We start from the raw sequence: 72,089 nt of genomic DNA on the forward strand, positions 1-72,089 counted from the left end.
CTTTCCTCAATAAACCAATACACTCATATAACAGGAGTAAGTAATATATTGATAACTCTTCTTGAAACGTATGTTCTAAGGATTAAAACAGTAACTCCGCGACGAGCAACACTCCACTTGCCAATACTGTCACTATAGTTAGACGTTATCGACGTCGGTTTCGTGCTGGTTAGATGTATGAGTGACGAAATGTTCTTCGAATGTTCTTTATCTCTTCCTTTAACTCCACTTGGAAACGTCGAAGAATAACTAAAACCACTCGAGAATCGGTCCAACTATGGTTTTGTAAGCTACTACCTCCGTACATAAATCTCATTTCTTTACAATTCCTCCGGAGAATCTCACTCTGCCATCTGTCTCATTACAAGTATTTAATTTTAAATGGTTATTCCACCACACACACACACACACACACACACACACACACACACACACAGGTTCGATATATTCATATTTCCGAAAATCTGGATGGTGTGGACGAGTATTTTCCAAATAAAACCGGCATTAGATTATTTCTGAAGAATTTGGAAAACGCTCTCTAGATGGTGGCTTTGCTCTCACCAATGATACTGGCTTTACCGATTCCGAGAGTATATATTCGATTGACCAAGTTACTCTTTCAGAGTTTTATTGGCATAAGAACTGGCTGAGAACTGTCTTTGATCATCACATTCCGAATGAGTTTCATTGTCACGAAAATGTTAATCGTGTAACGTCGAATGGTCACGAGAGATATCGTAGACTAGAATGCAAGAATGGTCAAAGACGAGCTGTCACAGAGAAATTCAAAATTTCTATTTAATTAAAAGAAGAGACCAGTGGCTTTCAAAATAAGTCACACGTCTAAAATTGAGAAACTCAAACGCAGGACCTATTTCAGAATCTTAAAAAGTTTACTGTTTCAACTGGAATGGGACTTCTTGTAGAGAATGTTTTCGGCATTTACATGATGCCGATGACTAGAATAACCAGTTTACTGGCGCAATGGAATCACTACTTACATCTAGAACAGAACTTGATGAGTTATGTTGCATTTGTTGAGATACAGGCAAACTGTGGCACATCTGTGTTGAGTGCTTTTTTTTTAATCATGCTGCATGTACTGTATAAGCCCTTCCCTCTCCCTACCCCCTTCCAAGAAATAAACATTCGAAATAAATTTCCTATACGAGTTCGCGATCATTGTGCGCATTTTATGAATTAAACCACCTAGATTTCTTAACATATTTATTTATTACTTCGTATTGACAACTTTCATCATCCGAAAAAAAGGTTTTGTTTTTGTTGAGGCCTTCAGTCCAGAGACTGGCTTAATGCAGCTCTCCGTGCTACTCTATACTGTGCAAGCCTCCATCTCCGCGTAACTACTGCAACCTACATCCTTCTGAATCTGTTTAGTGTATTCATCTCTTGGTCTCCCTCTACGATTTTTACGCTCCACGCTGCCCTCCAATGCTTAATTGGTGATCCCTTGATGCCTCAGAACATGACCTACCAACCGGTCCCTTCTTCTTGTCAAGTTGTGCCACAAGCTCCTCTTTTCCCCAATTCTATTCAATACTTCCTCATTAGTTAGGTGATCTACCCATCTAATCTTCAACATTATTCTGTAGCACCATATTTCGAAAGCTTTTGTTCTCTTCTTGTCCAAACTATTTATCGTCCATGTTTCACTTCCATAGATGGCTACACTCCATACAAATATTTTCAGAGACGACTTCCTACCACTTAAATCTATACCCGATGTTAACAAATTTCTCTTATTCAGAAACGCTTTCTTTGCCATTGCCAGTCTACATTTTATATCCTCTCTACTTCGACCATCAGCAGTTATTTTGCTACCCAAATAGCAAAACTTCTTTACTATTTTAAGCGTCTCATTTCCTAATCTAATTCCCGCAGCATCACCCGATTTAATTCGACTACATTCCATTATTCTTGTTTTGCTTTTGTTGATTTTCTTCTTATATCCTCCTTTCAAGGCGCTGTCCGTTCCGTTCAACTGTTCTGCCAGCTTCTTTGCTGTCTCTGACAGAATTACAATGTCATCGGCGAACTTTAAATTTTTTATTTCTTCTCCATGGATTTTAATTCCTACTCCGAATTTTTCTTTCGTTTCCTTTACTGCTCAATATGCAGATTGAATAACATTTGGTATAGGCTACAACCCTGTCTCACTCCCTTCTTAGTCACTGCTTCCCTTCCGTGCCCCTCGATTCTTAGAATTGTCAAAAGCTTTCTCTAAGTCTACAAATGCTAGAAACGTAGCTTTGCCTTTCCGTAATCTTTCTTCTAAGATAAGTCGTAAGGTCAGTATTACCTCACGTGTTCCAACATTTTTACGGAATCCAAACTGATCTTCTCCGAGGTCGGCTTCTACCAGTTTTTCCATTCGTCTGTAAAGAATTCGCGTTAGTATTTTGCAGCTGTGACTTATTAAACTGATAGTTCGGTAATTTTCGCATCTGTAAACACCTGCTTTCTTTGGGATTGGAATTATTATATTCTTCTTGAAGTCTGAGGGTATTTCACCTTTCTCAAATATCTTGCTCACCAGATGGTAGAGTTTTGTCAGGACCAGCTCTCCCAAGGCCGTCAGTAGTTCTAATGGAATGTTGTCTACTCCCGGGGCCTTGTTTCGACTCAGGTCTTTTAGTTCCCAGTATATCGTGGGAAAAGAGGGCAAGCTGAGTTTCGGAGGAGCGATGCTTTCTTAGACCATGCAGATTCGTGGACATAAGCTTCTCAGTCTCAAGAAAGTCCGAACTGAGAATACGTTCACGGATTCTGCAGCAAATGGAAGTTAGGGATACTTGTTTGTAATTTTTGCGGATCAGTTCTTTTACTTTTCTCATATACTGATGTCGCCTGCGCTTTTTTCCAGTCGCTTGAGTCTTTGCGCTGGGCGAGGGAGTCACGATAAATGCAGGGTAGGAAAGGGGCCAGTGCCGTGGAGCACTCTCGGTAAAATCGAATTGAGATTCCATCCGGACCCGGTGATTTGTTTGCTTTTTCTTTCAGTTATTTCGCTATGCCAGGGACGTTTTCTGCCATGTAGTCCATACGGGAGTCTGTCCTATGGTCAAATGATGTTATGTTTGTACGGTTCTCCTGCTTGAACGATTTCTTGAACGTGAAATTTAAAACTTCGGCCTTCGTTTTGCTATCTTCAGCTGCCACACCAGACTGGTCAACAAGAGACTGAACGGAAGCTTTAGACTCGCTTAGCGATTTTACATACGAGAACTTCCTCGGGTCTCTGACAGATCCTTTGTTAAGGTGTGACGGTGGTAGTCGTTGTATGCTTGGCGCATTGATCTTTTCACAGACTCACGAATGTCTGCTAACCGTCGCTTGTCGTCGTTTGTTCGTCCCCTTTTGAACCTAGGAATTTCGTTATTAAACCATGGTGGGTCTTTTCCATCCTTCATCCACTTACTAGGCACGTAACTCATCAGACCACGACTTATAGTCTGATTAAACTTTGCCCATAATTCCTCTACATCCGTCTTAATGGTACTACGTGATGCCAATTCACTGTCTAAGAAAGATGTTAATAACTGCTTATCTGCTCTGCCTAGCATAAACACTCTCCTATCATTCTTGACTGATTTATTAACTTTCGTGATCACAGTTGCAATGACGATGATCGCTGATTCCTGTTTCTATACTGTCATTGTCAGTAAAGTCCGGCCTATTTGTAGCTTCAAGGTCTAAGATATTTCCATTACGTGCGGGCTGCCGAGCTAGCTGCTCAATAAAATTTTCAGAGAACGTGTTCGAAAATAATTCGTATGACTGTCTGTACCCCTCGCAATCAATCAGCGGACTTCCCAGTCTATACTCGGGAGGTTAAAGTCGCCTCCAACTAGTATTGCATGATCTGAGTATTAACGCGCTATTGACCGTAGACTTTGTTTGAATGACTCTAGAACTGCCAATCAGATACTACTACTACTACAGTGGACCGCACGCATCTACTAGTTTCCTCCTCCGCTGTATGCTGTCCATTGCTGCTATCCGCCATCCGTTCACTTGGTTTAAATCTTCATGGAGTCCATCCCTCCAACGCTTCTTGGGTCTCCCTGGCGGTCTCTTTCCTGTAGGTGTGAAATCCAGGAGCTTCCGAGGCCATCTGTGATCCTCCATCCGGGCCACATGGCCGGCCCACTGCATTCGTTTGGCTTTGACAGTTCCTGCTGTCTTGGGCTGCTGGTATAGTTCCTCAAGCTCTTGGTTGTATCTCATCCTCCATTCCCCCGTATCTGCATCCAGAACCGGACCGAAGATCTTCCGAAGCACTTTTCTCTCAAGAACAAGGAGCTTATGGAAGTCCTGTTTCCGGATACTCCATGTCTCACAGCCATAAAGAACAACAGGCTGGATCAGGGTTTTGTACAGTCGAATCTTGAACTGTCCGGAGAGATATCTGGACCGAAGCAGTTGTGCTAGGCTGTGGTAAGATCGATTTCCTGCTTGTAATCTGGCAATCGGGTAGCGGGTGAAAGACATTCAACAAATAGTGAAACTCAGGAAGACCTGCAGGGGGGTCGGCACTCGGTGCAGGGAGTGGCAGTGTGTACCAGTCGGAATACATGTAACGTATCGTGCATAGTTAGACTTGTTAACGCTTGATTAAGACTACACTGGAAACTGTAATCACCATAAAATACGAGGAGCGTTCAGTAAGTAATGAAACATCTTTTCTCTGAAAGCAAATTGTTTTCATTCAGGATTCCAATACACCGTATTATTCCGCACACTTTTGGCTACAAAACTTTATTTTTCAAAATAATCTCCAGTCAATGTGACAGCCTTACGCCACCTTACTGGTAGAGACTATGACCGCATAGCACCACTCTATTGGTCGTCGTCGGATGCGACGTCTTTCTGCGTCAGTAACCTCCCCATCAATCTAAGTACTGCTTCTCGCGGAGTGCATCCTTCATGCTGCCAAACAGATGGAAGTCGAAAGGTGCGACATCTGGGCCGTAGGGTGGACGAAGAAGAACAGTCCAATGAAGTTTTGTGGCATCCTCTCGGGTGTAAGGCCATGTCTTGTTATGGGCAAGAAGAAGTTCGTTTGCCAGAGTTGACCGTTGCACCATGAGAAAGGACATCAAACACAATAACCCCTTCAGGGACCCAGAAGACCTTCTTTGGAAGAGGGGTGGTGGCGCCACTCCATGGATTGCTGTTTTGTTTCCAGTCTGAAGTGATGATGATAATGATGATGATGATGTTTGATTTGTGGGACGCTCAACTGCGCGGTCAGCAGCGCCTGTACAAAGTCCCAATTTTTAAACAGTCCAATTTTTTTTACCCAATCCACCCTAGCCACTGTAACGAATGATAATGATCAAACATTCATGAAAACGCAAACACCCAGTTCCCCGGCAGAGAAAATCCCCAAACCGGCCGGGAATCGAACCCGGGACTCCGTGATCCTGAGGCAGCAACGCTCGCCACTAGACCACGAGCTGCGGACGGTCTGAAGTAACGAATCAATATTTCATCGCCCATACTCTCTTTCAACTTCTAAAGGTGGCAGGGGTAAAATACAGAGACTGAAAGGTTATTTACAATTTGTACAGAAACCAGATTCGAGGGGCATGAAAGGGAAGCAGAGGTTGGGAAGGGAGTGAGACAGCGTTGTAGCCTCTCCCTGATGTTATTCAATCTGTATATTGAGCAATCGGTAAAGGAAACAAAGGAAAAATTCGGAGTAGGTATTAAAATCCATGGAGAAGAAATTTTTGAGGTTCGCCGATCACATTGTAATTCTGTCAGAGACAGCAAAGGACTTGGAAGAGCAGTTGAACTGTGTCCTGAAAGGAGGATATAAGATGAACATCAGCAAAAGGAAACGAAGATAATGGAATGTAGTCGAATTAAGTCGGGTGATGCTGAGGGACTTAGATTAGGAAATGAGACACTTAAAGTAGAAAAGCAGCTTTGCTATTTGGGGAGCAAAATAACTGATGATGGTCGAAGTAGAGAGGATATAAAATGTAGACTGGCAATGGCAAGGAAAGAGTTTCTGAAGAAGAGAAATTTGTTAACATCGAGTATAGATTTAAGTGTCAGAAAGTCGTTTCTGAAAGTATTTGTATGGAGTGTAGCAGTGTATGGAAGTGAAACATGGACGATAATTATTTAGGACAAGAAGAGAATAGAAGCTTTCGAAATGTGGTGCTACAGAAGAATGCTGAAGATTAGATGGGTAGATCACATAACTGATGAGGAGGTATTGAATAGAATTGGGGAGAAGAGGAGTTTGTGGCACAACTCGACAAGAAGAAGGGACCGGTTGGTAGGACATGTTCTGAGGCATCAAGGGATCACCAATTTAGCATTGGAGGGCAGCGTGGAGGGTTAAAATCGTAGAGGGAGACCAAGAGATGAAGGTTGCAGTAAGTACTGGGAGATGATGAAGCTTGCACAGCATAGAGTAGCATGGAGAGCTGCATCAAACCAGTCTCAGGAATGAAAACCACAACAGCAACGTGCCGATGTTCAAGAAAAAATTGTCGCGATCAACCTCGTAACGTGCAAAGAATTCCGCACTCATGCTCCTTCGTTGCTATTTATGGTCTATATAATTTGACTCTTACACAGAAGACTACAGCAACCAGCCACTTTTTACAGTGCTAATTTATTTATTTTAAACAGGGCCGTTACCCGTTTCGAACCGATAATTTATCTTCAGACGGCTAGTTCACGATATACATTACATTTCGTGTTTTATTTCCCCATCTGACGAAACTTCCTTGAGGTCGTGATGCTCTACAACCAAATCAAGATGTGACACAGTACCTCTTCAATTGTAATTGGGCCTCACGGCAATTTTAAGTGATGTAAACAAATTATTAATATTATTATTAAATGGAATATGTTTTGGTTACTTGCAATGAGGAATCTGTGCCATTACGTTCCAGTGCAGGTTGCATATCATCTAGCAACATCGAAAACTGTATAATGCACTTTTTTGTGTATATGTATGCACATTATGTAACGCACTACTCAGACACTTAGAAGTTTCATCACACGGAGCTATGGATACAAAGATGGCAATATTACAACCATAACAATGCCAAAGACTTCCACTCTCAGAGATATTTAATTATGTACATGTATGTGACAGTAGAAATTTACAAATTGCTAATCTTACGTTACTTAGTATTTACATTGAAATAGAACTGATTAAAATTAAGATAAACAAATAAAGCAATCAGTTTTACTGCAGTGATATTACGTAAATATTATGGTTTACATTGGAACAAATGATATGGGCCAGATGTACATAAATAAGTGTTACAACTATGGACATGTTATGGCATACATTGAAAACACAGTAAATGGGTTGGGATGGATGTGAATATATAAATATTACAAATATAACAAAAGTGGACTTTTATATTTTTTACTGTGGTTCATGGTGTGGGTTCCTGGTATCATGTCCTAGTTCATGAACCACGGGCAACGTATGAGTGGCCAAGTAAGTGGTCCTGACAGTCGGGATACCAATTACTTTGGAGTAAGGCTGGGCATCTCGGACGTATTCCGAGTCGTGGCCACCTTTGTGCTCAGACGGCAAAGACTACCAAATCCACCGGTTAGTCCCTCGGCCGTTAGGGGTAAAACCCAATGGGACTCGGGGCAAGTAAGGCTAGCAACCTGCTTCCCTGGTACTATAAATATGATGCTGGCAACAATCAGAGCAAAATGCCTCGGACCTTTGGAGGTGACGGAGTCCCACCTCTAACTGACAAACCAGGGACTCCTAAGATATGACTTGGCAAACAAATGGTAATGAGATGGGGAGCTATTAATATCAATGGGGGCTACTCTGGGAAGAAGGTAGAGCTGGCAGAGGCTGCAAGTAAGATGGGTTTGGACGCTTTAGCTGTTTGTGACATTCGGGTAAGGGGTAAGAAAGAAGAGGAAGTGGGAGAATACAAGGTCTACCTGTCACGAGTCAAAGCAGGAATAGCACAATGGGGTGTAGGGCTTTTCATCAGGAAAGAAATGGAACCCAGCGTAGTTGCAATAAGGTATGTAAACGAACGACTGATGTGGATAGATTTGACAGTGTCTAGCAAGAAAATTAGGATTGTGTCAGTATACTCGCATTGTGAAGGGACAGATCAAGATAAGATGGATAGTTTTTATGACGCACTCAGTGATGTAGTTGTTAGAGTAAAGGACAAGGACAGTTTTCTGCTCATGGGTGATTCTAATGCCAGGATTGGAAATCGAACAGAAGGGTATGAAAAGGTTATGGATAAATTTGGAGAGGATATGGAGGCCAACAGGAACGGGAAACAACTCTTGGATTTCTGTGCCAGTATGGGCTTAGTAATCACAAACTCCTTTTTAAACATAAGAACATTCGCCGGTATACTTGGGAAGGCAGGGGAACCAGATCTGTCATTGATTATATAATAAAAGATCCGGAATTCAGGAAGGCTGTGAGGGACACACGGGTATTCAGGTGATTCTTTGATGACACTGATCACTATTTAATCTGCAGTGAAATTGGTATTGTGAGGCCGAAAGTGCAGGAGGTCAGGTCCATATGTAGGAGGATAAGAGTGGAGAAACTTCAGGATAAGAAAATCAGACACAAGTACATAACAGGGATCTCAGAAAGGTACCAGTTAGTTGAATGTAGTCAATTGCAGTCACTGGAAAAGGAATGGACAAGGTACAGGGACACAGTACTAGAAGTGGCCAAAGAATGTCTTGGAACAGTAGGGTGTAAAGGTAGGATGAAGCAAACAGCTTGGTGGAATGGCACAGTCAAGGCAGCCTGTAAAAGGAAAAAGAAGGCATACCAAAAATGGCTATATACTAGAACACAGGTAGACAGAGAAAGTTATGTTGAAGAAAGAAACAAAGCCAAACAGATAATTACAGCATCCAAGAAGAAATCCTAGGAAGACTTTGGAAACAGGTTGGAGACCTTGGGTCAAGCTGCTGGAAAACCATTCTGGAGTGTAATTAGCAGTCTTCGAAAGGGAAGTAAGAAGGAAATGACAAGTATTTTGGACAGGTCAGGAAAACTGGTGGTGAATCGATGCCTTGAGCAGATGGAGGGAATGTTTTGAAGAGTTGCTCAATGTAGGTGAAAATACGTTCAGTAATGTTTCAGATTTCGATGTACAATGGGACAGAAGTGATGATGGAAATAGGATCACATTTGAGGAAGTGGAGAAAAGTCAATAGATTGCAGTGCAATAAAGCGGCTGGGGTGGATGAAATTAAGTCGGAACTCATCAAATACAGTGGAATGTCAGGTCTTAAATGGCTACACAGGATAATTGAAATGGCGTGGGAGTCGGGACAGGTTCCATCAGACTGGACGAAAGCAGTAATCACACCAATCTTTAAACATGGAAACAGAAAACATTGTAACAACTACAGAGGTATCTCTTTGATCAGCGTTGTGGGTAAAATCTTCGCAGGTATTGTTGAAAGGAAAGTGCGAGTATTAGTTGTGGACAAATTGGATGAAAATCAGTGTGGGTTTAGGCCTCTTAGAGGTTGTCAGGACCAGACCTTTAGCTTACGGCAAACAATGGAGAAGTGTTACGAGTGGAATATGGAATTGTATCCATGTTTATAGATCTAGAAAAGGCATATGCCCGGGTTCCTAGGAGGAAGTTATTGTCTGTTCTACGTGATTATGGAATAGGAGGCAAACTTTTGCCAGCAATTAAAGGTCTTTACATAGATAGTCAGGCAGCAGTTAGAGTTACGGTAAATTGAGTCCATGGTTCAGAGTAGTTTCAGGGGTAAGACAAGGCTGCAACCTGTCTCCACTGTTGTTCATATTATTTATGGATCATATGTTGAAAACAATAGACTGACTGGGTGTGATTAAGATATGTGAACACAAAATAAGCAGTCTTGCATATGCGGATGACTTAGTTGTGATGGCAGATTCGATTGAAAGTTTGCAAAGTAATATTTCAGAGCTAGATCAGAAATGTAAGGACTATGGTATGAAGATTAGCATCTCCAACACGAAAGTAATGTCAGTGGGAAAGAGATATAAACGGATTGAGTGCCAAATAGGAGGAACAAAGTTAGAACAGGTGGACAGTTTCAAGTACTTAGGATGCATATTCTTACAGGATGGTAACATAGTGAAAGAACTGGAACCCGGGTGTAGCAAAGCTAATGCAGTGAGCGATCAGCTACGATCTACTCTCTTCTGCAAGAAGGAAGTCAGTGCCAAGACTAAGTCATCTGTGCACAGTTCAATCTTTCGACCAACTCTGTTGTATGGGAGCGAAAGCTGGGTGGATTCAGGTTACCTTATCAGTACGGTTGAGGTTACTGATATGAAAGTAGCTAGGATGATTGCAGGTACTAGTAGATGGGAACAATGGCAGGAGGGTGTCCACAATGAGGAAATCAAAGAAAAACTGGGAATGAACTCCATAGATGTAGCAGTCAGTGCGAACAGCCTTAGATGGTGGGGTCATGTTACACGCATGGGAGAGGAAAGGTTACCCGAGAGACTCATGGGTTCAGCAGTAGAGGGTAGGAGGAGTCGGGGTAGACCAAGGAGAAGGTACCTGGATTCGGTTAAGAATTATTATGAAGTAATAGGCGTAACATCAGAAGAGGCACCAATGTTAGCATTGAATAGGGGATCATGGAGGAATTTAATAAGGAGGACTATGCTCCAGACTGAACGCTGAAAGGCATAATCAGTCTTAAATGATGATGATGATGATATATTTTTTACTTTAAATTGGAAAGCAGGTGAATGAAAGTTTGAAGAAAGGCTGCATTAGCTAACTATTTCTGTTCATTGAGGAGATTTTGTGGCGATTTGCTTTTATGTACATATATTTCAATCTCTTCAAGCAAATTCATAAGACTACCTTCCTCAGCATGGTGCAATACTTGTACCATGGTCTTCAATGCTCTTTATTCCATGACTGTTGGTAGTTGTGTGCATGGCAGATTTGAATTTTGAAATGATGTTGAAACGTATGGCATCTATGTGCTCCTTGAACCGTGTCTCAAAGCTTCTTCCGGTTTGTACTATATAGTAAGAGGGCAACTTTGACAGCTGAGTTTGTATAGGCCAGATTTTTTGTATGGGGGGGGGGGTGTTGTTATTTATTTAGGTGTGAACTGCTAACTGCTGGAGTTTGTTGTTTGTGTGGAAGCTTGTTTGAATGTGGTTTTAAATAGGTTGCTTATTTTATGGGATATCCTCCCTAAGAAAGGTGGTAGTTTTTGTTGTGGTGTACAGTCCTGAGACTTGCTTGATGCAGCTCTCCATACTACTCTATGCTGTGCAAGCTTCTTCATGTCCCAGTATCTACTGCAACCTACATACTTCTGAATCTGCTTAGTGTATTCATTTCTTCGTCTTCCTCTACAATTTTCACCCTCCACACTGCCCTCAAATACTAAATTTGTGATCCCTTGATGCCTCAGAACATGTCCTACCAACCGGTCCCTTATTCTTGTCAAGTTGTACCACAAACTCCGCTTCTCCCCAATTCTGTTCAATACCTCCTCATTAGTTATGTGATTCACTCATCTAATCTACAGCATTCTTCTTTAGCTCCACGTTTCGAAAGCTTCTATTCTCTTCTTGTCCAAACTATTTACCGTCCATGTTTCACTTCCATACAAATACTTTCAGAAACGACTTCCTGACACTTAAATCTGTACACGATGTTAAAAAATTTCTCTTCTTCAGAAACGCATTCCTTACCATTGTTAGTCTAGATTTTATATCCTATCTACTTCGACCATCATCAGTTATTTTGCTCCCCAAATAGCAAAACTCCTTTACTACTTTAAGTGTCTCATTTCCTAATCTAATTAACTCAGCATCACCCGAATTAATTCGACTACATTCCATTATCCTCGTTTTGCTTTTGTTGATGTTCATCTTATATCCTCCTTTCAAGACACTGTCCATTCCGTTCAACTGCTCTTCCAAGTCCTTTGCTGTCTCTGACAGAATTACAATGTCATCGGCGAACCTCAAAGTTTTTACTTCTTCTCCATGAATTTTAATACCTACTCCGAATTTTTCTTTTGTTTCCTTTACTGCTTGCTCAATATACAGATTGAATAACATCGGGGAGAGGCTACAACCCTGTCTCACTCCTTTCCCAACCACTGCTTCCCTTTCATGGCCCTCGACTCTTATAACTGCCATCTGGTTTCTGCACAAATTGTAAATAGCCTTTCGCTCCCTGTATTTTACCCCTGCCACCTTCAGAATTTGAAAGAGAATTTTCCACTCAACATTGTCAAAAGCTTTCTCTAAGTCTACAAATGCTAGAAATGTAGGTTTGCCTTTTCTTAATCTTTCTTCCAAGATAAGTCGTAAGGTCAGTATTGCCTCACGTGTTCCAACATTTCTACGGAATCCAAACTGATCTTCCCCGAGGTCGGCTTCTACCAGTTTTTCCATTCGTCTGTAAAGAATTCGCGTTAGTATTTTGCAGCTGTGACTTATTAAACTGATAGTTCGGTAACTTTCACATCTGTCAACACCTGCTTTCTTTGGGATTGGAATTATTATATTCTTCTTAAAGTCTGAGGGTATTTCGCCTGTCTCATACATCGTGCTCACCAGATGGTAGAGTTTTGTCATGACTGGCTCTCCCGAGGCCATCAGTAGTTCTAATGGAATGTTGTCTACTCCCGGGGCCTTGTTTTGACTCAGGTCTTTCAGTGCTCTGTCAAACTCTTCACGCAGTATCTTATCTCCCATTTCATCTTCATCTACATCCTCTTCTATTTCCATAATATTGTCCTCAAGTACATCGCCCTTGTATAAACCCTCTATATACTCCTTCCACCTTTCTGCTTTCCCTTCTTTGCTTAGAACTGGGTTGCCATCTGAGCTCTTGATATTCATACAAGTGGTTCTCTTCTCTCCAAAGGTCTCTTTGATTTTCCTGTAGGCAGTATCTATCTTACCCCTAGTGAGACAAGCCTCTACATCCTTACATTTGTCCTCTAGCCAGCCCTGCTTAGCCATTTTGCACTTCCTGTCGATTTCATTTTTGAGACGTTTGTATTCCTTTTTGCCTGCTTCATTTACTGCATTTTTATATTTTCTCCCTTCTTCAATTAAATTCAATATTTCTTCTGTTACCCAAGGATTTCTATTAGCCCGCGTCTTTTTACCTACTTGATCGTCTGCTGCCTTCACCACTTCATCCCTCAGAGCTACCCATTCTTCTTCTACTGTATTTTTTTCCCCCATTCCTGTCAATTGTTCCCTAATGCTCTCCCTGAAACTCTCTACAACCTCTGGTTCTTTCAGTTTATCCAGGTCCCATCTCCTTAAATTCCCACCTTTTTGCAGTTTCTTCAGTTTCAATCTGCAGTTCATAACCAATAGATTGTGGTCAGAATCTACATCTGCCCCAGGAAATGTCTTACAATTTAAAACCTGGTTCCTAAATCTCTGTCTTACCATTATATAATCTATCTGAAACCTGTCAGTATCTCCAGGCTTCTTCCATGTATACAGCCTCCTTTCATGATTCTTGAACCAAGTGTTAGCTATGATTAAGTTATGCTCTGTGCAAAATTCTACAAGGCGACTTCCTCTTTCATTCCTTCTCCCCAATCCATATTCACCTACTATGTTTCCTTCTCTCCCTTTTCCTACTGACGAATTCCAGTCACCCATGACTATTAAATTTTCGTCTCCCTTCACTACCTGAATAATTTCTTTTATCTCGTCATACATTTCATCCATTTCTTCATCATCTGCAGAGCTAGTTGGCATATAAACTTGTACTACTGTAGTAGGCATGGGCTTTGTGTCTATCTTGGCCACAATAATGCGTTCACTATGCTGTTTGTAGTAGCTAACCCGCACTCCTATTTTTTTATTCATTATTAAACCTACTCCTGCATTACCCCTATTTGATTTTGTATTTATAACCCTGTAATCACCTGACCAAAAGTCTTGTTCCTCCTGCCACCGAACTTCACTAATTCCCACTATATCTAACTTTAACCTATCCATCTCCCTTTTTAAATTTTCTAACCTACCTGCCCGATTAAGTGATCTGACATTCCACGCTCCGATCCGTAGAACGCCAGTTTTCTTTCTCCTGATAACGACGTCCTTTTGAGTAGTCCCCGCCCGGAGATCCGAATGGGGGACTATTTTACCTCCGGAATATTTTACCCAAGAGGACGCCATCATCATTTAATCATACAGTAGAGCTGCATGTCCTCGGGAAAAATTACGGCTGTAGTTTCCCCTTGCTTTCAGCCGTTCGCAGTACCAGCACAGCAAGGCCATTTTGGTTAATGTTACAAGGCCAGATCAGTCAATCATCCAGACTGTTGCCCCTGCAACTACTGAAAAGGCTGCTGCCCCTCTTCAGGAACCACATGTTTGTCTGGCCTCTCAACAGATACCCCTCCGTTGTGGTTGCACCTACGGTACGGCCATCTGTATCGCTGAGGCACGCAAGCCTCCCCACCAACGGCAAGGTCCATGGTTCATGGGGGGATCATAATGATAAAATAAGTGAAATCAGAGCTCGTACGGAAAGATATAGGTGTTCATTCTTTCCGCGCGCTATACGAGATTGGAATAATAGAGAATTGCGAAGGTGGTTCGATGAGCTGGCCGGGGTGACCGAGCGGTTCTAGGCGCTACAGTCTGGAACCGCGCGACCGCTACGGTCGCAGGTTCGAATCCTGCCTCGGGCATGGATGTGTGTGATGTCCTTAGGTCAGTTAGGTTTAAGTAGTTCTAGGGGACTGATGACCTCAGAAGTTGAGTCCCTTAGTGCTCAGGGCCATTTTTTTGGTGGTTCGATGAAACCTCTGCCAGGCACTTAAATGTGATTTGCAGAGTATCCATGTAGATGTAGATGTAGATCGCTTTACCCATTTTGTATGAAAATGGAATATTCCGAAACAACGGAAATTTTAGAAATAAAAATTACTCATTTTTTATAACAAGGTTTATTTAAAAACAAAAAATGTTAGCAATGCTACTGTGGCTAATTGATACTTTGTTTACGCTGTTATAATAAAAAGTAAAAAGAAATCACGTGTTATAATCGAGACCAAACAATTACCGAATAATGCCGGTTATTCAGAGCTAAAATACCGGTAATGGTGTTAACCGGTCCGTTTTCCCCATCTGTTGTACAAGGTACCCTCCGCCAAGCACCATACGGTAGCTTGCGGAGCATGAATGTAGGTGTAGCTGTAGGGTGGAGCCGCGTGTGTCATCGGTGTTGTGATGCGAGTCGCGTACTTGGACCCCGACCACGGGCATCTACGACGGGGACACCCTGGACACAGTGTACGTGTAGAAAGCCTGTATACAGAGAGAGTGGCCATAGGTGAAGTTGCCCGTGATTGGTTGATTAGCTTTGGCGCCATTTTTCTGCCAAACGTCTCTCGCGCTTCCTATGTTCGCCGTGCTTTTCAGTTGAATTGAAGTTCAGAGGATTTTTGGAAACGATTAAAAGGTAACTGAATTAATGAGAGACTTGTTATGCGTTGTGCATGCATGTTCGATTTAGTTGTATATCGTTCTTAGTACGTAATTAGCGGTTACGATCTTAAATACGTGTTGAAATAATGAAGCATTTTGTGATGAAGTCGGTAGGCGTTAGTAATCGTACAGTATTGTTTTTGACATCTGTAATTCGTTCTGCAGACACTAGACATTTTTTGTTTCAGTATTATTGCCTGACTGTTGATGCAGGCAAGTTGTAAGCAGTTTCCGCAGTTGTCGTGGTTGCTGAAACATTATTCGTAGTCAATAATTGTAGGTACCCTTGAAGACAGTTTTTAATAGGCCTACTTACTGTGGGGCAGAAGGGATACGGTAGTTTTCTTGTTATATTTTGTCGTTATTACAGTAGCCTACATTTAACATTACCTGATTTTTGTAATCTTTTTCGTTTGTTATCTACTAGAGGTATTAAAGTCGTAAGCAGTTGTTTACTTGTGATATGCAAAAAGTTTGAAGACGTGACAAGAAGTACTAATACGTCTCTCACTTTTTGCATGTCACAAGTAAGCCGTCCGTTGTGGCCGAGCGGTTCTAGGCGCTACAGTCTGGAACCGCGCGACCGCTACGGTCGCAGGCTCGAATCCTGCCTCGGGCATGGATGAGTGCGATGTCCTTAGGTTAGTTAGGTTTAAGTAGTTCTAAGTCTAGGGGATTGATGACCTCAGCAGTTAAGTCACATAGTGCTCACAGCCATTTCAACCATTTGAACCATGTCACAAGTAAACAACTGCTTACGACTTCCATTCATCTGACGTAATATAGGTACGTTACATATTTAGCATTATGCACTTCCGATACAAAACAAATGCTATACACTATTTTATTTTATTTACGTTACTTTCATTGCAATATGTCTAGTAAATGAACTTTACATCTACATGATTACTCTGCAATTCACATTTAAGTGCTTGGCAGAGAGTTCATCGAACCACAATCATACTATCTCTCTACCATTCCACTCCCGAACAGCGCGCGGGAGAAACGAACACCTAAACCTTTCTCTTCGAGCTCTGATTTCTCTTATTTTATTTTGATGATCATTCCTACCTATGTAGGTTGGGTTCAACAAAATATTTTCGCATCCGGAAGAGAAAGTTGGTGACTGAAATTTCGTAAATAGATCTCGCCGCGACGAAAAACGTCTTTTCTTTAATGACTTCCACCCCAACTCGCGTATCATATCTGCCACACTCTCTCCCCTATTACGTGATAATACAAAACGAGCTGCCCTTTTTTGCACCCTTTCGATGTCCTCCGTCAATCCCACCTGGTGAGTATCCCACCCCGCGCAGCAATATTCTAACAGAGGACGAACGAGTGTAGTGTAAGCTGTCTCTTTAGTGGACTTGTTGCATCTTCTAAGTGTCCTGCCAATGAAACGCAACCTTTGGCTCGCCTTCCCCACAATATTATTTATGTGGTCTTTCCAACTGAAGTTGTTCGTGATTTTACCCAGGTACTTAGTTGAATTGACAGCCTTGAGAATTGTACTATTTATCGAGTAATCGAATTCCAAACGGATTTCTTTTGGAACTCATGTGGATCACTTCACACTTTTCGTTATTTAGCGTCAACTGCCACGTGCCACACCATGCAGCAATCTTTTCTAAATCACTTTGCAACTGATACTGGTCTTCGGATGACCTTACTAGACGGTAAATTACAGCATCATTTGCGAACGACCTAAGAAAACTGCTCAGATTGTCACCCAGGTCATTTACATAGATCAGCAACAGCAGAGGTCCCAGGACGCTTCGGTGGGGAACACCTGATATCACTTCAATTTTACTCGATGATTTGCCGTCTATTACTACGAACTGCGACCTTCCTGGCAGGAAATCACGAATCCAGTCGCACAACTGAGACGATTAGAGCTTGATTAGAAGTCGCTTGTGAGGAACGGTGTCAAAAGCTTTCCGGAAATCTAGAAATACGGAATCAACTTGAGATCCCCTGTCGCTAGCGGCCATTACTTCGTGCGAATAAAGAGCTAGCTGCGTTGCACAAGAACGATATTTTCTGAAACCATGCTGATTACGTATCAATAGATCGTTCCCTTCGAGGTGATTCATAATGTTTGAATACAATATATGCTCCAAAACCCTACTGAAAAGGAGATAAATGCAAGTAACGAATAATTTTTACAGCCACTGTATCAAATTTTCCTGTGCTGTGCGTAGTAGGCTACTGTGAGTATATTATAGCTGTAAAGAAAGGCATTTAACGAATGATTTCGTCATATTGTCTTGAGAGCAATGAGAGAAGCATTCAACGAATTCGAACATAAAACATTGGCAAACAATCTAAACAAGAACCCTAAAAAGTTTTGGTCATATGTAAAATCGGTAAGCGGATCTAAATCCCCTATTCAGTCACTCGTCGACCACGATGGCACCGAAACAGAGGACGACCGAAGAAAGGCAGAAATACTGAATTCAGTGTTCCGAAACTGTTTCACTGCGGAAAATCGTAACACGGTCCCTGACTTCAGCCGTCGCACGGACGCCAAAATGGAAAATATTGAAATAAACGATATCGGAATTGAAAAACAACTGCTATCACTTAGTAGCGGAAAAGCATCCGGACCAGACGAGATACCCTTAAGATTCTACAGTGATTATGCTAAAGGACTTGCCCCCTTTCTATCAGCAATTTATCGTAGATCGCTGGAAGAACGTAAAGTACCTAGCGACTGGAAGAAAGCGCAGGTCGTTCCCATTTTCAAGAAGGGTCATAAATCAGATGCGAATAATTATAGGCCTATTTCGCTTACGTCAATCTGTTGTAGAATAATGGAACATGTTTTGTGTTCTCGTATTATGACGTTCTTAGATAATACAAATCTCCTTCATCATAACCAACATGGATTCCGCAAACAGAGATCATGTGAAACTCAGCTCGCCCTATTTGCCCAAGAAATTCACAGTGCCGTAGACACTGGCGAGCAGATTGATGCCGTATTCCTGGACTTCAGGAAGGCATTTGATACGGTTCCGCACTTACGTTTAGTGAAAAAAATACGAGCTTACGGAATATCGGACCAGGTTTGTGATTGGATTCAGGATTTCCTAGAAGAAGGAACACAACATGTCATTCTTAACGGTTCAAAATCTGCAGATGTAGAGGTAATTTCGGGAGTACCGCAAGGAAGCGTGATAGGACCTTTATTGTTTACAATATACATAAATGACTTAGTTGACAACATCGGTAGCTCCGTGAGGCTATTTGCAGATGACACGGTTGTCTACAAGAAAGTAGCAACATCAGAAGACTCGTACGTACTCCAGGAAGACCTGCAGAGGATTAATGCATGGTGCGACAGCTGGCAGCTTTCCCTAAACGTAGATAAATGTAATATAATGCGCATACATAGGGGCAGAAATCCATTCCAGTACGATTATGCCATAGGTGGTAAATCATTGGAAGCGGTAACGACCGTAAAATACTTAGGAGTTACTACCCGGAGCGATCTGAAGTGGAATGATCACATAAAACAAATAGTGGGAAAAGCTGGCGCCAGGTTGAGATTCATAGGAAGAATTCTAAGAAAATGTGACTCATCGACGAAAGAAGTAGCTTACAAAACGCTTGTTCGTCCGATTCTTGAGTATTGCTCATCAGTATGGGACCCTTACCAGGTTGGATTAATAGAAGAGATAGACATGATCCAGCGAAAAGCAGCGCGATTCGTCATGGGGACATTTAGTCAGCGCGAGAGCGTTACGGAAATGCTGAACAAGCTCCAGTGGCGGACACTTCAAGAAAGGCGTTACGCAATACGGAGAGGTTTATTATCGAAATTACGAGAGAGCACATTCCGGGAAGAGATGGGCAACATATTACTACCGCCCACATACATCTCGCGTAATGATCACAACGAAAAGATCCGAGAAATTAGAGCAAATACGGAGACTTATAAGCAGTCGTTCTTCCCACGCACAATTCGTGAATGGAACAGGGAAGGGGGGATCAGATAGTGGTACAATAAGTACCCTCCGCCACACACCGTAAGGTGGCTCGCGGAGTATAGATGTAGATGTAGATGTAGATGTACTTTTGACTCGGTGAGTGTGTACTCCACTACTCCACTACTGGCCATTTAGAAGTACCGCCCGCAGTTTGGCAGAAAAATGGCCGCCGTATCGTCCGGTTGGCCACTCCCTCCCTATACAGGCTCCCTATGTGGGCGCCTCTGGTGGTTTTGCTGGAGCTGGCGTGTCCAGCCGCGGCGGCCAGGCGCTGTCTCGCGCTGGCGGATGATGAATGCGAGCGCGCTGGAGCGTCGGCGTGCCGTCTGATGTGTTCCGGGAGTCCCAAGAGAGGGCGGGCACAAAGGCGCGCGAGTAACGGGGTCCGGCCGCCGCCTTGCGTCTGCCATTGTGTGCGCCGCAACTGGAATGCGTCGCTCCGCTCCTCTCACGCTCTCACTGGCACCCAGTATCCCCTGTCCGCCTGTTTGTGCGTCGAGGACACCAGCTGGACGCCCCGCGAATTTCTCTCTGCCTTTGCCTGTCGCGGACTGCACAGTGGTCGAGTCGGCGTAAGGTGATCCCTGACAGTCTGGGCGCGGCAACTTCTCGCGCCTACCTCGACCGACAGGGTGGCGCGATGTTGTAAGCGTCTCTATCCCGTTTGAGCAGCTGCCAGAGCGCGCCAGAAAACAAGCCGTACTGCGCATGCGCAAGTACGATGGCGTAATGTTCGTTTGAGCAGTTACCAGACAGCGCCAGACAACAGGCTGTGCTGCGCATGACGTAGGCAGCCCGTTCTTGGTGCTTGATCTGCTCATACGCTTTCCGTCGCATTTCTGGTGGAATTTCGTGCGTGGTGGGGCATCACGTGACCATGTGCAGCCCTGCGGCATGTTGTTGAGAGGACACACAGAGTTTTACGTAGAGCAGTTGTTTTACCATATCCCAGCCAGATAAAGGATGCAAATAAGGAAGCAGTCCTTGGCAAAATATCATTTCCAAATTAGACTCCACAGCTCGAAGTAACATAACATTTTGCTAAGGGGTGACTTCGATATTTTTTTTTAATTCGTACTCTGCAATATTGTTATGTAGCATTTCCAACAGGTTTACATGTACACAGCACTGTAGGATTAAACACAAGTTTCAAGCAAAAAAAAAAAAAAAAAAAAAAAAACAGTTTCTTGTGTAACTTACAGCAGAAAAAAGGACAATAAATTTAATGACTATTTCAAAATGCGTAAAAAATTAACAAGCTTGTCTGTGAGACAAAGAAACTGTACAAAAAAATGGTTCAAATGGCTCAGAGCACTATGGGACTTAACATCTGAGGTCATCAGTCCCCTAGAACTTAGAACTACTTAAACCTAACTAACCTAAGGACATCACACACATCCATGTCCGAGGCAGGAATCGCATCTGCGACCGCAGCGGTCGCGTGGTTCCGGACTGAAGCGCCTACAACCGCTCGGCTACAACGGCCGGCTGTTGCTGCCTAATGAAAGTAATGTCTCACGAATGCTCCAGAAACCATCTTGCGCAGAAGCCGATAATTATACTTGCGATTCTTCGACATCGACTGCCTTCAATGTCTTTTCCTTCTGAGCAATGACATTAATGTGCATTGGCATTAGTTACTCCCACGACATCTCGAAAATGGGGCCGCTTCAAGCAATGATCTACGTCGGACATTCAGTATGTAATGCAACTGTTATGTCCGCACTATAACACAACAAATATTCCGCGATAACCAAATTTATTTGACCTTCTGTCACTCAAAGCAAAACTTAAGTTCGACTACACAACACTTCGCTGGCTGTAGCGCCACTGCCAGCTAGTCGATACCAACGCGTCGCAAGTTTCTAGCCAGGGAAGCCACAGTATGGTTCGGTCGTCGTGAATCCAGTAGCCGGGTAGTAACACAGTCATCGGCGAAGATTGAACTGGTTAGACGGGCTCAGGGAGCTCGCTTAAATCCACAGGTCCGGCCAATCAGAGTGTTGATAGATGGTGCCCTTATATGGTTACTCACTTTGGTGGCAAGGGCAGCGCCGCCAGGGTAAAATAATAATGGCGTGTGAAGAGGGCCTCCTGTTGGGTAGACCGCTCGCCTGGTGCAAGTCTTTCGATTTGACGCCACTTCGGCGACTTGCGCGTCGATGGGGATGAAATGATGATGATTAGGACAACACAGCACTCAGTCCCTGAGCGCAGAAAATCTCCGACACAGCCGGGAATCGAAACCGGGCCCTTAGGATTGACAGTCTGTCGCGCTGACAACTTTTTTTTTCTTTTTTCTCTAAATCTCATTTTGTTCGCTTTTATTCGCTGCCTCTGCTCGGGGCGGGCGTCGTAAGACATCCGTTTAAGTTCGTCGTTGATCGATTAACTCAGTTTTATATTACAGAGGGCTGCTAACCCTCTGACCGAACACGCTGAGCTACCGTGCCGGCACCACTCAGCTACCGGGGGCGGACGCCGCCAGGGTAATCCGTATCGACAGTGGTGTGTACGCTGCTGCTAACCCCGCGACGACGCGTTCACTGGCGCCAGTTGTTGACATCGCCAGCGGTACTCGCTGTGTGCCGCGTGTGTTGTAGCACGCCGCGCCGAGTTGACGGCTGCTGTGCGGCGGCCGATACGACAGCAACACTTTTTTTCTCGGCCAGCATCGATAGAGAAAACGCGGTATCTGTTGTAGCACAACGTGCAATATTCTCGCCTGAGCCCCCATCTAGTTTCGTGAAATTGGCGATAGACGGCGGCGCTGTACGTAGCTTTCAAACTGTCTGTCATTGAGTTTCCTTTGGCGGAAAACCAGAACATCGCAGATATTCGTAGGCGCTTGCAGAATATCTACTGATAAGGAGACGAAACGACCGTGGGGTCCGGGATTTTTCCGAAATTTTGTGTGGTGAAAGAGGACCCTTAACACCTCACGTGGTTAAAATATTAGGACACACTACTCGGAAAATCCCGAGAAAAATCGATCCGAAGTTTCTTATGTGCCTTTTTTTTTTTGGTCATCAGTCTACTGACTGGTTTGATGCGGCCCGCCACGAATTCCTTTCCTGTGCTAACCTCTTCATCTCAGAGTAGCACTTGCAACCTACGTCCTCAATTATTTGCTTGACGTATTCCAATCTCTGTCTTCCTCTACAGTTTTTGCCCTCTACAGCTCCCTCTAGTACCATGGAAGTCATTCCCTCATGTCTTAGCAGATGTCCTATCATCCTGTCCCTTCTCCTTATCAGTGTTTTCCACATATTCCTCTCCGATTCTGCGTAAAACTTCTTCATTCCTTACCTTATCAGTCCACCTAATTTTCAACATTCGTCTATAGCACCACATCTCAGATGCTTCGATTCTCTTCTGTTCCGGTTTTCCTACAGTCCATGTTTTACTACCATACAATGCTGTACGCCAGACGTACATCCTCAGAAATTTCTTCCTCAAATTAAGGCCGGTATTTGATGTTAGTAGACTTCTCTTGGCCAGAAATGCCTTTTTTGCCATAGCGAGTCTGCTTCTGATGTCCTCTTTGCTCCGTCCGTCATTGGTTATTTTACTGCCTAGGTAGCAGAATTCCTTAACTTCATTGACTTCGTGACCTTCAATCCTGATGTTAAGTTTCTCGCTGTTCTCATTTCTACTACTTCTCATTACCTTCGTCTTTCTCCGATTTATTCTCAAACCATACTGTGTATCGATTTTTTCCGGAATTTTCCGGGTAGTGCGTCCTCATATTTTAACCACGTGAGGTGTTAGGGGTCTACATCTACATCTACATCCATACTCCGCAAGCCACCTGACGGTGTGTGGCGGAGGGTACCTTGAGTTCCTCTATCAGTTCTCCCTTCTATTCCAGTCTCGTATTGTTCGTGGAAAGAAGGATTGTCGGTATTCCTCTGTGTGGGCTCTAATCTCTCTTATTTTATCCTCATGGTCTCTTCGCGAGATATACGTAGAAGGGTGCAATATACTGTTTGACTCTTCGGTGAAGGTATGTTCTCGAAACTTCGACAAAAGCCCGTACCGAGCTACTGAGCGTCTCTCCTGCAGAGTCTTCCACTGGAGTTTATCTATCATCTCCGTAACGCTTTCGCGATTACTAAATGATCCTGTAACGAAGCGCGCTGCTCTCCGTTGGATCTTCTCTATATCTTCTGTCAACCCTATCTGGTACGGATCCCACACTGATGTAGATGTTATCATGATGATCGTTTCTCCCTATGTAGGTCGGCGTCAACGAAATATACTACTGGCCATTAAAATTGCTACACCAAGAAGAAATGCAGGTGATAAACGGGTATTACTGGACAAATATATTATACTAGAACTGACATGTGATTACATTTTCACGCAAGTTGGGTGCATAGGACTGAGAAATCAGTACCCAGAACAACCACCTTTGGCCGTAATAATGGCCTTGATACGCCTGGGCATTGAGTCAAACAGAGCTTGGATGGCGTGTAGAGGTACAGCTGCCCATGCAGTTTCAACACGATACCATATTCCATCAAGAGTAGTGACTGGGCTATTGTGACGAGCCAGTTGCTCGGCTACCATTGACCAGGCGTTTCGATTGGTGAGAGATCTGGAGAATGTGCTGGCCAGGGCAGCAGTCGAACATTTTCTATATCCAGAAAGGCCGGTACAGGGCCTGCAACATGCGGTTGTGCATTATCCTGCTGAAATGTAGGGTTTCGCAGGGATCGAATGAATGGAGGAGCCACGGGTCGTAACACATCTGAAATGTAACGTCCACTGTTCAAAGTGCCGTCAATGCGAACAAGAGGTGACCGAGACATGTAACCAATGGCACCCATACCATTACGCCGGGTGATACGCCAGTGTGGCGATGACGAATACAAGCTTTCAATGTGCGTTCACCGCGATGTCGCCAAACACAGATGCGACCATCACGATGCTGTAAACAGAACCTGGATTTATCCGAAAAAAAAAGCCGTTTTGCCATTCGTGCACCCAGGTTCGTCGTCGAGTACACCATCGCAGGCGCTCCTGTCTGTGATGCAGCGTCAAGGGTAACCGTAGCCATGGTCTCCGAGCTGATAGTCCATGCTGCTGCAAACGTCGTCGAACTGTTCGTGCAGATGGTTGTTGTCTTTCAAACGTCCCCATCTGTTGACTCAGGGATCGAGACGTGGTTGCACGATCCGTTACAGCCATGCGGATAAGATGCCTGTCATCTCGACTGCTAGTGATACGAGGCCGTTGGGATCCAGCACGGCGTTCCGTATAACTCTCCTGAACCCACCGATTCCACATTCTGCTAACAGTCATTGGTTCTCGACCAACGCGAACAGCAATGTCGCGATACGATAAATCGCAATCGCAATAGGCTACAATCCGACCTCTATCAAAGTCGGAAACGTGATTGTACGCATTTCTCCTCCTTACACGAGGCATCACAACAAGTAGTGTTTCACCAGGCAACGCCGGTCAACTGCTGTTTGTGTATGAGAAATCGGTTGGAAACTTTCCGCATGTCGGCATGTTGTGGGTGTCGCCACTGGCGTCAACCTTGTGTGAATGCTCTGAAAAGCTAATCATTGGTATATCACAGCATCTTCTTCCTACCGGTTAAATTTCGCGTCTGTAGCACGTCATCTTCGTGGTGTAGCAATTTTAATGGCCAGTAGTGTATTTTTCGCATTCGGAGGAGAGTTGGTGACTGACATTGCGTGAGAAGATCCCGCCGCTACGAGAAACGCCTTTGTTTTAATGATGCCCACCCCAAAACCTGTATCAGTCCGTGACACTCTCTTCCCTCTTTCTCGATAACACAAAGCGTGCTGCACTTCTTTGAATTTTATCGATGTACTCCGTTAATCCTATCTGCTCAGAGTCCCACATCGCCCAGCAGTACTCCAAAAGAGGACGAACAAGCGTAGTATAGGCAGTCTGTTTAGTAGATCTGTTGTATCTTCTAAGTGTTCTGCCAGTAAAAAGGAGTTTTCGGTTCGCCTTCCCCATGACATTGTTGTGTGTTCTTTACCATTCAAGTTGTTTGTAATTGTAATTCTTGGATATTTAGTTGAACTTACGGCCCTTAGATTTTATTGCTTTATCCTGTAACGAAGGTTAAATGGATTACTTTTAGGACTCGTTTGGATGGCCTTACACTTTTCGTTATTTAGGATCATCTGCCAATTTTCGCACCACACAAATATCTTAAATAAATCGTTTTGCAGTTGGTTTTGATCTTCTGATGACTTAACTAGACGATAAACGACAGCTTCATCCGCAAACAACCTAAGATAGCTGCTCAGATTGTCTCCTACATCGGTTACGTAGATGAAGAACACCAGAGGGCCTATCAAACTACCTTGGCGAAGGCCAGAAATAACTTCTGTATTACTCGATGACTTTTCGTCAATTAGTACAAACTGTGACCCCTCTGACAGGGAATCACGAATCCAGTCACGTAACTGAAACGATATTCCACAAGCACGCAATTTGATTACAAGCCGCTTGTGAAGTACGTTGTCAAAAGTCTTGCGGGAAACTAGAAATACGGCATTAATTTGAAATCCTTAGTCGATAGCACTCAACGCTTCGTGTTTGTATGTAAAAAGCTAGTTGAGTTTAACATAAAACAGGTCCGCAGCCCGTGATCTAATGGCTAGCGTTGCTACCTTCGATTCACTGGGTCCCGGGATCGATTCCCCGCCGGGTTGGCGATTTTCTTCACCCGAGGACCGGGTATTTCTGTTGTCCTCATCAAAAAATGGTTCACATGGCTCTGAGCACTATGGGGCTTAACATCTGAGGTCATAAGTCCCCTAGAACTTAGAACTACTTAAACCTAACCTAAGGACATCACATACATCCATGCCCGAGGCAGGAATCAAACCTGCGACCGTAGCGGTCGCGTGGTTCCTGACTGAAGCATCTAGAACAACTCGGCCACAGCGGCCAGCTTGTCCTCATCATTTCATCATCATCATCATTGATGAAAGTGGCGAAACTGGAGTGAGTAAAGATCGTCAATTTGTTAGGGTGCTAATAACCGCGCAGTTGAGTGCCCCACAAACCAAACACATTAACAAGAACCATGTTTTCTAAATCCGTATTAACTGTGTACCAATACACCGTTCTCATCGAGGTTATTCACAGTCCTGGTGCATATCGACGAGAAAGATATGGGACTGTAATTTTGTAGATTACTCCAATTCTCTTTCTAGGATACTGGTGTGATCTGTGGAACTTTCCAGTCTTTGGGTACGGATCTTTCGTCGAGCGAGCGGTTGTATATGATTGTTACGAATGGAGCGGTTGTGTCAGCATACTCTGAAAGGAGCCTAATTGGTATACAGTCTGAACCAGAAGACTTGCTTTTATTAAGTGGTTTAAGTTGCTTCACTACTCCGAGGATATCTACTTCTAAGTTGGCACCTGTTCATGATTCGAAGTCTGGAATATTTGCTTCGTATTCTTCGCTGAAGAAATTGGTTCAAAAATGGTTCAAATGGCTCTGAGCACAATGGGACTAAACTGCTGTGGTCATCAGTCCCCTAGAACTGTGAACTATTTAAACCTAACTAACCTAAGGACATCACACACATCTATGCCCGAGGCAGGACTCGAACCTGCGACCGTAGCGGTCGGTAGACTGTAGCGCCTAGAACCGCTCGGCCACTCCGGCCGGCGCTGAAGAAATTTCCGGAGGTTGTGTTTAGTAAGTATTCTTTAGGAGAAGTGTCATCGATAGTATTTCCATTGCTATCATGCAGATAAGGCACCCTCTGGCAATCAGGTGGAAGAGTTTGGGTTTGGCGAATGCCTGGAGAGCGTCACCTGCCACCATGTGTAGTGCCAGCAGTGACGTACGGAGGTGGTGAGGGTGCTGCAGTGAGGAGGTGTGTTTCGTAGTCAGAGTGCGGTTCCGTTGTTCCTTAACAAAGAGCTGAATACGGAAGGATATGAACACATTTTACAGGAAACTTTTTTGAACATAATTACCAGTTTCTGCAGGACCCTATCCATCTTCAGAATCTACCGTAGGATTAGAAGGGAAAAGGACCAATACTATACGCTAAAATAAGAGGTTACAACCGGAGGATAGTAAAAGTAAACACAGTACACCTCTGTGTTGTCTGATCGGACGAGTCTCGTTCCAGATTGTGTCGAACGGATGGACGTAACGGGCATGGAGACGACCTCATGAAACCATGGACCCCTCATGTCAGCAGGGGACTGGTCAAGCTTGTGGAGGCTGTGTAAGGGTGTGGGGGTTGTGCAGTTGGAGTGAAATGGGACACGTGATACGTCTAGATACGACTCCGACATGTGACACGTACGTAAGCATCGTGTCTGATTAGCTCCATCAATTCATGTCGATTGTGCATTCCGACGGACTTGGCCAGTTCCATCAGGACAATGCGACACCCCACACGTCCAGAATTGCTACAGAGTGGCTCCAGGAACACTCTTATGAGTTTAAACATTTCCGCTGGCCACCAAACTCCCCAGACATGAATGCTATTGAGTATATCTGGGATGTCTTGAAAAGTGTTGTTAAGAAGAGTTCTCCAACCCCCAGTACTCATACGGATTTATATGGGGAGGGCAACAGGATTCATGGTGTCAGTTCCCTCCAGCATTACTTCAGACAATAGTCGAGTCCATGCCACGTCGTGTTGCCGCGCTTCTATGTGCTCGCTGAGGCCCTATATGATATTAGGCAGGTGTACCAGTTTCTTTGGCTCTTCAGTGTATATAGGATGCAAAGGTGTACTAAATGTCGTTGATGCATGCATAACGTACAGGTAATTACACAAAGTAATTAAAAGATCATTTAAAGGTACAGTTCTTTAAAGTATTCTCAGTTGTATTTAAGTAACCAAGTATTTTTAATGTTTTTGAAAAATCGATTTGTCTTCTTGCAGTTTAAAGCTGGTCAGAATTTAAGAGTAAAAATTGATTACAGAAATAAATCTGAAATAGAATACATTCTGATCGCTCTAGCGTTTAGTATTATAAAGAAAGAAGATGGAATACAACGCGAGAACATGTATATTGGTCTCCCATATTCCAGTATACATTGTGATTGGAACAATGAGTGTAAAAATGAAAATGGAGAGGAAACGAAAGTGAAGTAACAAGCAGGAAGCAAATTACGGGAACATTTCAATAAAATAAATGAGAGCGTAGTTTGTTCGGTGGAGGGGGGGGGGGGGGGGAGGAGAAGGCAGTGAAGTGGAGCGGTCGGCGGTAAGATGGCTCAGGTTACTACTAGTTCTACGCTGCTTTCTCTTGGCCTCAACTCTTGCTCCGCTGTTCAAGGTAGCGGCCGTTCCTGCGAGAAGCAGTGCGACCGCAAACACGTGTGGCCGACGACGGCACCTCACACTAGGAACTCAAATGTCAGGAAATGGGTTCATTAAAGGTTTCCAAATAAACGTTGTCGTTGAAACCACTTCGCTCGTTAAGAACACGGACAGGATGCTGTCACTTACTAATAAAACCTTCAAGTTCCTCCAAAATGTTGAGGTATCTGCTTCTGGGAGCAATGTGCAAAATTTTTAAATTGTTCTGTTAAACCTTAGAACGCACTGAGGTGGAAAAGTCTTGGGATACCTCCTAATACAATGTCATGTCTACTTTTGACCCATGTAGTGCAGCAACTAGACGTTCAAAAAAAAATCAAATGGTTCTGAGCACTATGGGACTCAACTGCTGTGGTCATAAGTCCCCTAGAACTTAGAACTACTTAAACCTAACTAACCTAAGGACATCACACACATCCATGCCCGAGGCAGGATTCGAACCTGCGACCGTAGCGGTCGTGCGGTTCCAGACTGTAGCGCCTTTAACCGCTCGGCCACTCTGGCCGGCAATGAGACGTCTAGACATGGCATGGACTCAACAAGTTGTTGGAAGTCCCCTGCAAAAATACTGAACCATGCTCCCTTTGTAGTTGTCCTTCACTGCGAAAGTGTTGCTGGTGGAGGATTTTGTGCACACTCTCGATTATGTCCCATAAATGTTCGACGCAATTCATGTCGGGCGATATGGCCAACTCATTCGCTCCAACTGTCCAGAATGTTCTTCAAACCAATCGCGAACAACTGTGGTCCGGTCACATGGCGCATTGTCATCCATAAAAATTCCATCATTGTTCGGGAACATGACGTCCGTGAAAGGCAGCAAATGGTCTCCAAGCAGCTAAAGATAACTATTTCCAGTCAGTGATCGGTTCTGTTGGACCAGAGGACCCAGTACATTGCAATGTAAACACAGCCCACACCGTTAAGGCCGGCCGGAGTGGCCGTGTGGTTCTAGGCGCAGCAGTCTGGAGCCGAGCGACCGCTACGGTGGCAGGTTCGAATCCTGCCTCGGGCATGGATGTGTGTGATGTCTTTAGGTTAGTTAGGTTTAATTAGTTCTTTCTAGGCGACTGATGACCTCAGAGGTTAAGTTGCATACTGCCCAGAGCCATTTGGACCATTTTGAACCACTCCGTTGTGGAGGCACCACCAGCTTGCACAGTGCCTTGTTGGACAACTTGGGTCCAGAGCTTCGTGGGGTCTGCGCCCTACTCGAACCCTACCATCAGCTCTTACCAAATGGGCTCATCTGACCAGGTCACGGTTTTCTAGACGTTTAGGGTCCAAGAGATATGGCTACGAGCCCAGGAGATACACTGCAGGCGATGAAGTGATGTTAGCAAAGGCACTCGCGTCGGTCGTCTGCTGCCATAGCCGTTAACGCCAAATTTCGCCGTACTGTCCTCACAATAACTTCTGCGGTTATTTCACGCTGTGTTGCTCGTCTGTTAGCACTGACAACTCCACCCAAATCCCGCTGTCCATGAAAGGCTGCAAATGGTCTCCAAGTAGACGAACATAAGCATTTCAATGATCGGTTCAGTCGGACCAGAGGACCCATTCCATTCCATATAAACTCGCCAAAACCATTATGGAGCCGCCACCAACATCCGCGGTGTCTTCTTGACAACTTGGGTCCATGGCTTCGTGGGGTCTGTGCCACACTAGGACCCTACCACCAGTTCTTACCAACTGAAATAGGAACTCATATGAAAAGGGCACGGTTTTCCAGTCGTCTAGGGTCCAACCGATGTGGTCACGAGCCCAGAAGACGCGCTGCAGTCGACATCATGCTGTTACCAAAGGCACCCTCTTTGGTCATCTGCTGCCATAGCCCACTAACGCCAAAATTCGCCGCACTGAACTAATGGTTAGTGTGGTGTCACCGCCAGACACCACACTTGCTAGGTGGTAGCCTTTAAATCAGCCGGACACCACACTTGCTAGGTGGTAGCCTTTAAATCGGCCGCGGTCCGTTAGTATACGTCGGACCCGCGTGTCGCCACTATCAGTGATTGCAGACCGAGCGCCGCCACACGGCAGGTCTAGAGAGACTTCCTAGCACTCGGCCCAGTTGTACAACCGACTTTGCTAGCGATGGTTCACTGACAAAATACGCTCTCATTTGCCGACACTATAGTTAGCATAGCCTTCAGCTACGTCATTTGCTACGACCTAGCAAGGCGCCATTACCAGTTACTATTGATACTGAATCATGTACAGTCAAGAGCGACGGTCACCAGTTATGGATTAAAGTTAAGTATTCCACCAGCTAAGTCCGTTTTTCTAAAGTCTAAATTCCTTGTCCTGTTCCAGACCTCACGCCAGCCTGCGTGAGCTAAAACGTGTGCCTTTCGGCTTCCTCTAATAATACGGTGTTGGCTCTCCTGCCAACCCACAACAGTTAGTTTTTTTTCTACATCGCACATTGATTTCTGCAGTTATTTCACACATTGTTGCTTCTCTGACAACACTGACAACTCTACGAAAAATTCGCTGCTCTCGGTCGTTAACTGAAGGCTGTCGGCCACTGGTTGTCTGTGGTGAGAGGTAATGGCTCAGATTTGGTATTCTCGGCACACTCTTGACAGTGCGGATTTTGGAATATTGGATTCCCCAACGATTTCCGAAATGAAATGTCCCAAGCGTCTAGCTCCAAGTGCCATTCCGCGTTCAAACTCTGTTAACTGTCGTCGTGCGGTCGTAATCACGTCAGAAATCTTTTCACATGAATCCCCTGAGTACAAGTGACATCTCCACCAATGCACTGACCCTTAAGTCTTGGGCGCTTCAGTCTGGAACCGCGAGACCGCTACGGTCGCAGGTTCGAATCCTGCCTCGGGCATGGATGTGTGTGATGCCCTTAGGTTAGTTAGGTTTAAGTAGTTCTAAGTTCTAGGGGACTGATGACCTCAGAAGTTAAGTCCCATAGTGCTCAGAACCATTTGAACCATTTTGAACCTTAAGTCTTGTGTACGCGATGCTATCGCCATCTGTATATGTGCGTATCGCTACTCCATGACTTTTTGTCACCTCGGTGTACAAAAGCAATTGCAATCGTAAGACGTAATTTTATAATCGTCTGAGTATGAAAACACACTTGCTTCTGGCCAATTTGATTTTAACCACTTGCTGATGTAATGTTTTTTACTTCTGTTTCTAACAACCCTACCACAACAAAAGTCAAAATTTAATGATTGTGGTGTTGCTCACGCTGCTAAATACTGCATTTTCGGCCAACAACAAAGTTATTATGTGGCAGGTGTCATTAGAGCACAATTAATAAAGTCATTTCATGTAATAATGAATAAACTAGGCACTCATCTTTTCGTGTTTCCCACGCTGGTCTCGTTGTAAAATCATGGCTCAATCGTCGAAAATCTAGGTGGTGATGATTCCAAGCTCGGATGCAAAGAGGCCTAGGTTTTATTCTGCTATATTCAAAATTTTTGTAGATGCGCATCACAAACCATTCTTGAAGATTAAACCTTTCAGAGTTAGCACAATGGTGATGTAAAAAAATAATCAGCACTCCGAATTTAAGTTACACTTCTGTTTTATTGCTTTTGTTGCGATAGCACGTAACACCCAAAACATCACTTCACAATACAAAACATACTTGAAAACATCTTCCTCACTGTTAAATTTTACATTTTATAAGCTGACTACGGTATGCGTCTTTCCAACATGACGTCCAAGACTTCACTTTTTTAAGGTCCGACTCTTTAACAATTAACTACTAATCGCTTACGCGCCCAAAAATCAGAGTTACAAGTACGTCAAAGATCATAGTGGCAAAAGAAAGAATACACATAAGAATAATATCATTGCAATATAAACATATCGATGTATCACAAATGAAATCAAATCTGAATGTTGTATCAGAAATATGTTAAGTAGTTAAAAAAACACAGTAGAATATCGCTGGTATCGAAAGGTTGAGTTGAGGTGCCGTAATGGTTACGTAATTCAAGTACCATTACATGTTGTAGACTGTATATGCTATTGTATAATCGACATTTGTAATTATGTTCAAAAACAACTTTGTGAGCAATACTCTTAAACAGGAAAATTGTGTACATGATATGATGTCCCTCCAGGTTGTCATTTTATGTCAAAGTAGCTGCACCCCGTGGTTTTACCCGCGGTTAAACAGTAATGCGCATGCGTCATCACGAACGTTATCTCTTGGAAGTACTGAGGCGTGATCCACTTGTAACCCATACAACCGCGGGACAGCGGAAAAAAACAACACGAAATTTTGAGGCGTTTTGAGAAGCTGACAATACATGTCGATCACAACTCACTTGTTTACTCAACGAAAAAATTTTCACGCGACCGAGCAGGGAATTACAAAATGTGGCAGGAAAGAGGAGTAAATAATATCATGACTCTTTGAGACATGCCTAGCACAGAAAAGATCATAATGGCTTTGGCGTGTATCGAGAGCCATAATTCCAATGTAGTACTTCTCGGCGTATACGCAGAATTTGCTGCTCGCGTTACAATCGCGCAGCCGACGTAACTTGTCCGTGAGGAAAACAGGGTGTGCCCAGATGATCTCCTGCCACTTCTAACGTTTGCCCTTGATTCTTAATTATAGTGATCGAGGAGACGATTCAGTGGGAACTGCAAGCGTTTAAACTGGAACGGCAAGTTTTTTGCGACGATACTTAAGTATCGCGGATGGTCTTTTAGCAACGTTACTTATATAATGGTCACGTTGACTATTCCACCGATAAGGCGACTTTTTTTTCGGACTAAAAGGTGTCTTATGTGTTAATTCTGGGTATAGCATACGTACATTCCAAAGTTCATCCAAATCCGTCCAAACGCTTCAGCGTGAAGGATTAACAAACATACCAATTCGAAGCAATTTCCAGGTTGGTGCAGCGGGACTTCATAACATTTCTAAGTGACCTGCCGTCACGTGTTTGCCTTTTATGGGAGCATACGCTCGCACATCATAACCAAATCCAGCCTCACTAAAAACCTATCGCGCTCTACATGTAAAGGCACGACCCTTCTCAGTCGCACAACATTTAAATGACACCGTCATTGTGAACTTTCGAGTATCTCGAAAGCTATAAGATTCGCCTGACTCTCAGCGGCTAAAGTTCAATAGGCTTGTATGGAAGTATGGACTGAAAACTTTGAGGATTTGTACTCTTCTGGGACCGCTGCGTCTAATGTCATTTAAGAACATTATACAGGGTGAGTCACCTACCATTACCGCTGGATATATTTCGTAAACCACATCAAATACTGACGAATCGATTCCACAGACCGAACGTGAGGAGAGGGGCTAGTGTAATTGGTTAATACAAACCATAAAAAAATGCACGGAAGTATGTTTTTTAACACAAACCTATGTTTTTTTTAAATGGAACCCCGTTAGTTTTGTTAGCACATCTGAACATATAAACAAATACGTAATCAGTGCCGTTTGTTGCATTGCAAAATGTTAATTATATCCGGAGATATTGTAACCTAAAGTTGACGCTTGAGTACCACTCATCCGCTGTTCTATCGTGAATCGGAGAGCACCGAATTACGTAGGGATCCAAAGGGAACGGTGATGGACCTTAGGTACAGAAGAGACTGGAACAGCACATTACGTCCACATGCTAACACCTTTTTATTGGTCTTTTTCACTGACGCATATGTACATTACCATGAGGGGTGAGGTACATGTTCGACGGGCGTTTCATAGGACGTGGAGGACGCATAAATTGGCCAGCCCGTTCTCCTGATCTTACAACTCTGGACTTCTTTCTGTGGGGTACGTTAAAGGAGTATGTGTACCGTGATGTGCCTACAACCCCAGAGGATATGAAACAACATATTGTGGCAGCCTGCGGCGACATTACACCAGATGTACTGCGGCGTGTACGACATTCATTACGCCAGAGATTGCAATTATGTGCAGCAAATGATGGCCACCACATTGAACATCTACTGGCCTGACATGTCGGGACACACTCTATTCCACTCCGTAATTGAGAACGGAAACCACGTGTACACGTGTACCTCACCCCTCATGGTAATGTACATGTGCGTCAGTGAAAAAGACCAATAAAAAGGTGTTAGCATGTGGACGTAATGTGCTGTTAGTCTCTTCTGTACCTAAGGTCCACCACCGTTCCCTTTGGATGCCTACGTAATTCGGTGCTCTCCGATACACACGATCGAACAGCGGAGGAGTGGTATTCGAGCGTCAACTTTAGGTTACAATATCTCCGGATGTAATTAACATTTTACAATGCAACAAACGGCACTGATTACGTATTTGTTTATATGTTCAGATGTGCTAACAAAACTAACGGGGTTCCGTTTAAAAAAAATGTAGGTTTGTGTTAAAAAACATACTTCCGTGCATTTTTTTATGGTTTGTATTAACCAGTTACACTAGCCCCTCTCCTCACGTTCGGTCTGTGGAATCGATTCGTCAGTATTTGATGTTGTTTACGAAATATATCCAGCGGTAACGTTAGGTGACTCACCCTGTATATTATAGGATCAAAGAGACCACTGTTTTTGATCATATTGTTTATTAACATAGGCCTATTTCGGCGTGATTGCCATCTTGAGTTTATCTGTGAAAACTACGTAGTTTGCTACAATATTTGAAATTCTTAAGTAGACAATTTAACGTACTACAGAATTATGGTTTGCTACGTACATCAGGTGGTCTTGATATCCATCTGACATCGATGTCTCAGTTCCTGTCATACTATTGTGCAAGTCTGCTCCTTTGATCTTGCTGGAGCTATAGTAGATGTCGAACTTTTGTTGTGGCAGTTAATTGTGTATTTGTCGAATTATGAAAGTTTCTTTCATGACGACGTTTCGTGAGAGCTTTATTGACAGTTGAGACAGCGACGTTATATGGTTACAGGCAATTTACTTCTGTCGTATTCTGTAGGTGATATCTTTGTTCTTCACATCTATGTTGTATTGCTTGTATGATTCGCGTTTTTGTGGTTCTACACTCACATGTAATTTAATCCTTTTCACGGAGGTGATTATGCCAGCTAATGTTTGTGACAATTTCCCGATCTTGTTTTCTTGAACGTATGCTTTCAGATGGTTAGTTTTAATTTCGTGACATGATTTCTGATATGTTTGTAGATTTTTTTTTCTACTCATCGGGTGTTTCGAAGGATAATTTCAATAAAAGTTTAAGAGTAATGTTTGTGTATCAGATCGATCTGTTTATTTAGAATTTCTTATGCGTAATTTGGTTTGTGTGAATATAATACTTCCATTTTTTGAAGAATACTCATTAGTATTCCTTTTTGTACGATGTGTAAAAAGTCAATTGCTGTGGAAGGAAATTGGTTTACGGTCGCTCTCTCTAATGTGTTCTCGGTATCGAATATTGAAATTCCGTCTAGTTTGACCTACATGAAATTTATCACATAGTTTACACTTAATTTTATATGTGCCTGGATTTGAATATATGGTTCGCTTTGTTTGTTCGGACTGTAGTAGTGTTCAAAGACTGTGTGTCGTGTCTGGTACACAAATTTTATGCTAGTGTGTTTTAATAATGCTTTAACTGTGTACGATATCGTTCCTAGATACCTAGTGGGTATAGAAATAAATAAATAATAAAATTTCATAATTCGACAACTACACAAAGAACTGCTCCAACAGAAGTTCGACATATGCTATAGCTCCAGCAGCATCAAAGGAGCAGACTTGTACAATAGTGTGACAGCTACTGAGGCATCGACGTCATATGGCTATTGAGACCGCTTGATGTACGTAGCAAACCATAATTTATTCATTTATTTATTTACACAAGTTTCGTACAATTAAATTGCGGAGCAAATCTCCAAGATCATGGAACGTGTCAGTACACGAAATTACACACATAAAAGTAATAACAGATAAAAATAAATGTTTATGAACCCGAAAAGTCCACAGCTCGTGGTCGTGCGGTAGCGTTCTCGCTTCCCACGCCCGGGTTCCCGCGTTCGATTCCCGGCGGGGTCAGGGATTTTCTCTGCCTCGTGATGACTGGGTGTTGTGTGATGTCCTTAGGTTAGTTAGGTTTAAGTAGTTCTAAGTTCTAGGGGACTGATGACCAAAGCTGTTAAGTGCTCAGAGCCATTTGAACCATTTTTTTTTAACCCGAAAAAAGTCAGTCCATTAGTTTAAGTAAACACAATAGACTATGCAACAAGATTCAGCTTAATTTTTCAAGGGACTCCTCGACAGAATAGAAAGAGTGACCCATGAGGAAACTCTTCAGTTTCGATTTGAAAGTGCGTGGATTAATGCTAAGATTTTTGAATTCTAGTAGAAGCTTATTGAAAATGGCTGCAGCAGTATACTGCACACCTTTCTGCACAAGAGTTAAGGAAGTCCGATCCAAATGCAGGTTGGATTTCTGCCGAGTATTAACTGAGTGAAATCTGCTTATTCTTGGGAGTAAGCTAATATTGTTAACAAGAAACGACAGCAAGGAATAATATATATTGAGAGGACACGTGAGGAGGGGTGGACAAGAGGTTCATGGACTTACACCACTTATTGCCCGAACCGCCCGTTTCTGAGCCATTTTTAGAATATAATACCATACGACATAAGCGAATGAAAATAAGCAAAGTAGACTAATTTTCGTGTCGAACGATCACTCACTTCACATACGGTTCGAATAGCAAAAATGGCAGTATTAAGTCTTTGAACAAGATCGTCAACGTGGGCTTTCCACAACAGTTTACTATCTATCTGAACACTTAGAAATTTGAGCTGTTCAGTTTCAGTAATCATATGCCCATTCTGTGAAATTAAAACAACACGTTAAATTATTTACTTAAAAATTTGAAATACGAAGAGATCCAGAAAAATACAGACACTCTTTGCTAGTCAATATTAATAGAACAAAATGACATACCGTTAGAGTTCTTGCAAGTGGGGAAGTTATTTTGTGAGTTCAAAGCCAAACAGTGTCGATGCCGCTGAACTGTTGTCCGATCAACGGCCGTCAGCGTTGCCGGTGTGAAAGCTGCACAGGACGCCTCGATGCTTTCTCGTAGCTCCTTCTGTGCAGCTTCGTTTTTCAGTGTCTCCGTAGGAACAAGTCAAGAGGTGTAAGGTCTGGAGACGGAGGTCAGTAATCAACAGCTCCTTTTCGACCTATCCATCGCTCAGGTAGATATTCATCCGAGTAGGCTCTGACATCTCTGCGGTAGTGGAGTGCCAGCTTGTTGTAGGCAAAATCTTTCACTTCCATAAATCTCTCGAATGGCGGATAAAATCGATATTGAGATAAACCTCATCAGTTACAGAACCTTCAAAGAAGAATGGACCAATCAAGTCGCGTGATGACGGACCACACCACACATTAACACCAGGTAGATTAACAGGTCTGTCCACGTGAACGTGATGGTCTTCAGGAGCCCAGCACACGCAGCTGTGGCGTTTTACAGTACCGTTCAGCTTGCACTGCGCCTCGTCAGCCCAGATAACAATCCCTGCAAACTCGAGATGGGTAGTTCGCGAACTAACGGGTGCAAAGGAACGGTTCACCAAGATGAACGAAAGGACCGGGGAACGAATTCCAAGGAACGATCGGTTCGTAGTTCACTTCGGTCGCGGCGGTCTACTTATAGTTCCCGGGAACGAGGAACGATCGGTTCATACACTCCTGGAAATGGAAAAAAGAACACATTGACACCGGTGTGTCAGACCCACCATACTTGCTCCGGACACTGCGAGAGGGCTGTACAAGCAATGATCACACGCACGGCACAGCGGACACACCAGGAACCGCGGTGTTGGCCGTCGAATGGCGCTAGCTGCGCAGCATTTGTGCACCGCCGCCGTCAGTGTCAGCCAGTTTGCCGTGGCATACGGAGCTCCATCGCAGTCTTTAACACTGGTAGCATGCCGCGACAGCGTGGACGTGAACCGTATGTGCAGTTGACGGACTTTGAGCGAGGGCGTATAGTGGGCATGCGGGAGGCCGGGTGGACGTACCGCCGAATTGCTCAACACGTGGGGCGTGAGGTCTCCACAGTACATCGATGTTGTCGCCAGTGGTCGGCGGAAGGTGCACGTGCCCGTCGACCTGGGACCGGACCGCAGCGACGCACGGATGCACGCCAAGACCGTAGGATCCTACGCAGTGCCGTAGGGGACCGCACCGCCACTTCCCAGCAAATTAGGGACACTGTTGCTCCTGGGGTATCGGCGAGGACCATTCGCAACCGTCTCCATGAAGCTGGGCTACGGTCCCGCACACCGTTAGGCCGTCTTCCGCTCACGCCCCAACATCGTGCAGCCCGCCTCCAGTGGTGTCGCGACAGGCGTGAATGGAGGGACGAATGGAGCTGTGTCGTCTTCAGCGATGAGAGTCGCTTCTGCCTTGGTGCCAATGATGGTCGTATGCGTGTTTGGCGCCGTGCAGGTGAGCGCCACAATCAGGACTGCATACGACCGAGGCACACAGGGCCAACACCCGGCATCTTGGTGTGGGGAGCGATCTCCTACACTGGCCGTACACCACTGGTGATCGTCGAGGGGACACTGAATAGTGCACGGTACATCCAAACCGTCATCGAACCCATCGTTCTACCATTCCTAGACCGGCAAGGGAACTTGCTGTTCCAACAGGACAATGCACGTCCGCATGTATCCCGTGCCACCCAACGTGCTCTGGAAGGTGTAAGTCAACTACCCTGGCCAGCAAGATCTCCGGATCTGTTCCCCATTGAGCATGTTTGGGACTGGATGAAGCGTCGTCTCACGCGGTCTGCACGTCCAGCACGAACGCTGGTCCAACTGAGGCGCCAGGTGGAAATGGCATGGCAAGCCGTTCCACAGGACTACATCCAGCATCTCTACGATCGTCTCCATGAGAGAATAGCAGCCTGCATTGCTGCGAAAGGTGGATATACACTGTACTAGTGCCGACATTGTGCATGCTCTGTTGCCTGTGTCTATGTCCCTGTGGGTCTGTCAGTCTAATCATGTGATGTATCTGACCCCAGGAATGTGTCAATAAAGTTTCCCCTTCCTGGGACAATGAATTCACGGTGTTCTTATTTCAATTTCCAGGAGTGTAGTTCACTTCGGTCGCGGCGGTCACTTCGGCAGTTCTCGTTCCAGCCTCGGTCGCGAGCTCGTCTCAGTCTCGGCCTCCCTCAGCCACCCTCATCGTTCTTCGCATGACCACCTGTCTGAGTTCCACTGCCGACTGCTCCTAGTTAGTTCAGTATCCAGTTGTTCGTTTCGTTCACTGCGCTCGCCTATTTTACATCTGTTCCAAACTGTTCTTGCACTTGGTTCTGGCTATTCAGCGTCCACGACCGGTAATCAAAAAGTATTTTATAGTTACGTAAATTACATAAAAATTACGTTGTATGTAATAGGTGCGTCTTTTCAGGTAACAAAAGGGCATATCAGCTCACTTCATTATATCGATGAACAGCACAAGACATACTTATAACAAGGCAAGTTTTTTTTGTTATTCATATATTTTTTGGATTCGTCGACTTCATTTAGCAACTAACTTTCAATAATTTGCTTAATTTTTAGTGTAAGAAAACTCATATAAAACGATTTTCATGTATCTTTCATATACAAAAGATTACATTTAGGAAGGCTCTAATTATTTTTAAGTTTGGTTGTTGTCAATTTGCATTACCTGCTAGTTTGGTTTCTTTGAAAAAAATGTGGGTTCTGGGTCATTTTGGTTTAGTAGGAAACGCGGTGCCTCTCCATTTGAAAAGACATAGATTGCCATAAAATCGTATTTACTTATTATCTCAAAAACATTTGTTCAGAAGGAGCTTTCAAACCAAAAACTTTATTACTTCTAACTTAGTTATTATTATTATTGCTGCATTAACTTTAATAATGCAACATAAAAACATAATTTTTACTAAGCGTGTGACGCAAGTATGAGAAAGTCACATTTTATTTTATGCTTCCATAAAGTCTTTACTTCGCCTACGAACTCAGAGACAACTTGAAGTATATATAGGGTGTAAAAGATTATTGTTTACAACGTAGCATAGCTATGTAGTGGAAGTCGAAACGAAGAATTTTATAGAAGACACTTGTGATCTATTAAGTTGGGAAACAACCACCAACAGGTTTACAAGACGACATGAGCGTCGCGTGAGATTTTCATGTTCTCTTCTCCAGCTCTCTACACATCGTCATCGATTGTTTCGCAGTTGTTGCTTGCATTAGCTTGTTACTTCTTCACTGCCTAATTATTACATGTTTGTCTGTTTGTTGTATCTGCTCGTAACGGGCAACACATCGTCCGTAATTGGCGAGCAGTCTGTACTCGGGCCGTCCGCCACCCTATATTATTTCCCTGCGATCAGCCACACAAGGCTACGATCGGCTAAACGAGAGGTTCTGCAGAATCTCAGAACTTACTTCTAAAAGTGTGTAAGAATTCTGTAATGAATAAAAACTCTATACTCCAGGGGCGAGGCAAGTGCCCCCTCTTTGTGCCCTCGATCCTTCAGTCACCTACACTACTAGTTTTCAGTTTTTCATAAGAACCATAGACCAAGCACAAATGAACGGTGAACGAGTAAAAATGAACGGTTCCCAAAAAAGAACTATCAGCAGTGAACTAGTTCCCAAGGATGAACGAGTTTGCCCATCTCTACTGCAAACCCATCATCCTCGCGAAGCATGCCTTGAAACCACTCGCAGTACTCCCGCCTTCCGATCTGGGTTGTCCTCGTTCATAGCGTGTAGCGACATTGCAATGGAGACTTTCCACTTTACAGCCTTCAGAATACATCGTACCCTTGATCGATTTACTCCGCTTTCACGTACACCCTGTTTCACGGATTTTTGAGGTGACCTAGGAAAATGTTGCAACACAGCGCCACTGGAAGCTGAACTGTTATTTTTGGTCATGCAGACCTTTCCTTCTGCGCATCATGAACAGTAGGTTCGGCTTCAGACTTACCCCGAATACAATAAAATGCTGTACGTGTTGATGGCTGAGTTCCGTACACATTACGCCATAGCCTTGTACCTCTATCATGTTTTCGTACCTTCAGTAACACTTCAATACGACCTTGCATTGCTTAAACGACAACAGTACTTCATTCATTGCTACAATGTCATCCGCTGGAAAATGCGCGGCAAGATCTGTAGAGAAAACAATAGACTACGCCATCGCTCAAAATTGCAACGATATGTCTCTTTGTTTCAAAGATATTAACTATCAGAAAGTTCCTACATTTTTTTGTACCAAACAATGTACTTTTCACAGATAATGTGAAAATGGCGATCACTTTGAAATTGACATGTAGTAATTAATAATCAAACACACCAGTGTCTTTGATGTCGTAAGTCTGAGGATTGTTTAAGCGCTGTTTTCACTACGTTGAATCGTATTATGTAAGACACGTTAAACAATAAAACCATTTTCAGATTTACGATGCAGTTGAAAGGTCACAGGGTAAATAGCTTTTTCTAAGAGTAATTATTGTTCCATATTTCACACTATATTCTTCAAATCAATAAATATCTTGTACTACATATTATTAAAAGTAGCCTGTGTGTTAATTCATAGTATAAGCTAATGCGATTCCAAATTTCTTTGAAATACGTCCAGCCCTTTCAGCATGAAGGAGTAACAAACACACTAGCACAAAAACTTTCACGTAAGTAATATACAGGGTGATCAAAAAGTCAGTATAAATTTGAAAACCGAATAAATCACGGAATAATGTAGATACAGAGGTACAAATAGACACACATGCTTAGAATGAAATAGGGTTTTATTAGAACCAAAAAAATACAAAAGTTCAAAAAATATCCGACAGATGGCGCTTCATCTGATCAGAATAGCAATAATTAGCATAACAAAGTAAGACAAAGCAAAGATGATGTTCTTTACAGTAAATGCTCAATATGTCCACCATCACTCCTCAACAATAGCTGTAGTCGAGGAATAATGTTGTGAACAGCACTGTAAAGCATGTCCGGAGTTATGGAGAGGCATTGGCGTCGGATGTTGTCTTTCAGCATCCATAGAGATGTCGGTCGATCACCATACACTTGCGACTTCAGGAAACCCCAAAGCCAATAATCGCACGGACTGAGGTCTGGGGACCTGGGAGGCCAAGCATGACGAAAGTGGCGGCTGAGCACACGATCATCACCAAACGACGTGCGCAAGAGATCTTTCACGCATCTAGCAATATGGGGTGGAGCGCCATCCTGAATAAACATCGTACGTTCCAGCGGGTGTTTATCAACCAGGGTGGGGATGATGCACTTCTGTAACATATCGGCGTACATCTCACCCGTCACGGTAGTAGTTTTGCTGTCCAGCGCGATCTGTCTGACATTTTGTGAACTTTGTTTTTTGTTGTTGTTGTTGTTCTAATAAAACTCCATGTCATTCCAAGCATGTGTGTCAATTTTTACCTCTCTATCTACATTATTCCATGGTTTATTAAGTTTTCAAATCTATACTGATTTTTTGATCACCTGGTATATGGAATTCCATATATTTTACACTATTGTGTAGTGTGTGTCGTAGAACCATTAGGAGACGATGGTAATCTGTATCACTGTGACAACGCACGCTGACATAAAGGAGATTTGTGAAGCAATGGGTTGTGAACGGTAATATTCTTGAAAGGGACTAGCCTGCCCATAGTCTGAATCCAATAGAACAGCTTTGGGGTGAGTTACAATGTCGACTTTGGTACAGACCCCAGCACCCATCATGGCTACCTTCTTTGGTACGGCTGTTGAGAAGGGAAGGGCTGCCATTCCTCCACATACACTGACACGTCATTGAAAGTGACGCAAGTAGAGTTCGAGCCGTCAAGTAGGTGAACGGTGGGCCCGCCCTACGTTAATCTCCACTAGTCGACGCGCTCATATTTTTCATCAGTTGGTGTACATAAGAGGTGGTGCACAAAATGTGATCATTTTGTTTTTGAATAAACGTTCTACTGTCAAGAAAAAGAACATACACCGATCACCCAGAACATTATGACGTGTTACAAACCGGACACAATGGGAAGGACCAGGCCCCTTTGCTTTTTTTCTTTTATCACTCGTTTATTACATCAGAGAAATACACATTTCAGGACAAAATTTAACTACATGAAATATTGCTTCCAGTAAAGGTTAACATAAGTAGAGACAAAACTTAGTTCTCTTAAGGGTTTCTGCTGGCAACAAATTTTAAGGAGGCAATGTAAGGTTTATATCAGTTTAGCTCAAACACGTAGCTAGTGATTGAATCACGACACAGACACTTCAGCAATTTCGGTAACAAATAAATAGCGTGAATTTGTACTCACAGTAACCAACTAATCAACAGCCTTGCCATTGAATAAGTAGTAGGCCATTTGGAACGAATTAGCAACACCCCGCAACTAGGGGAGTTAATACCAACAGTCTTTAAATGCCTTGCTCCCCATTAAATAAACAAACTTACAGTAATTAAATGAATAAGAAATCACACTACGTTCCACTCAAACTCTTCAGTGGAAGCCAAGCCAAAATGAAGATTCCATTAACTGACTAGCACTGAAGTTACACTAAAGCTCATGTCTGTCTTCCCAGCCACACATGGGGCAAACTTTTACAAGACAAGATTTTGAAGGGAGCACATGAGTAAAAGTGGTAGTGGAGCTAACTCGTGCCACTGAAAATTAAGGCACTAGACCGGGGCACAAGGTGGTATACAATGAGGTTGCCTTATTGCTATACTGCGCTCCAAAATATTTATTCAAATGGCCAATTCAAAATTAAGTACACATAAACCAGCTTTAATTAACGAGGAGTGACACCAGGTCGCTCGAAGGGATGACAACAATGAAAAGACGAATGCCGGAAGCGGCAGTAACATCAAACACTTTCTCCGAGTTTTAACCAGGAGTCACTTCCCGCTATACAAGTAAACATTTGACCAAGCACAAGGGAGGAACCCCAAAGAGAAAATTCAAATAAAATCCCCAAAAGATTATAAAGGACAGGGAACCGCAACTATTTAAATTTAAAAGAATTAGCTCTCCCCAAAGGCAGTGTAAACGCTAAGGCCACACTTAATAGGCCACCAAAATTGGTTATAAAAGTCTTATACATTTGCTCCCTTTCTTTAAAAGAAACACAAGGCTGCTTAACTTCTGCTGGACGTCCGGTACGGCTCGTGTAGGATACACCAGGCAGCAACCCAAGCTAGGCGGTCGCAAGGCACGGCGAGCAAAATCAGGAGAGCAGACAGGCAGGCAGCCAACACATATCGTCCAGGCTGAACCGGCAGACCGCGTACAACCAACTCCACAAATACGTGGTTGCTTCCACCTCGTACCTCGCGGCGTCTCAGCAGGTAGCCCGAGCAAACGTCAACTGCCACTCGCCCCGCGAATGCGGAAAACAACAAGGCAAGCAAAGATAAGAAACATCGAAGGATCGATAATGGGCATCCAAGAGACTGGAGCACCAGAAACGAGCGCCACGGCTCACCTACCTAATAGCCTATATTCCACCTTTGGTTCTGATAACAGCGGTGACGCGTCGTGGAATGGAATCAATGCGGCCTTAGTGGGTCGCTGTAAGGTGTTGGCACCACATCTGCACACGCAAGTCACCTAATTCACGTAAATTCCGAGGAGGGGAGAGATGAGATCTGACACCAGTTTGTCATATCCCAGATGTGTTCGATCGGGTTTAGATCAGCCAGCACACCAACTGGAACTCGCCACTGTATTTCTCGAACCACTCCGTCACGCTTCTGGCCGGCTGACGTGGCGCATTATCTTACTGAAAAATGCCACTGCCGTAGGCAAACATTATTGTCATGAAGGGGTGTACGTGGTCTGCAACCAGTGTACGGTACTCCTTGGTCGCCACAGTGCCTTGTACGAGCTCCACTGGACCCGTGGATGCCAATGTGAATGTTCCTCAGGCCATTTTTGGAGCAGCAGCCTGTTTGTTTCCGTCCCGCAGTACAGGTGTCAATAAGCTGTTCCTCTGGAAGAAGACGGATTCGCACCCTTCCATCTGTGTGATGAAGAAGATGTCAGAATTCATCAGACCATTCAACGGTCTTCCACTGCGCCAAAGTCTAGTGCCGATGGTTACGTGCCCATTTCAGGCGTAATTGCCGATGTCGTGGTGTTAACATTGGCACATGCATGGAACGTCGACTGTGGAGGCCCATCGTTAGGAGTGTTCGGTGTACTGTGTGTTCAGACATAAGCCGGCCGGAATGGCCGAGCGGTTCTAGGCGCTTGAGTCTGGAACCGTGCGACCGCAACGGTCGCAGGTTCGAATCCTGCCTCGGGCGTGGATGTGTGTGATGTCAGGTTTAAGTAGTTCTAAGTTCTAGGGGACTGATGACCTCAGATGTTAAGTACCATAGTGCTCAGAGCCATTTGAACCATTTTTTTGTTCACATACTTGTACTCTGCCCAGCATTAAAGTCTGATGTTAGTTCCGCAACAGTCTGCAGCGTGTCCCGTTTTACCAGTCTCCCCAGCCTACGACGTCCGGCACGTGTAATGAGGGATGACCGCCCAACTCCAAGGCGTCTGCACGCGGTTTCACCTTAGTTTCGCCTCGTGTTGAGGACACTCACCAAAGAACTCCTCGAACACCGGACAAGTTGTGCAAGAATGCTAGTGCAAAGCCTGCGGGCCATGGCAATCTGCCCTACGTCAAACTGAGACAGGTGGCGCGTCTTCCCCGTTCTACACACGGCACAGTTACTGATATTACATCTACCGTGCGTGTGTCTGACTAGCAATCATCCGCTGCTATTGCGTGGATGGGTTTATACCGGTAGCAGGTCGGTGGTCATAATGTTCTGGATGTTGAGTGTATACTACAGCGGAAAACACGCTGTGGGTAGTTGTTATAAGACAGCTCAATATATCCATTTTGATTCCTAATTTCCTTCCCCCGAACACTACGACACGTGTCTTCCGTGATTCCGCCGCAAACTTGAAGAATAAGGCGTCTGAGCTCCATTATATCATGCGGAAGTTTCGGGAAAATTGTTTTCTTTAATAAATGAAAAGCACCAATTTGCTTTTGTTCTACAATATTACTTCTTCTATTGTTTAGGCTTACAAGGCCATCTTCAGACATTTACTTTAGGTACCCCTAAAGAAAGAAGTCACGTGGGTTGGGGTCTGGACTGTTGAAACTACCCGGAGTGAGTGAAATGGCACTGCTGTCGAAAGGCTCGTGAAAGAAATCCGACGCATTGTTCGCGGTATGTGGCCTTGCTCTGTCTTGCATGAACCACTGCGTGCTGAAGGGAAACGCAGTAGCAACAAGCTACGGGACGAACTTACCGCGAAGCTTGCTCAAATAGCGCTCACTGTTTACAGTTCCTTCGTAGAAAAAAGAAGTGCAGCAAGTCTGCGAAAATTTCTACACATACTGTAATCGTCGGAGCATGATGATGTTCGTAACGCACTTGCTGACTTCCAATAGCCCAAACGTGTACATTTTGTTTCTTAACCGCATCGTTCAAATGAAAAAACGCCTTGTCTGAAAAACAGTCTGGACTGTGGGGTGGATGAGGCAATGATGTCCAGCCCAGTTTACCGATGTTCTTGTGTGTGGGCGTGCGTTATCGTGTTGGAGCAAGATTTCTTCTGGGTTCTTGTCTGGTCGAACACGTCGGAAACGGTTCTTGACTTTATTCTGAGTCTTCACGTATGCCTCTGAATTGCTGGTTGACCCTCTTGGCATCACATCCACGGGAATGGCGCCATCACAAACCCAGAAGACTGTCACGGCGACTTTTCCTGCAGAGGGGGTTGTCTTGAATTTCTTCTTTTGTGGTGAATGAGGATGATGTCACTCCATGGACTGCCTATTTTGTTTCACGCGCAAAGTGGAGCACCCAGCTTTCGTCCCCCGTAACGATCCGTGACAGAAAGGCCTCTCCGTTGGTCTCAAAACGCTTCAACGATTCAGATGAAATGGCCTTTCTTTGAATCTCGTGGTCCGCTGTGAGCATTCGTGTAACGCATCGTGAGCACCTCTCTGAATATCCGAGAGTCTCGACCACGGACGTTGAGAGGCACCCACATGCCTTGCTCATACTGTGGCATCAAGCAGTCAGGCCTGCAAGATGAGTGGTCTGCCAAGCGAGTGGATTCATTCTTAGTTATCGAGTAATATTAGCTCTAGTACTCACACTTAAGTTACAAGTTATTCTCCTATATGATTACTACGCAACGGAAACGCATATCTGACTATCAGTGATTTACAGAACTCTGACTGTACACTACGCACTGGCAGTACCACATTTTCTTTTTGTCTTTTATTTGACGGCTTTTATTAACACGTGGCCATCCCACTGAATATGAATGGCGCACACATTATAAATTCGAGACATTATGACAACATACAATTTGAAGGAATAGTCTACCAATCTCTTTCTTTTCACTATCTGATTTATTCCGATAAATTCTCTAACCTAAACACACAAATTCTATAACCTACAACAATAACATATGAGAAATTCCGCCCAGTGGGCATGGCTTTACATTAGTGAATCTCTATATTATGGTCTCGTAATTTATTTAACGCTACAGTGCACTTTCTGGATAGGATGGTGGATCTTTTACTATCTCTCACACTTCGACTCTCACAATCATCATCACGAAACTTTCCTCCAGACCGAGCGGTACAGAAGGAACAAGCATAACCCACTAATCTTTTGAAACTACTTCGCTACACACCCATGGAAACCACACATACCCAAATTACATGACATACACCACACTACAATATGAAATACAAGACAGTGAATAGTCACAACATTATCACTTTCAGCTTTCCCACTTCAATTAATATTTATCCCAGTTTCACACGACACTGCCCCACTTTGTAATTCTACTTTCCTACTATGAACTCTGGAGATATATGCACGTCTTCCTGTGCAATGCAAGCCATGTGGCGTTGCTAGATAGACGGCCGACTCACCTTGCTTCTCTCTCAGAGTTTGAATCTAGCGTCACACGCAAAGTAATATTAAGAATGTATTCATCACACACGCGAGTCCTCAACTGATACCATGGACGAGTACTTCTCTTTATCCTTTGTCTCATACACAGATTGAGACTCACACAGTACTCACCACGTGGAAGTACTCGTCTCTAATTTCAAGTCCTGCACACGCCATTTCTTAAGTATTTCAACTTATGGTACACACGCTATTTCTTAAATATTTGAACTTATTGTACACACGCTAGTGATTCAGCTTAACTTAAGCACACGGTAGTATTTTAACTTATTGCTACACGTGGTTTCATTGTGACCGTTGGTCACTTCCGAAGATTACTACAAGCCCATTAATATTACCTGCCTGACATTTAATTCTCCCCACAAAAGTTCCTGAAATAGAGAAATTATTATTTCAAACTACTCTTAAATATTCCACATGCATACCATGACTCCACTCTTTCGTCATTACGGAGCGCAACTAAAACAGGTCTTAACAGCACAGGATCCAGCGGCAGAGTGCCTAAAACATGGCCGTTCTCGAGGTCCTCTCCACCTCTGCTGAAGTGGGGGAGCACCTTACTACCCTATTGGCCAGTTACATTTCAGGCGCTCAAAGCTCTGGTAAATTTCATCTCTTTGGTTCCACCAAAGGTGGCCAAAGGATCGACTCAAAGATGATCATATATTCACATTCACTATCTGCGGTTAGCAGACGACCATACATTCATTCATTTCAAAAGATCTCACCAAACTGGATGTAGGGATTTATTTTGTGGGAGTGCACATATGATAAATTAAATAAATAAATTGTCATTCTTTCCTACACTGGTATCCGGTTTCGCTGTATTAATTGAAATTGAGTTATTTTACAAAAAAAATGTGTTGTTCTGACAAAAATAATGAAGTATGTTGTACCTATTTTCAATGTCGGGCGGTACTGTACCCTTTCAACGTATTGGGAATGCTGATCGACAACTGTAGGGCCAACTGTCGAGTCGTGATGCACCGGTCGTCACGAATAATGGCATCCGCACGATTCAGAGTGCCTGGAGCAGTGGCTGTGGCAGGACGTCCCGAGTGTGGCTGATCATGGAGCTCTGTTACTGCATTTCCTGAGGCTGTAACTTTCTTTACCCATCGCTCAACTGCAGCATCGCCATGCATTGCACACAAACGTTTACGGATGTTCAACACGGTTTCTTTTTCTGCACACAAGAATTCAATAAGGCGCTGCAGTCATGGGCTGTGCGGCTGGTCCCGGCGGAGGTTCGAGTCCTCCCTCGGGCTTGGGTGTGTGTGTTTGTCCTTAGGATAATTTAGGTTAAGTAGTGGGTAAGCGTACGGACTGATGACCTTAGCAGTTAAGTCCCATAAGATTTCACACACATTTGAAGATTTGAATCCAATAAGAGCACGCTGCTTTAACATGTCGTGTGTAGACGCCATTTTGACGCTGTACTACGGCTCTGCATTCTGCCAGAACGGTTCGAAAGTTCGCCTGCGCACAGAACCGACATGAGAAGTGAAGCATTTGTCTGCGTACACTACTGGCCATTAAAATTGCTACACCAAGAAGAAATGCAGATGATAAACGGGTACTCATTGGACAAATATATTATACTAGAACTGACATGTGATTACATTTTCACGCAAGTTGGGTGCATAGATCCAGGGAAATCGGTACCCAGAACAACTACCTCTGGCCTTATTAACGGCCTTGATACGCCTGGGCATTGAGTCAAACAGAGCTTGGATGGCGTGTACACGTACAGCTGCCCATGCAGCTTCAACACGGTACCACAGTTCATCAAGAGTAGTGACTGGCGTATTGTGACGAGCCAGTTGCTCGGCCACCGCTGACCAGACGTTTTCAATTGGTGAGAGATCCGGAGAATGTGCTGGACAGGTAAGCAGTCGAACATTTTCTGTATCCAGAAAGGCCCCTACAAGACCTGCAACATGCGGTCGTGCATTATGCTGCTGAAATGTAGGGTTTCGCAGAGATCGAATGAAGGGTAGAGTCACGGGTCGTAACACATCTGAAATGTAACCTCCACTGTTCAAAGTGCCGTCAGTGCGAAGAAGAGGTGACCGAGACGTCTAACCAATGGCACCCCATACCATCACGTTGGGTAATACGCCAGTATACAGATGACGAATACACGCTTCCAATTTGCGTTCACCGCGATGTCGTCAAACACGGATGCGACCATCACGATGCTGTAAACAGAACCTGGATTCATCCGAAAAAATGACGTTTTGCCATTCGTGAACCCAGGTTCGTCGTTGAGTACACCATCGAAGGCGCTCCTGTCTGTGATGCAGCATCAAGGGTAACCGCAGCCATGGTCTCCGAGCTAATAGTCCATGCTGCTGCAAACATCGTCGAACTGTTCGTGCAGATGGTTGTTGTCTTGCAAACGTGCCCATCTGTTGACTCAGGGATCGAGACGTGACTGCACGATCCGTTACAGCCATGCGGATAAGATGCCTGTCATCCCGACTGCTAGTGACACGAGGCCGTTGGGATCCAGCTCGGCGTTCCGTATTACCCTCCTGAACCCACCGATTCCATATTCTGCTAACAGTCATTGGATCTCGACCAACGCGAGCAGCAATGTCACGATACGATAAACCGCAATCGCGATACGCTACAATCCGACCTTTATGAAAGTCGGCAACGTGATGGTACGCATTTCTCCTCCTTACACGAGGCATCACAACAACGTTTCACCAGGCAATGCCGGTCAACTGCTGTTTGTGTATGAGAAATCGGTTGGAAACTTTCCTCATGTAAGCACGTTGTACGTGTCGAAACTGGCGCCAACGTCTTGTGAATGCTCTGAAAAGCTAATTATTTGCATATCACAGCATCTTCTTCCTGTCGGTTAAATTTTGCGTCTGTAGTACGTCATCTTCGTGGTGTAGCAATTTTAATGGCCAGTATTGTATACAGGGTGTTTCAAAAATGACCGGCATATTTGAAACGGTAATAATAACTAAACGAGCAGCGATAGAAATACACCGTTTGTTGCAATATGCTTGGGACAACAGTACATTTTCAGGCAGACAAACTTTCGAAATTACAGTAGTTACAATTTTCAACAACAGATGGCGCTGCAAGTGATGTGAAAGATATAGAAGACAACGCAGTCTGTGGGTGCGCCATTCTGTACGTCGTCTTTCTGCTGTAAGCGTGTGCTGTTCACAACGTGCAAGTGTGCTGTGGACAACATGGTTTATTCCTTAGAACAGAGGATTTTTCTGGTGTTGGAATTCCACCGCCTAGAACACAGTGTTGTTGCAACAAGACGAAGTTTTCAACGGAGGTTTAATGTAACCAAAGGACCGAAAAGCGATACAATAAAGGATCTGTTTGAAAAATTTCAACGGACTGGGAACGTGACGGATGAACGTGCTGGAAAGGTAGGGCGACCGCGTACGGCAACCACAGAGGGCAACGCACAGCTAGTGCAGCAGGTGATCCAACAGCGGCCTCGGGTTTCCATTCGCCGTGTTGCAGCTGCGGTCCAAATGACGCCAACGTCCAGGTATCGTCTCATGCGCCAGAGTTTACACCTCTATCCATACAAAATTCAAACGCGGCAACCCCTCAGCGCCGCTACCATTGCTGTACGAGAGACATTCGCTAACGATATAGTGCACAGGATTGATGACGGGGATATGCATGTGGGCAGCATTTGGTTTACTGACGAAGCTTATTTTTACCTGGACGGCTTCGTCAATAAACAGAACTGGCGCATATGGGGAACCGAAAAGCCCCATGTTGCAGTCCCATCGTCCCTGCATCCTCAAAAAGTACTGGTCTGGGCCGCCATTTCTTCCAAAGGAATCATTGGCCCATTTTTCAGATCCGAAACGATTACTGCATCACGCTATCTGGACATTCTTCGTGAATTTGTGGCGGTACAAACTGCCTTAGACGACACTGCGAACACCTCGTGGTTTATGCAAGATGGTGCCCGGCTACATCGCACGGCCGACGTCTTTAATTTCCTGAATGAATATTTCGATGATCGTGTGATTGCTTTGGGCTATCCGAAACATACAGGAGGCGGCGTGGATTGGCCTCCCTATTCGCCAGACATGAACCCCTGTGACTTCTTTCTGTGGGGACACTTGAAAGACCAGGTGTACCGCCAGAATCCAGAAACAATTGAATAGCTGAAGCAGTACATCTCATCTGCATGTGAAGCCATTCCGCCAGACACGTTGTCAAAGGTTTCGGGAAATTTCATTCAGAGACTACGCCATATTATTGCTACGCATGGTGGATATGTGGAAAATATCGTACTATAGAGTTTCCCAGACCGCCTGAAAATGTACTGTTGTCCCAAGCATATTGCAACAAACGGTGTATTTCTATCGCTGCTCGTTTAGTTTTTATTGCCGTTTCAAATATACCGGTCATTTTTGAAACACCCTGTATTAACACTATGCCGGCCGGCGACACCACAGTGGTGTCGTGAGCATAGTATGGCGCAGTGACCGGCGACAGCACTTTAGTTTCTTTTGCATTCTTTTGGTGTTGCGTTTAAGTCCCAATACGTTACACACGTCAACAAGTTTTTTGTTTTTGTTTTTATAAGTACCTGTGCCCTTTAATCACGACGGACGAAAGAGACAATAGGATTACTTACGATGAATGCGCGGACGTATTGTCTGACGTTCCGGACGACTTGGCCGATTGGGAAGAAGACACTGATATCAAAAAACTGAAAGTGAAGCAGAGTCGTAGGAAGATAGTGGAATACGTCCAAAAACAACTCGGCGAACGCTACGGTTGCCAACTGTTTCGATTGAATCAGAGGAAGAAGGCAGTGCACAGCACTCCGACTTTGGTTTACCGAGGACCAATAATAAATTTGAAGGATCCCCGGGTCCAAACATATTTACCAAAGATACACAGATAGTCGAGGATATCGTACAATTATATACTGGGAACGATCTATTTGAATATATTAGCAACAAAACCAACAACTACTACAGTCAAAATCGCTATAAAAGAAAACTGGATTAAAAAATGCCAAATTTGTCGACATTACGGACGCGAACTTAGAAAATGGTTTGGGCTTGCTGTCCTTATGGGAACTGTAGTTGTTGTCTGTGTGAAATACTATGGGACTTAACTGCTAAGATCATCAGTCCCTAAGCTTACACACTACTTAACCTAAATTATCCTAAGGACAAAAACACACACCCATGCCCGCGGTAGGAATCGAACCTCCGCCGGGACCAGCCGCACAGTCCATGACTGCAGCGCCCCTGACCGCTCGGCTAATCCCGCGCGTCTGGGAATTGTAAAAAAAAGCAAGGATCTATGATTATTGGTGAACGAATCCGTTGATAGACACACCGATACTTCGCAAAACGATGTCCCACAACCGTTTCAGACAAATATTATAATTTTTACATTTTTCCGACAGCAACGGCCCCTTCGGAGGTTCGAGTCCTCCCTCGGGCATGGGTGTTGTGTTGTCCTTAGCGTAAGTTAGTCTAAGTTAAAGTAGAGTGTAAGACTAGGGACCGATGACCTTAGCAGTTTGGTCTCTCAGCAATTCACACACATTCGACAGCAACAATAAACCGGATAATGCCAACCGGCTTGTCAAAGTGCAATCCGTAATTGATTATTTTTCCAAAAAGTTTAAAAAAAACATTTAATCTATGTCAAAACATCTCAATTGAGGAAGGAATGATACCGTGGCGTGGACGATTAAATTTTAAAGTTTACAATCCGTCGAAAATTACGAAATACGGAATACTCATTCGGATGCTGCGTGATTCGAGTACGGAATACATTTCTTCATTGAAGATATATTCCGGCACTGGACAGCCTTTAGCAAAAACAGTGATGGGACTATTGACACCTTCTGATGGAAAGTGGCATCAACTCTGCAAGGATAATTATTATAACAGTGTAGATATTGCAGAAAAGTTACTTGGAAAGAAAATTGAGTTTGTGGAACGATATGGCAAAATAGAGGACTTACGTAAAATTATAGCGCTAAATAGTCAATGTGTTTGAATCTTGTCATCAACGGAAAGGTGACAAGCGGCCGGTGACAAGCCAAGTAATCCGAATTAGCGCTGCCGGCGCCGAGAGAATAAATTTCTACGAGGCGTACGGACGGCAAAGTGTTAATGGCTTTTTTTTTTTTAATGTGGGGCGTTACTTATTGAACGACCCTCGTATGTACGAAAAAATCGTTCGTACGAATGCCGGACATTTGCCACGCCGGACATTTGCCACACTTGTCCCTTCGCCAGGTAGCGATCCCTCAGGTAAGGGACGCCCTTCCTCGTACTTCTTCTGTCCGCTTTCAAACCGCCGTCTCCACATCTTACTCGATACAACCAGTACGTAAGGGACCTTCTTCTTCGACACCTTGGCCAAATACAGAGCTTCTTTTCCGAAATCGAAATATTTATAACTTTTGGGAAAGGAAAGCAATACCGATGATTATGTCAGTATGTAATTAGTTCTGCCAAGTATAACTATAGATCCCTCTGTCTGTACGGTAGCTTCCTTTCACGCTTACTGACTGCGACAGTCCATCGCCATGGGAGCAACAAGAAAGAAACGATGTAAAGAGAATGCTAATGTACACTAATCATTTCTTCTTGATCACAGCATTTGTGCCTACTTTAATTACTACAACTGCATGCCCAAGAGACAACAAAGAAAGAAGAAATGAGTATGTGAATGTTTGAAAAGAAGAACGACATACTCCACATTAATTTACTCTCTAAAATGCGATATCCCTTGCGGCGAAACATTAGTTAATAAAGTGTAGCGGGACAGTGTTCAAAACATGACTGAAAGTACATTCATTAAATAGAGATGAGAACATCTATAATTGACATGTCATCTAAAGTCGACATACAATTTTAAAATGTTAGAAATAAGGAAATGAAGTAATACAGAATGCTATGCTTGTAACGTACGTTGTTGTTCTACATTGTTTAGCTCTGGTATTTACAGGGTCACAGAGGAAGCATCCTAGGTTTTGGAGGGAAAAGCCGTAATTGTAATGATCTGCACTACAACAGAAACAAGAAGCACAACATAAGGAAAAATAATGTAATGTGTGTTCCAGCTCACAAGCGACATTGAAGCAGATAGTTCCTGTGACTTAGTATGGGCAGAGGTTATATTCGACAACCGGAATAAATTAGTAACTAGCTCCTTTTACCAACCCCCGGTCTCACATGAAACAGTTGCGGAACATTTCAAAGAAAACTTGAGTCTCATCACAAATAGGTACCCTACTCATAAAATTACAGTTTGCAGTGACTTCAATCTACCTTCCGTATGTTGACAAAAATACATTTTCAGACCCTATTGTAGATAGAAAACAACTTCCGTAATTGTTCTAAATGTTTTTTTAATTATTTTGAACAATTTGTTCACGAGGCCATTCAAATTATAAATGGTTACGAAAACACACTTGATCTCTTTGCCACAACTAATCCTGAGCATCACGACGGATACAGGGATTAGTGAAGACACAGTCGTAGCGAGTCTCAATTCCGTAACAAAGAAATTCACCAAAACTAAACGCGAAATATATCTATTTATAAAAGCAACTAAAACTTCGGTTGACGTCTTTCTAAGAGACAGTCTCCAATCCTTCCAAACTATGTAAGTGAAGACCAAATGTGGCTTAAGTTCAAAGAAATAGTATCAACAGCACTCGAGAGATTCATACCAAATAAATTTATAAGATACGGAACTGATCCCCCATGGTACACAAAACACATCAGAAAGCTGCAGCAGGAGCACCGAAAAAAGAAAGTATAATTTAGACGAACGCAAATTCTCCAAGACTGGCGAAGTTTTACTGAGGCTCGACATTTGGTGCGGATTTCAGTGCGCGATGCATTTAATAGTTTCCACAACGAAACTCTCTCTAGACATGTGGTGGAAAATCCAAAGAGATTATGGTTCTATGTTAAGTAGACCAGCGGGAAGGTTCAGTAAGCGATGAGGAGGAGGAGGGGGAGACAATGGACCCAATCCTTCGGAGCAGGTAAAATCGTGGCAAATGTCCGGCGTGGCAAATGACTGCACGCCGTTCGTACGCCACCCTGTGGATGTACCAGGTGTACCGGTATGAAATGAGCGTTTTTATGTGAAAATAAAACGCTAATTTAGAATTGAAAAGTAAAAACATTTTATTCAAAGTACTGACCATTGCTTTCTATACATTTTGACCGCCTTTCTGGCAATTTGTGGACACCACGCCAATAGAAATTTTCATCTTTTGAAGCAAACCAATCGGACACCCAATTTTCGACTTCTTCGTAGGAATCGAAGTGTTCCTCAGCCAATGCGTGTCCCATTGATGAAAACAAATGGTAGTCGGAAGGGGCCAGTTCTAGTGAATACGGCGGGTGGGGTAGCTGCTCCCAGCCAAGTGTTTTGATTGTATCCTGAACCAGTTTTGCTTTGTGGTTAAAATGGCTCTGAGCACTATGGGACTTGACATATGTGGTCATCAGCCCCCTAGAACTTAGAACTACTGAAACCCAACTAACCTAAGGACATCACACACATCCATGTCCGAGGCAGGATTCGAACCTGCGACCGTAGCGGTCACGCGGTTCCAGACTGAAACGCCTAGAACCGCACGGCCACGCCGGCCGGCTTGCTTTGTGTGCAGGTGCATTGTTGGGTAAAAAAATTACTTTGCCACGTCTTCTGGCCCATTCTGGTGTTTTCTCGATCAATGCGTAATTCAAATTGATCATTTGTTGTCTGTAGCCATTAGTATTCGCAGTTTCACCGGGTTTTAGAAGCTCACGATACACCACACCTTTCTGATCCCACCGAACACAGAGCATTGTCTTCATGCCGAATCGATCTGGTTTTGCAGTCGATGGTGATGGTTGTCCGGATTAACCCATTATTTTTCCCATTTAGGATTCTTAAAATAAATCCTTTTTCCATCGCCAGTAACAATTCGATGCAAAATTGATTTTCTTTCATGTCTTTGAAGCAAAATTTGACAAATGGTTTTTCAGTTTTCCATCTCCCTTTCATTCAATTCATGTGGCACCCATTTTCCACACTTTTGGATCTTTCACATACCTTTCAAACGGTCAGAAAATGTTTGTTGTGCAACGTTTGGCATTGCTGCCATTTGCTTCTGACTCAAAGTATCGTCTTCATCCAGTATTGCTTGCAATTCGGCATCTTCGAACTTTTTTGGTGGTCTTCCACGTTCTTCATTTCTTACATCAAAATCATTATTTCTGAACCGTTGAAACCATCTTTCCCATGTTGCGTCTGATAGAGCATGATCGCCATATGCCTCGACAAGCATTCGATGCGACTCTGCAGCACGTTTTTTCAAACGAAAACAAAAAAATTAATGCTTTCCGCAAATCATCACTTTCGGGTACAAAATTCGACATTGTTAACACGATGAAAACGTATGTTGTTTGTTCCATGACTTGATGTATACTACACTCCTGGAAATGGAAAAAAGAACACATTGACACCGGTGTGTCAGACCCACCGTACTTGCTCCGGACACTGCGAGATGGCTGTACAAGCAATGATCACACGCACGGCACAGCGGACACACCAGGAACCGCGGTGTTGGCCGTCGAATGGCGCTAGCTGCGCAGCATTTGTGCACCGCCGCCGTCAGTGTCAGCCAGTTTTCCGTGGCATACGGAGCTCCATCGCAGTCTTTAACACTGGTAGCATGCCGCGACAGCGTGGACGTGAACCGTATGTGCAGTTGACGGACTTTGAGCGAGGGCGTATAGTGGGCATGTGGGAGGCCGGGTGGACGTACCGCCGAATTGCTCAACACGTGGGGCGTGAGGTCTCCACAGTACATCGATGTTGTCGCCAGTGGTCGGCGGAAGGTGCACGTGCCCGTCGACCTGGGACCGGACCGCAGCGACGCACGGATGCACGCCAAGACCGTAGGATCCTACGCAGTGCCGTAGGGGACCGCACCGCCACTTCCCAGCAAGTTAGGGACACTGTTGCTCCTGGGGTATCGGCGAGGACCATTCGCAACCGTCTCCATGAAGCTGGGCTACGGTCCCGCACACAGTTAGGCCGTCTTCCGCTCACGCCCCAACATCGTGCAGCCCGCCTCCAGTGGTGTCGCGACAGGCGTGAATGGAGGGACGAATGGAGACGTGTCGTCTTCAGCGATGAGAGTCGCTTCTGCCTTGGTGCCAATGATGGTCGTATGCGTGTTTGGCGCCGTGCAGGTGAGCGCCACAATCAGGACTGCATACGACCGAGGCACACAGGGCCAACACCCGGCATCATGGCGTGGGGAGCGATCTCCTACACTGGCCGTACACCACTGGTGATCGTCGAGGGGACACATCCAAACCGTCATCGAACCCATCGTTCTACCATTCCTAGACCGGCAAGGGAACTTGCTGTTCCAACAGGACAATGCACGTCCGCATGTATCCCGTGCCACCCAACGTGCTCTAGAAGGTGTAAGTCAACTACCCTGGCCAGCAAGATCTCCGGATCTGTCCCCCATTGAGCATGTTTGGGACTGGATGAAGCGTCGTCTCACGCGGTCTGCACGTCCAGCACGAACGCTGGTCCAACTGAGGCGCCAGGTGGAAATGGCATGGCAAGCCGTTCCACAGGACTACATCCAGCATCTCTACGATCGTCTCCATGGGAGAATAGCAGCCTGCATTGCTGCGAAAGGTGGATATACACTGTACTAGTGCCGACATTGTGCATGCTCTGTTGCCTGTGTCTATGTGCCTGTGGTTCTGTCAGTGTGATCATGTGATGTGTCTGACCCCAGGAATGTGTCAATAAAGTTTCCCCTTCCTGGGACAATGAATTCACGGTGTTCTTATTTCAATTTCCAGGAGTGTAAATATCTGTGACAGATGTCATACCAACCAAACAAAAAAAAAATTATGGCTCGTTCGCAACAAATGTTCCCTACCGACACATTTGTATCTTAACGGTCATTTCATACCGGTACAGCTGGTAGATGAGGAGTGCGCTGTTTGTATTTAGAGTAAGACTGATGCAAACAATTATCGTCCGCAACGAACGTCACAGTAATTGGCAGAATGATGTGTCGGACGTAACGACCGTCCTTGCGGCACATGACGATGCCCTTCAGCCGGCGGTCAGTACGTACAGCGGTACTGTAAGGGCTGGTCAGCCGCCGCGAGGCATTGCGAAACTCGCACACTCGGCCCTTTGGCAGGGCTGCCTAATCCCGCCCTTTGTGCAGGCTCGCTCGCTCTCTAGCGGCCCGGGTTTTCCACTCGGCGTCCGCCTTGGCGATGACAGTAACGAAGACAGCTGTCAGGAATGCACGCACAGGGAGCAGGACAAAGAGCGCGACGGCCACGTGAGGATTGAGACGCAGGAACGCCCAGCTGCCCCCGCCAGAAGGCGACTCGCAGCCGCCGAGGTCACCGTCTATTAGACTCGCAGCCGGCGAGGTCACCGTCTATTAATTTACTCGTATTTATTTATTGCCGTTACAACTGACTCCGACGTCTTGCGGCTCTAAAATCCACTGCAGTCTTGTCACATTTCGAGTCACTGTCAAATTATTTGACAGATTCCAGAATGAGATTTTCACTCTGCAGCGGAGTGTGCGCTGACATGAAACTTCCTAGCAGATTAAAACTGTGTGCCCGACCGAGACTCGAACTCGGGGCCTTTGCCTTCTCAGCTGGTAGCTCAGATGGTAGAGCACTTGCCCGCGAAAGGCAAAGGCCCCCAGTTCGAGTCTCGGTCGGGCACACAGTTTTAATCTGCTGGGAAGTTTTATTTGGCAGATTGTTACGCTGTGCGACGTGTTTGACAAACAAAAACACAGCAAGCGCTGCACACTGCCAGTAAAAAGCCTGCTAAATGGTACCGCTATGTTGTAGTGTAGACTCATGGTGAAGAAGAGCTGGATGTCTTCTTGGTGCACCTGAACACCATTAACCCGAAGATACAGTTTACGGCGGAGAAAGAGAGCAACGGTCGACTCAATTTCCTGGATGTGTCGGTAATTAAACGGGTGGATGCGACGCTGGGCCACAAGGTATATAGAAAGAACACTCACACGGATTTATACCTCCACAAGGAATCAAACCATCATCCTAGGTATAAAAGAGGTGTCATGAAAACCTTGGTGGACAGAGCCAAAATGTCTGCGAGCCGGCTTACTTACAAGATGAACAGAATCACCTACGGTCAGCCTTCATGAAAAACGGATATACCATCAAGGAAATTGATCGAGCCCTCCATCAAAGAAGAAAAGAAGCCAGAAATCCAGAGCAACAACGGTCAACTACTCGGAAAGTTTTCCTATCGTTCATTAATAAGATCACGGACCGTATCCGAAAAGTGCTGGCGAAGTATGGGATCGAAACGATCTTCAGACCCACCAAGAAGATTAAGGAATATTTAAGAACTGCAAAAGACGCCCGGAATCCCCTAGCAACACCTGGGGTATACAAAATTCCATGCAGTTGTGGACAAGTATACAGGGTGTTACAAAAAGGTACGCCCAAACTTTCAGGAAACATTCCTCACACACAAATAAAGAGAAGATGTTATTTGGACATGTATCCGGAAACGCTTAATTTCCATGTTAGAGCTCATTTTAGTTTCGTCAGTATGTACCGTACTTCCTCGATTCACCGCCAGTTGGCCCAATTGAAGGAAGGTAATGTTGACTTCGGTGCTTGTGTTGACGTGCGACTCATTGCTCTACAGTACTAGCATCGAGCACATCAGTACGTAGCATCAACAGGCTAGTGTTCATCACGAACGTGGTTTTGCAGTCAGTGCAATGTTTACAAACGCGGAGTTATCAGATGCCCATTTGATGTATGGATTAGCACGGGGCAACAGCCGTGGAGCGGTACGTTTGTATCGAGACAGATTTCCGGAACGAAGGTGTCCCGACAGGAAGACGTTCGAAGCAATTGATCGGCGTCTTAGGGAGCACGGAACATATCAGCCTATGACTCGCGAATGGGGAAGACCTAGAACGACGAGGACACCTGCAATGGACGAGGCAATTCTTCGTGCAGTTGATGATAACCCTAATGTCAGCGTCAGAGAAGTTGCTGCTGTACAAGGTAACGTTGACCACGTCACTGTATGGTGAGTGCTACGGGAGAACCTGTTGTTTCCGTACCATGTACAGCGTGTGCAGGCACTGTCAGCAGCTGATTCGCCTTCACGGGTACACTTCTGCGAATGGTTCATCCAACAATGTGTCAATCCTCATTTCAGTGCAAATGTTCTCTTTACGGATGAGACTTCATTCCAACGTGATCAAATTGTAAATTTTCACAATCAACATGTGTGGGCTGACGAGAATCCGCACGCAATTGTGCAATCACGTCATCAACACAGATTTTCTGTGAACGTTTGGGCAGGCATTGTTGGTGATGTCTTGGTTGGGCCCCATGTTCTTCCACCTACTCTCAGTGGAGCACGTTATCATGATTTCATACGGGATACTCTACCTGTGCTGCTAGAATATGTGCCTTTACGACACAACACGTGGTGCAAGCACGATGGAGCTCCTGCACATTTCAGTCGAAGTGTTCGTACGCTTCTCAACAACAGGTTCGGTGACCGATGGATTGGTAGAGGTGGACCAATTCCGTGGCCTCCACGCTCTCCTGACCTCAGCCCTCTTGACTTTCATTTATGGGGGCATTTGAAAGCTCTTGTCTACGCAACCCCGGTACCAAATGTAGAGACTCTTCGTGCTCTTATTGTGGACGGCTGTGATACAATACGCCATTCTCCAGGACTGCATCAGCGCATCAGGGATTCCATGCGACGTAGGGTGGATGCATGTATCCTCGCTAACGGAGGACATTTTGAACATTTCCTGTAACAAAGTGTTTGAAGTCACGCTGGTACGTTCTGTTGCTGTGTGTTTCCATTCCATGATTAATGTGATTTGAAGAGAAGTAATAAAATGAGCTCTAACATGGAAAGTAAGCGTTTCCGGACACATGTCCACATAACATATTTTCTTTCTTTGTGTGTGAGAAATGTTTCCTGAAAGTTTGGCCGTACCTTTTTGTAACACCCTGTATATTGGAACAACGAAAAGAAGTGTAAACACCCGCTTAGCCGAACATAAAAGAAACTGTCGCTTAGGACACATCGAATAATCGGCCGTAGCTGAGCATGATTTTCGAAATGGGAATCACGAAATTAAATTTAATGAGAGAAGCGTTCTAGCACGAACATCTCATTATCATGCGCGCATGTATAGAGAAGCAATAGAAATTCACAAACACCACAACAATTTTAATAGAAAAGAGGAAGTTTTAAAGTTGGACAAAATATGGATGTCGACGTTACGCCAGCAGAATGACAATCGATTACTTTTAATCGAAAATGATGACGCCTTCCAAAGATAGGCATAACCTCTGCGTCACGTGACGAATGGTGGCGCCCTCTATGCGGTCTATAAATGCGAGAGTACCTGGAGCCTCAGTGGCAGTAGCCGGACCACCTCAGAAGATGTCTCCCGCAGATGGAGACGAAACGTTAGGTGCAAATTTTATACATCGACCACGGCCTCTGAGCCCGGAAGTTTTAACTGAAGAAACAGGGACACTGTTTGACGTGCTACAGAGAAATTTTGATTGATGGCCGATTTCACAAACGATTTTGACTGTTTACGCTTGCGTTTGTAAAGCCAGTCCTTCTCTAGACTCTCAAGATGACGGACCGCACGAATACCTACACACACCGTACAACACTGCAACTGTCACCTGTCGTTTCGCGCGAGAAGAAGTTGCGCTAGCACTCTCGGAACTCAAAAACAACAAAGCAGCTGGATCGGATGGTACCCACTCGGAAACACTGAAAAAACTAGCACCGCATGTAATGGTTCTCTATTTACATGACCATTACGGCACTCCAACCTCAGTTCTCGATACCAGTAATATCGTACCACTTTTCTGCGAAATAACAGACATATTTTTGTGACAATATTCACATTTGCTTTCATTAATATATCGATATATTACAGTGATATGGTTCTTGTGTGTATTCATTTCTGCGAGACTGTCATAATCTTTGACTTACTTGTAACCGTTTTGGCGCGAATGCGCACAGTGCAGCCTTTGTTTCACTTTGGCAGAAGTTAAGTTGTTATTTCGCTATGTAAAAGAACAGTCAAGTCTTGTGTTTGGTTAAAGTGGAAATTAAATATATGAAGATTGATACAAAACTGTTTTCTTGATGCTGTGACAATTAAGAAGAAGTATATGTGAATTTACAAGAAGTTTAATAAAAATATGGATCGTGAACACCAAGTCACAAATTACTTCTACCACACCATTGCTCTGGTCTGGGATTGTTTGATCATTAAGAATTTCCTGAAAAACGCATTTGTTAGGTCTTCAAATATTGCTAAAATACAGATCTGGACCTTCTAGCAGTCAAAGTGCAATCACCCTAGAGTTAACAAGATGAGCCATAACGACTTCAACGAAATCTACGTGGGAATCCATTCAAGATAAGTGCCAAATTAATGACTTTTTTACAGTGACCTCATCATTTCCATTCTGACGATACCATCCACAGTCAATAACTTTGTTGTTGCCCGATAAAGAGGACATGTGCTGCGTGAGCAACATCATTAATCCGATTTCTAGCCTACTTTGCAAGTGGTAGTATTGTTAGACACAGATCTCCCATTTCCTAAAAAAATTACTGAACGACGCCTTACGGCTACAGTGTGGAAAAACTCCAAAGCAGTCACTATTAAGAAATCAGCAGACAGGGAACCTTCAGATCCAAAGACTTCACAGGCCAATATGCCTAACAAACACCTTAGCAAAGATTCAGGAGAACCCACCGTGTAAGCGCTTGCGAACACACAGAGATCTCAGGGGTATGAGCCAACACCAGTTCGGCTTCAGAACTGGCAGATCAATAGATGAGCCATCCACCAGGTCCTGCACATAGTTAATACTACAACGCAGAAATACGCCATGGCAATAATGAGTGACATTGCCGGGAAGTTCGATAATCTCTGGTGGCCCGCAATGTTTCGGACGTTAAAACATCTGGAGGTATCGCAGTCACTGTGCAATAGTTTCCTAGACTACTATAGCAGACGGATAGCCGTAAAGTAATTAAAATAATTACCAAATGCTGTCCTCAAGGGTCGTTATGCCATCCCATCTTCTGGGACACTACAAACGAACCCCTCCTACAACTTCTGGATGGGGATGACAGGTCAGACGGAATTGTCGCCTACGCAGATGACCTATTAGTTGTAGTCACTGCAAACAACAGAGCCCAGTTAGAACAGAAAGCCAGTAGAATACTTCAAGGAATTACACAATGGCGTCACAACAATAAACTCAGGATAGCTGAAAACAAAACAACATACACATTACTGAAAGAACCACTCCAAAGGAGTGGGGACAGAAACATCAAACGAGTACGCGCTATCTTCGGGTACACACAGATGAGAATTGAATTTCCACGAACTCATAAGGCTAACAACAGACAAAGCAGAAAAATACTACATAAACTGGTGAGGTTAAATTCAAAACAGTACAGACATACCACTGTGCGCTCTTCGTCTCAGCACTCAGCTTGGCAGCTAGCACGTGGGAACACAGTCTGACCCAGGTCACATCAGCCAGACGACGGCAGAGAAGTGTCCTACTTAGGCTACGTGGAGCCTTCGGCACTGCTTCAGTGGATGCACCATGGAGGTAAGAATAGAGGGAGACGCCGTGACGTCACAGCTGTGAAGCTATGTGAAGCCGAGGGTAGCCATCTCAATTCGACCAAAACATTGTTGCTGTAAGCTTGTGTGCATAGGCTTGTCGCTCGCTTTTGGAAAGATTTTGCGCTAGTATGGTGACTTGTGTGGTGTTCGGATGCACGAATCGTTCTGATTGTGATGCGAAATCGAAGGGAATAACATTTCATGTGTAAGTTGTCTCGTTAAGTGTGATTTTACAACTTCATTGTGAATGAACGTGTGCTACATCGGTACTTGTACTATAGCGTGTTTTTCTCCTGTGTGATTTTAGATTTCCTAAAAATGAAAATCGAAAAGTTCTGTGGGAGAATGCCGTGAGGACGAAGAATTGGCGTGCGTCTAAATGGAGCACTATATGTTCTCAGCATTTCCGAGAAGAGGACATAGACCGAACTTCCCTTTCAACAGTAAGGCTCCGAGAAAATGCTGTACCATCAGTTTTCCCTACACACCCAAAACATTTGCAAAAGGTATGTTAATTCAAAGAATTAAATTCTTAGTTTTCAAGTTCACGTTTCAGTATAATACGTACGTATCGTCGATAATCGAAGTGTTGAGTAACTCACTTTGTCTTCATCATGTACCAAATTAAAAGCTAACACTACATTAACTCGCGTAAAGTATAGGCCTAAACAGGACACTGTGTAGATTTGCCATTCTATGTACCGTATTTCAGTAAATATTGGTGGTAATGAACAGTGTTTCCCAGTATTGTAACGTAACTGAAATGTCCCAGTACGTATCACAAACAAGATGTATTTATGGGGCTTTGGAGGGAGGGTATAGCTAACTTAGTTTTCAGTTTCTATTATTTAGTTTGTGATACACGTTTATTACTGAATTAACAAAATTGTATCGTTTACATTGAAGGCTAGCTATTCGTAATATTACATTAAAAACTATTTTTAATCAGAAGAAACGCGGAATTTCGCCTTTACGAGATTTTATTTTAAACAAAAACTTTTAAACAACCAATCTGATGACGTTACATGCGTATATGGTGCAATTAGCGACTGTAATACACGCAGCGCTATAGCACACTGGCAATGTTTTGGTTAGAGTGTCATGGCAGCGAGCCACGACCCCATGGCTTCAAAACGTAGTACGGTTGGGATGCGTAGCGCCATCTCCCCTTATTCTTACCTCCATGGGATGCACCGTGTGTGGTGCTCGGAATATGCCCCACAAATATCACGATCAAATACAGAGCTTCAAGGTACTGGTTAAAGATGGGGAAACTGGATAAAGTACACCAATAACTGGTGTGCCGATACAGACGATACGTCACCTTAAACGTTGGCGTTTGTATACGTGGCAATGTGAATGGGATGTAGGTGATAAGCAACGTAGACTGTTAAACTTCGTCCCTGAAGTAAGGGGGTGGTTGAGAATGAATTATACCGATCCCACCCGCGGTATGGTACATTTCTTAATCGGACACGGACCTTATCCCTCGCACTTAAACCGCGTGGGTCTGAGGCAGACAGCTACATGCACATGCGGGGAAGAAGGATCCACAGGACACACTGTCTTTTTCTGCCGGCAATAGGCGAACAACAGACACACAGTATACTTACAATGGACAGAAACAGACATAGATATATACACAGTAATAAGATACGAAGAACTATGGGCACAACTAAACGTATTGACAAACAGTATTTCAAAAACAACACATGTAGAGCACCTGCGGACACAACAGCCGCGGGTATATGCAAAGTAACAACAATCTCCTGAGGGTGGACTGCGATACGCACAGTGACAGCGAAAACAGTGGCACTGAAGAGGAACACGAAAATGATGACGAGATGTCACAGTAAATAAGCATAACGTGAAGGCGATCTGGCAAAGAAATCACCAAATGCTGTACACGGGTGAGCACCTAACGTTAATATAAAGGATTACCAATACACAGGATAAGCAATACTATTTCTCTACTAACAACCAGTTTTGTGTGTGTGTGTGTGTGTGTATGTGTGTGTGTGTGTGTGTGTGTGTGTTGTGTGTGTTGTGTGTGTGTGTGTGTGAGAGAGAGAGAGAGAGAGAGAGAGAGAGAGAGAGAGAGAGAGACTGGCGGTCAACGGCTCGAAGAAACCATCCCGAGGTATTCACCGCCAGACACATGCGGTGATGGTACTAACAAATCTCTTTTCTATTCTGTTCTATCATCTTTTTATATTATTCTTAAAAAACAACAAAATTTATTTATATTTCAACCTCAAGTTATTGTTATTTTGATAAATATACTCTTTGTAAAATGTTGTAGATAAAAGAAAACTACAAGAAAGATGGCTGGCTCTGAACACTATGGGACTTAACATCTGTGGTCATCAGTCCCCTAGAACTTATAACTACTTAAACCTAACTAACCTAAGGACATCACACTCATCCATGCCCGAGGCAGGATTCGAACCTGCGACCGTAGCGGTCACGCGGTTCCAGACTGAAGCGCCTAGAACCGCACGGCCACACCGACCGGCTGCAAGAAAGATGAAAAATGAAAATTGTAAGATGTACAACCTGTTTTAAAACATCAGGTAACAGGTCAATAATCTAGCAATAAATAAAATAATAAATAATATTGCTTTGTTGCCTATTTTGGTTGGTTAGCTGATGTGGAGGAGTGAACCGAACAGCGAAGTCACCGGTCCCATCGGCTTAGGGAAACATGGAGAAAGAACTCGGCCGTGCCCTTTGAATGGAACCATCCCGGCATTTGCCTGAAGCGCTTTAGGGAAATCACGGAAAACCTAGATCAGGATAGCGGGACGCGGATTGAACAGTCTCCTATCGAATGCGAGTCGAGGTACTTTGTGCAAAACAGAATTTTTATTGCACTTAAGCTCTTTGTATCTTGAGTTTTCATACCTGTGTGAATAAAGGATTATATGGCAAAAACGACCACAAACACATTGAATATGTGGTGGATGGGTCGCGCTTTTACCGTCCAAATATTATACACGAATACGTAAAGACGTAAAAGAAAAAAAAATCCGGATAAGTACGAGTAGGGCTCGCGCACCGAGTGTTTCGTAAAAAATATACTATATGGTCTACCGGCAACATACATTGGTTTTAACGAGTGAGACTGATGAAGTGGTACCATCACTAGAACAGGCAAACCTATTAAAAGAACATTTTGAGAGTTTATTTAATCAAGACAGCGCAGCAGTGTTGACGGCTTAGATACAGGTCCAATTTGATAGAGAGGAAATCCCTGAACCATCAGTGTTGCACCAAAGATCCTCAAGAACAACAAGGCTCCAAGTGGTAGTGGTATCACAGCTAAGCCTAGAGGGGAGGGGAGGGGAGGGGGGGGGTTGAAGCATTCAAAAAATGTTCAAATGTGTGTCAAATCTTATGGGACTTAACTGCTAAGGTCATCAGTCCCTAAGCTTACACACTACTTAACCTAAATAATCCCAAGGACAAACACACACACACCCATGCCCGAGTGAGGACTCGAACCTCCGCCGGGACCAGCCGCACAGTCCACGACAGCAGCGCCTTAGACCGCTATTTTTTTTTATTATTTGGATACAAAATGAGGCAGTTCACAAACACTAAATGAAATGCATCCTCTGCAAAAACAAAAAAAACAAAAAAAATCATTGTAAAACAAATCACAAATGTAAAGGAACAGTGATGTTGTTTTTATTTATTTATTTATTTATTTTCCGTAAAGATCACTCTGTTAAAAGGAACACGTAGATCATTCCATGGTATAGAATGTGCATTATATATGGAGCGGTGAGAGAAGTGTGAGGTTCATTATCAGCTGTCAAATGTGCACACCGACTGCACCCGGCACATCCCAACTGCGTGGGGGCTCGAGGAAGACTGCCTGAAGATAGTTGGCAAAGGTTTTCCGATAGTGTGACCATGTACGAACCTCATTGTGGGCTTGCTGCAAGAAATACCAAAAGTCGAGTGGCGACTTTGCAGCATCCCCATAGAGGTACGCGATCGTCCAACCTTTGACCCAGATGAACGACTGTGATTTAGTCACCGGAAAGTAGTCACTCTCCGGCTGTAAGAAGGAAGCAGGTGTAATATGTTGCGGGGTCACACGGACGTAGCAAGCCACCATCTGTCTTCCTAGGAGCCATACGTCCTCCACCGCGATACAAGTTAAGCGGTATCCCTCGGCTAATCCCACACGGCGTTGAAGCATTGATGGAGGCGTTGAAGCGGTTAATATCTACCGTATGGACAGTGGAAAAAATTCATGAGGAATGGAAGGGCGCAATTATATCACCCATCATCAACAAGGGAGATGCCACACAAGTATCCAACTACCGCAGTATTTCGCTACTTGAACTGATTACAAAGTATTTACAATGCTGCTCCTAAACAGCTTGAAACCATTTGCTAAAGACATTATAGACCCTTACCAATTGATCTATTGATCACATATTTACCTTGAGGAGCTGACAGAAAAATTTTACGAGTTTGATCGGAAACTACACCTCATCTTCATTCATATTAGACATGCGTATGACAGCACTGACCGCTCCATGCTATGGAAAACGTTAGACCAACTCGACATTCCACCTAAATAATAGCAGCTTGCTACTCCCTATCAACATGCCAAGTAAGGTTCGGCAGCCAGCTATCACCACCATTCGGCATTCAAAACAGATTGCGACAGGGAGATCCACTGGCGCCAATACTATTCAACTTGCCCTTGGAAAAAGTAAACCACGACACTGGTGGAAATAGAGAAATGGGGACGGTGGGAACAGACACAATCCTGGCATCTTCTGACGACGTCGTCGTCCTTGGCGACAGCCAGGAGCAATTAAGTGCTGACACTTCACGATTCCTCCGCAACGTGAAACAAATAGGGCTGGTAGTGAACGAGAGCAAAACAGAGTATCTCGTTGTCTCGCGACATCAAGCTCCTAAAAAAAATGGTTCAAATGGCTCTGAGCACTATGGGACTCAACTGCTGTGGTCATCAGTCCCCTAGAACTTAGAACTGCTTAAACCTAACTAACCTAAGGACATCACACACATCCATGCCCGAGGCAGGATTCGAACCTGCGACCGTAGCAGTCGCGCGGTGCCGGACTGAGCGCCTAGAACCGCGAGACCACCGCGGCCGGCTATCAAGCTCCTATCCCCCAAGTTATTGTTGACGGGCATGCCTTCATGAATTGACGAAAAAGGTGCAACAACGAATAACAAAGGCTAGTCGCGTTTTCTTCAGCCTAAAAATCTATCCAAATCCCGTCTGATATCGCTGAAAAACAAGATTCGGCTGTACATGACATTAGTACGGACGGTACTTTTATATGGTTGTGAATCCCGGGCAAATTCGCAACAACTGAAGAAGCATTTTGTGCGTTCGGGGGTAAGGTACTACGGAAGATACATGGACCCCGGAAGGTAAACGGGAACGAAGAAGAAGACCTTTACCAGTCGTACGGAAAGCCAAACATCGGCCAAATATTGAGTCAGAACAGGCTACAGTGGTTTGGCCACATTTTCCGAGCCGACGGATCCCTCCCTAACCTCTTCTCCGTTCCCAACCTCGTGGGAGACGTCAAAAGGGACGACCGAGGACGCGATGGAAGGATCGGGTACTGGCGACACTCATAACACTGAAGTAAGTGGAGCTGACAGCGGTAGCAGATGAGGCTGCGCACCGACAGCGATGGACCGCCATCTGCAGTAAACGTCTCTTACACTGAGATTGTGACCGACTGGTGTTTGTTTTTTCTTTTTTGTATGTGTACCTTTGCAAATTTTTATAATGTGCAGTTTGTTGTATTCTTTTAATATTGCGGTTTGTACCCTTTTTTATTCTGCTGTAGGCGTTAATGCCCGTAAATGCAATAAACTATGACCATAATGATACAGATATTTCATCCATCCCAGGAATCGAAAATCTCTAAGATTTTTCCCTGTTCCCGATATAGATACAGGCAAAGATATTGGTTCGGGGAATCACAAAACTTTCCGTAATCTCAAAAATATTTTCCTGTCTGATGTAATTACAGATTAACAATTGCCGCATTTTTTCGTGTGAAAGCTCGCTGCTCGCCTGATTTCATGTTTCTGGGCTAACGGGAACTACGCTATAGGTTTTGATGAGTGAGTTTCCGAGATCAAAATATGTAACATAAATGACGTGTCGTTTAACTGCATTCATTTAGATGCTTAATTTTTTTCTCACCACCAAGTTACCGTAGACCTTAGCTTGTTTCTAACAGTCGGACTGACGCGCGCAAGCGAGCGCACACCGCCGGCCGGGATGGCCGAGCGGTTCTAGGCGCTACAGTCCGGAACCGCGCAACCGCTACGGTCGCAGGTTCGAATCCTGCCTCGGGCATGGATGTCCTTAGGTTAGTTAGGTTTAAGTAGTTCTAAGTTCTAGGGGACTGATGACACTCATAGTGCTCAGAGTCATTTGAACCAT

Source organism: Schistocerca cancellata, chromosome 10 (assembly GCF_023864275.1).
Source record: "Schistocerca cancellata isolate TAMUIC-IGC-003103 chromosome 10, iqSchCanc2.1, whole genome shotgun sequence".
Lineage (NCBI taxonomy): Eukaryota > Metazoa > Arthropoda > Insecta > Orthoptera > Acrididae > Schistocerca > Schistocerca cancellata.